General features: G+C 32.9%; 4 protein-coding genes across 7 annotated transcripts; 2 read left to right on the forward strand and 2 right to left on the reverse strand.

The window, feature by feature from the left end:
- Positions 1-13963: 13963 nt before the first annotated feature.
- Positions 13964-17494, reverse strand: LOC114418018 (probable lactoylglutathione lyase, chloroplastic). The gene is made up of 9 exons (XM_028383146.1): positions 17301-17494; positions 16822-17017; positions 16604-16728; positions 16406-16470; positions 15986-16198; positions 15851-15898; positions 14733-14840; positions 14376-14516; positions 13964-14257 (listed from the first exon to the last, which is right to left on the reverse strand). Exons 1-9 carry the CDS (start codon positions 17398-17400, stop codon positions 14216-14218), a joined length of 1038 nt encoding a protein of 345 aa, XP_028238947.1. The 5' UTR covers positions 17401-17494; the 3' UTR covers positions 13964-14215.
- A 15479-nt stretch (positions 17495-32973) lies between these two features.
- Positions 32974-36378, forward strand: LOC114418028 (ninja-family protein mc410-like). The gene is made up of 4 exons (XM_028383158.1): positions 32974-33074; positions 33201-33363; positions 34019-35127; positions 35498-36378. The coding sequence occupies exons 3-4, from the start codon at positions 34137-34139 to the stop codon at positions 35992-35994; spliced, it is 1488 nt and encodes a 495-aa protein (XP_028238959.1). The 5' UTR covers positions 32974-33074; positions 33201-33363; positions 34019-34136; the 3' UTR covers positions 35995-36378.
- A 2807-nt stretch (positions 36379-39185) lies between these two features.
- Positions 39186-40941, forward strand: LOC114418034 (E3 ubiquitin-protein ligase ATL42-like). The gene has a single exon (XM_028383171.1). It carries the CDS (start codon positions 39404-39406, stop codon positions 40682-40684), a length of 1281 nt encoding a protein of 426 aa, XP_028238972.1. The 5' UTR covers positions 39186-39403; the 3' UTR covers positions 40685-40941.
- Positions 40942-44501: 3560 nt separating this feature from the next.
- LOC114418042 (protein phosphatase 2C and cyclic nucleotide-binding/kinase domain-containing protein-like) lies at positions 44502-53053 on the reverse strand. 4 transcript variants are annotated; one of them, XM_028383182.1, is made up of 16 exons: positions 52153-53036; positions 51370-52037; positions 49758-49889; positions 49411-49641; positions 49109-49234; positions 48867-48929; positions 48346-48428; positions 47657-47888; positions 47271-47581; positions 47079-47154; positions 46937-47003; positions 46201-46478; positions 46038-46103; positions 45734-45855; positions 45248-45404; positions 44502-45139 (listed from the first exon to the last, which is right to left on the reverse strand). In XM_028383182.1, the coding sequence occupies exons 1-16, from the start codon at positions 52514-52516 to the stop codon at positions 44891-44893; spliced, it is 3225 nt and encodes a 1074-aa protein (XP_028238983.1). In that variant the 5' UTR covers positions 52517-53036; the 3' UTR covers positions 44502-44890. The 4 variants fall into 4 exon arrangements, with proteins under 4 accessions (XP_028238983.1, XP_028238991.1, XP_028238998.1 ...); XM_028383190.1 differs by lacking the exons at positions 48867-48929; positions 49109-49234 and having other exon boundaries at positions 44783-45139; positions 52153-53037; XM_028383197.1 differs by lacking the exons at positions 44502-45139; positions 45248-45404; positions 45734-45855; positions 46038-46103 and having other exon boundaries at positions 46419-46474; positions 52153-53044.
- Positions 53054-72089: the final 19036 nt, after the last annotated feature.

Consider the following 72089-nt stretch of genomic DNA (forward strand, 5'->3'; position numbering starts at 1 on the left):
TATGAAAACTAATAATTCATTTTTATTTTTGGAACTCTAAACTTTCTTCTATATTTTGAGTGATGTTAACCTAAACACGAGAAAAGATTTAATCAAATAGAGACTGGTAAGTGGATAAGTCAAAATGTAAAGTTACTTAGATGTCATTTTTCTTATTCTAATTTAATCATATCAAATAATTTCATATTGAAATTGGTATGGTATTTTTTTTGTCTTTTGTTAAGAAATTGATTTTCCATGAATTTCTTAACTCGTTTTTATTTAAAATCACCTAAAGAAATCATTTCTTCACGAACCAATTTCGTAAGGTGGCAATTTTTTTTTTTTTTTTTTGTAAATGACTATGAAATCAGTTTTGGAAAATTGATTTTTTAAGGTGGTTAAAGAAAATTGATTTTTTATTATCTGTAATTGTTTTTTTTGTTTTCTATTTAGTTTTTTTGATAAAACTATTTTTTTGTTTTGTAATTAGTTTTAAAAAAATATCCATTTGTGTTTTTTCTTATGTCTTTGTATATTTTTTGTTTATTCATTCAATTTTTTATAAAATTATCCCAATCTTTCTATACAAAAAATGAGTTAATTTTTTAATAAAATTTGTATTTAACCCACAACTTTAGTTGAACTAAAAAAGAGATTATGTTAACAAAATAAAATAGAATTATAAATAATACAACATAATATTTAATGGTACCGATTTTATTATTCTACAACAAGAAGATTACACACAAAATTCGTAAAACAAAAACATAATTAGGACCATACAAAACAAACATAAACGAAAAAACTAGTTATTACTCAAACATATTGTTGGAACATTATTTAACGTACTTGATGACACGTTGCAAGTACAAAATACATACTTCTTAAGGTGAGATCAATTCTCTTTTGGAAACACTTGTGTTACATATTAACAAGACATGGGCATACAATGTAAATTTGTTAATAACAAATTAATTTGTAACCTAAAATACAAAAACATTACCTTGACAATATTGTGCAATGTAATATTCAAATAACATTTGGAGTGAAGAGGAAAGGAAGAAAACACAACGGCCTATAGAGTATATAATTTAATGCAATAAAAGAAATAAACTATATGTGACACGAAAAGTAAGAAACTAACAAGAAAAGTAAGAAACTTACCTCTTGCAAAACTAAGACAGAACCAACAATTATATATTGGCCTAAATCTTCATGTTGTATGATTATCCGTCACAAAGTGACATCAATAGTGCCCATAGGATCCTAAAATTAAAACTTTCATCAATGAATATCTCAAAAATAACAATGTAATTGTTAAAGACTTAATTATGCTTGACTACCTTGAGCGTAACTCTCATGTTGCCAAAATAGTTTGGGGTACAAGTTTTGACAATGACGGTTGTTAACGATACACGATCAAAAGTATAATCAATGGACCCTAACTTTGTCCCGTGAGGTGTGTCATCAGTATTTACTGATCCTATAATTATATGAATTCAACAATCAATTGAGGGTTTGGGTGTATGAAATACAATAAATGTTTTACAGTAGCTGACCTTGTGATCGAACGAATTCTAAAGCACATAACCATGGATTCTTGTTAAATCCAGGTTGGCTTTCTGGGTGGGCACACATTATGAATTCTTGAATTGGGAGTGGCTTCCTAGATTGGTGATTCACCTTGACAACCTGTATGACCCCTATGGGACTAGGAATAAGTGGTCTTAAACTAAAGGATAATTGATTTGGGTTAGAAGGATAAACAAAGGATGAAAGGTTTGAGTCATCAATGTCAAGAAGTTCCCACAATGTATTGTCCATGATGAATGAGAGTTTATGAGAAAAATAAATGGTTTGAAGATGATGAGATATTGAAGTTAACATCAGTACATTACTTATATTTATACAAATATGTTGATCATTTTCATTCATTGTCATCTCGGTCGCTCCTTTTCTGGCATAAAACTTGAAGCACTACAAATTCCTGACAAGTGAATAGTAGTCTCATTTACATCAATGCAATCTGGGCCATTGATTGTCGTCGATGCTATCTTGGATACTGCTTTTCTACCATAAAAAACGAAGCTTTGTAGGATTCTTGACAGGTGAACAATAACCTCGTTTACGTTAATGCATTCTAGGTCGTTGATTGTCATTGGTGATATCTTAGCCACTGCTTTTCTACCACTAAAGATGAAGCTCAGAAGGATTCTTGATGGGTGAATAGTAACATCATTTACGTCAACGCATTTTGGGTCGTTGGTTGTCATTGGTGCTATCTCGGCCACTTTTTTCTTCCACAAAAGACGAAACTCTGCAGGATTCCTAACAGGTGAACAATAATCTCGTTTACATCAATGCATTATAGGCCGTTGATTACCGTTGGTGCTATCTTGGCCACTGCTTTTCTACCACAAAAGACGAAGCTCTACAAGATTCCTGAAGGGTGAACACTAACATCATTTACATCAAATTTTGAAGTAATGATTTTTTTTAAAATTTTGGGGCACTTTTTTAATGCATTTTTAGGTCGATTGGAGTCATGAAAGTTATATCATCGACTTCATCGACATGAAAACTATTTGGAATGAATCATTATTTGAACTAAAATAACTGATACACATAATCATATAAGTGGCAAAAGTTTGATAATAAATTGTTAATGACAACAAATTAACATATCAACATAAGTAAATTATATAAACAAATACTGACAATAATTTCTCAATACACAACATGATAAAAACAAAAGAAAAATACACGATTAATCACCAAAGCCAGTGCCACAAAGTCTAGGCTTCCTGTTTAATGTCATCTATGTCTACGAGTTTCACATCTAGGAGCTTGCCTATTTCTTGTCGGTTTTCGATGAACTCGTCCATGCTTATGTGGTTGAATATGTTCATCGGCAACAACAGGTTGCTCTTCCAGGATGAACTCATTATAATTTAGATTAAAATTTGTTTGATTTGTTGATTGGGAATTGAGATCGTTTACAAAGGATGTTAAAGAACTTCCAACTATAGCTAGGTGAAAGGATGCAAACGAAGGAATGAGTATACTTTGCATGTAAGCATAAGCAGATTCTGGTGTTCGATTTGTACCTATAAGGTTGCTCATAAAGTCTTCTCTGCTAACTTTGAATAAGTGTGAATTGTACCTATAATGTTGTTGAGGTTGTTGTGGAGTGAATTTAAATGATTGAGGAGGTGGTTCTAGTCTTTCATCTTGCATGTTGACAACAACTAGTAAGCTTTGTGGAGAGGGGGTATTGCGATGGAAATGAAGACTTTGTTCAGTTACCATCTCTGGAGTTGACCGAGATTTGTCGACAACTCATTTGTTGAAGATATCCTTGAATAGGTTGTCCGGTTAACACATATTAGCTTCTTTCTTTCAAAATGGAAATCCATTGTTGATGTTCCTCTGCCCAATTTGTGTCACTATGTCCTCTCATGTTTGTTTGATGGAGTTTGTCAAGATTATGCAGTGGGTTTGGTATGTCTTACCAAAGTCCAAATTGGAGTTTGACCTTGTTGATTTCATGTCATACTACCACTGGGAAACAAATTAAAACAACACAAGCACTCCATATTTTGAAATCCTTTAATGCATTTGTTTTGGAAAAATTGACTCATACCCTCAATAAGACATCCAATAAAATTGGAAAAAATATGGGTTGTAATTGGTGTTTTAATAAATAACATAAAAATAATTTTGAACCTCCTCGTTATGCATATTATCCAATCTTGACCTATAGCCTATAACATTACCTCATATGATTCCAGAAAATCGTAGCCCTTTACAACTCCATCTAGTAAAATATATAATATATTAATGTCAAATACTTTACCAACAATGAGTTATTTTGAGTGAGCAATCTTTATTTACGTATTTGCAAGTGAAAATGATGGTTGACGGCTCGACCTTTGATTGAATGAATAACATGTGATACCATGCTCAAGACTGTAACTAGGGGTATGCAAAAACTAGTTTGGTAAGAAAACCTAACTAAATTGGTTTCAAATTGTTTTAACCGATTTGGTTTTATATCTAAATAGTCAAATTGATTTAGAAATTGGTTCAAAACCAAATTGGTTTTTAAAAATTGGTTCTGAAATGAACTAGTATTTAACCAGTTTTAAACTAATTTTAAGAGCCAAACTAGTTTCGAACTGGTTTTCGAACTAGTTTTTTTAAGTAAAAAAATATTTAAATGAAAACCAGTTCAGTAACTGAATTGGTTTCAAATAAAAAAATATTTAAAATAGTGCAGTCATTTTTTCTTGAACTAGTTTGGGAAAAAATAAATTCAGTTTACGTTCGGTTACAATTTGGTTCAATGCGAACTGATTATTTTGCACACCCCTAACTGCAACAACAATGTACATCCACCCATATTTTTGGATTTTGGAAATATTGCTCTACACATTTCTCTATACAAATGTGTTAAACATGTTGAACCTCAACTATACCATCCAACCTATTCTAGATCTACTAACAAAGGTATATATATCAGGTGAACTATGTTTCCTAACTTTTTTGGCATAAAGACCCCCCAATTAATCCTAGAATGTATGCTTTGCAATGGACTGCTAATTGTTGCTGAGTGGGTTCTTTTGGGAGAGGAAACATATTTTCTTTTAACCACCTAAGTTTCAACATTAATCCCACTAATGTAACCTTTGGGGGAACAACACATAGATATTCTGCTCACATTTGTTCCCAATCAAATTAAGTTGGGCTAATAACTGTTTTTCCATGGACTCATAAACTCAGATGAAGAGTGACATCTTCTAAAGTTATTGTGCATTCACCAATTGTAAGATGAAATATATGTGACTCAAGTCTCCACCTTTCTGCCAAAGCAGTTAGCAAAGCGTCATTGATTTTAAAATGTCAAAGCTTTGCAACATCATAAAACTCAACTTGAACCAACAAATATTTGAATTCTGGGATCTGGAGCAGACATACTTTGAGCATATAACTAGATAACATCATTTGCTGCCTGCAAAAATGAAAATAACAACACATGCATTGACATTATGGTATGAATATTTTAAAGCGGTAATATAAATAACATTCAATAATGCTTAACATATTACATACTTGTCCAGATCTATGAAGGTGTTGTTTCCAAGAAAAATAGGCATTTGCAGGTTCCATGGTTTAGGATTTGTTACTAATGTAAACAAGATGTTAAAGAAGGATATATGACAACAAATTTAATTGAGTTTGTGCATGTATGTGGGGTCATTACATGTGTTATATTTATAGGGAAAAATTAATTCATTAATAGTAACAATTTATATCAAAATGATCATAATCGTTCAATTTTGATAGTTTGATCTCAATCGTTCTTTATTAGTGTGCTCCAATTGGTGTTACCATAGGCACTCATTTTTTTGGTGGAATCTTGACCATAGCTTTGTAAAGTGTATGTGACAAATCATTACTTATTATAAATATAGTTTGCATTGAGACAGTTTGAAACATCACCTCAATTAAAAATACTTGATCTCAACCTTATTGTTACCCAAACCATGACTTCATCATCAATCACTGCAATTGTGTACTACAATGGTATCATCACAACAACTCAACATAGGTCAACGTTTGTAAGCAGTAAGTCAAAGATACTTCAACTTAACAAGAACATGTCACTTGAATCCTTGAAGCAAGTTATTCAAAAAAAATTAGTCTACCATATGGTAAAATGGTCAAGCACATCCATTATGGATTTGTTGGTGATTGTTTTTGTATAGAGCATGCAAGTTGTAAGATGATGAGGACACATTCACTATGTCTTCTTTATTCAGGAGACTCCACAACCACACATGCGTTGAGTTATATGTTACCATTAAGGATACACTCACACAAACATATGCATAACCACTACCAATTTCTACAAGCTCTTGAAATTTGGAGGGTTTGGATGAATGTCTTGATGAAACAATGAACCTTGAATTGAGTTTTGAAGAAAAACTTAAATTACTTGATTGTTATGTTTATTATTTCATGATTTTTAGTCTTCATGTGTGTTGTTCGTTGTTGTATTACTATGTGTTTGCAGATAGTTGTGTTTAGTTTGTCACTTTCGTTGTTGCTAATTTCTTAGTTTTATAATAAAAATAGTGGTGATATTTAAAAAACGTTTTGCATCAGTGTGTCAGGGAATCCTTTGCTTTGCATCAGGGCGTTAGAGAATTCGATGTTTTGCGTTAGTGTTTCAGGGAATCCTTTGCTTTGTGTCAAGGCATCAGGGAATCCGATGCTTTAATTAAAAATCTAAAATAAACGATGCATATTGTATCTTAAAAATGAACGGTTCACATCACATCTAAGATTTTTTCTATATATACAACACATATTCATCTTAATTTATACATCCGCACAACACTTTCTTTCTCAATTAACTTTCAACTTTGCAAACAAAATACACATGTCTTATTTATCTATCTATTGATTAGTGCACTACAATGGTCAAATAACCAAATAAGATGAAGGGGATACATTTGAATGCCCCATCATAGTGTTCTTTACATCAAATCGAGATATCACACTTGAAGTCTTGAAAAAAAATCCACCAAAAGATCAGACTTCAACCACATGATCGAGTCAATAATATCTTCTTTCGATACTCCTAACTAGTTGGATGCAAAATGCTGAAGTTTATGACAGTCAAAATTGCTGAGGACAACAATGATAAAGGTTTGATTGATGTTATTTGCCAACATGAGATTATTTCATCTATCGAATTGTATGCAAACATTGAGCTAAATACGCTTCTCACCCCAATTCCTCAGTCAATACCGCACGAATCCCATTATAATTCATATCCCCAATCCAATTTTGCACATGTATCAAATGCAATCCCATCATATACTTATGAAGATTTCTACCAACCGACATTAGATTTAACCCAACCACAAGGACATGAATTGCAACCAACCACATCTTCTTAACACAACTTCTTCCCACACCATTTTACACCAATTTGTTAGCCTCATAATCATTTGATCTTGCTGAGGATCAATCTCATGCATATTGTAGTACTCCTAAAGCAGAGCCTATCCCATCAACTCAACCAAATGAGCCTGAATTTGCAAACTTCGGGTCACCTAATGAAGAACTCAATCTCTTTAGTGATGTTGAAGATGAAATTTTATGCAACCAACCCCATGAAGAACGTGATGAAGAGTTTGGTCTTATACCTCCATCAACAATCGTACCATCATATGACATGCCAACACACATGCATAATGTTGACCTTGAATCTAATTTTCAAGATTCTGAATACGATCATATGTTGAATTGTAAAGAAGTTCAACATTTGGTGAAAACCTTATTTAAAGGGATGTGTTTTGAAACCAAATAAAAAGTTCAATATGCTTTGCAACAGTATCATATGAATAAAGAAGCTAATTACAATACCAAACTATCAAATCCAACAAAGCTAATTGCCAAATATGATGATGAGGATGTGCTTAGAGGTGCATAGCAGCATACATCCTTACAAGTAAGAAATGGAAAATTAGAAAGCTCCATGAACCCTATACATGTTCAAATTATGTCATATCACAAGATCATGCAAAGTTATCTTACATGTTCATTAGTAAAAGTATCCCTACGTTGATCGAAAATTATCCATTAACTTTAGTGTCAACTTTGATAGCACATGTCAAAAGCATTGAAGGATACACTACAACCTATAGGAAAGCATGGTTGGCAAAGCATAAGGTCATTGAAAACATCTATGGCAACGGGGAAAAATCGTACCACAAATTATCAAAATTGTTGCAAGCTATGCAAACATATCTTCCTAGTATGGTCATAGAGAAGGAAACATTGTCAATACTCACCAAACAAGGTACAATAGAGGGTGTCTTCAAATTCCATCGTCTTTTTTGGAGTTTCAGACCATGTATCAATAAGTTTCAATATTGCAAACCCGTTGTTCAGGTCGATGGAAGTTGGTTGTACAAAAAGTACAAAGGGTCTCTACTTGTGGCAGTTGCACAAGATGTGAACAACAAAATCCTACCAATAGTCTTCATCGTTGTCGAAGGTGAAACAACAGAAGCTTGGTTCTTCTTCCTCAACAATTTGAAAAGGCATGTCACACCACAAAATGGTCTTCGTTTGATTTCAGACAAGCACAAGCCAATCAAAAGTGCCTACTCAAGATGGGATAGTGGGTGGACACCAGAGAATTCTATGCACGTGTTCTGCATTCGAAACATTACACAAAATTTCACAATGAAATACAAAAACAATGACATAAAGAAAATTGATTATCAATATGGGTGAGTGTCAAACTTCTTTCTCTTCATAGTAAATATCACTTAATTTTTTATTATTCATAATATTGAAATTGTATGTTTTTAACTACTCAGCATATGCAAGGACAAAGTTTGCTTTAAACTACTATTACAACAATTTGAGGGAGGAAGCAGATAATGAACGAGTCATTAATTGGCTTAACAAGATTCTACGAGAAAAGTAGATTCTCGCATAGGATGGAGGGTGACGATGGGGACACATGACCACTAATCTAGATGAGTCAATCAACTCAGTACTCAAGAAAACAAGAAATCTTCCAATAAATATTTTGGTCAAATCGACTTATTTAAGGTGTAATAACTTATTCAACCAAAGAGGGAGAGAAGTCAAAGCAATGATTAGATCTGACCATGCTTATACAGAAATAATAAACAAGGCTATGGAAGATGCACAAAGAAAGGCCAACTCTCACCATGTTCTTGAGTTTGATCAATATGATATACGATTCATAGTGCAAGAGGCAATTAACCCAAGAAAGGTGCAGCCAGTTGGAAATTTCACGATTAGCTTAGATCAAAGGTGATGTGATTGTGGTAAATTCCAAAAGGTACACATGCCTTGTTTGCATGTTGTTACTACTTGTAAGCATGCTCACCATGAATATAGGGCTTACATAGATCTTGTGTACACATTGGAAAGTGTCTCAAATGTGTATAGAGGATTGTTTGAGAAATTGCGCAATGAAGCGTATTGGTCATCAACTCGTGTTGAAAGTTCAAGCAACAAAGTTAAAAATAAATTGTTTAATTCTATTCTAATTCATGTTAACTTAAATCTTTTTTTAGTTCAAGTAAATTTGTGGGGTAAATACAAATTTTATTAACAAAAAATTAATTTTTTTATAAAGACATAAAAAATATAGGGAATAACTAATAAAAGACATAAAAAATTACAAAACAAAAACAAATTATTATATTATTTGTAATTCTATTCTAATTCATATTAACTTAAATTCTTTTTTAGTTCAACTAAATTTATGGGTTAAATACAGATTTTATTAACAAGTTAATTTTTATTTTTTTAGAAAGACATAAAAAATATAAAGGAATAACTAATAAATGAAATAAAAAATAATTACAAAACAAAAACAATTAAAAACAAAAAAATATCAATTAAAAAAAATGAGTTAAGAAAAAAAATATAAATGAATAACTAATAAATGATAAAAAATAATTATAAAAAAAATTAAAACAAAAAATTATCAATTTTAAAAAAAAACTAGTTAAGAAATTGATTCTTGAAAAAAATGGTTTCTTAACTAAGAAAAAAAAAAAGCACGGTATGAAATTAGTTCCTGAAAAATTAATTTCTTAGCTTATACAACAAAATGTATCATTTGTGTAATAGTTTTTAAGTTGTATTATTTGAGTATTTTTTTTTTTTTGTTTTTTTATAATATTGGGGTAAAATTCTCGATCACCATCACCCACCAAGAAAAATGTTATTTTCTTTATGTCGTTGCACGTATATATGGAAACCGTGTAAGGAGTTATTTTGCTTCTAAATTATTGAACACCATCCCCCATGATGAAAGATTTTTGGGTTAACTAGCTTAGAAAAACGATACAAAGCAGAGAATAGTCAATTGAAAATTTCCCAAACTCAATATTTTATAGGTGTTAGCTAAGACATCCGAAGGACTAGAGAAAAAGTACACAAAGCCACATTTCAAAAGGAACCAAAGAAAAAATGGTTGAGCCCTCATAATAGAACTAAAATTCTTAACCTCGTGTAAGCACTTAACTAATACGGATTTATGCTCTTCAAAACCTTGAGGACTCTCACTACTTCATTCAACACAATTGCTGGGTCAGTAGTGTCAACTCCAACCATTGCAGCCAATAGTTCAATTTTCTCCTTTGTTTTTCCATCAAACTGCAACTCATCCAAACTCATCACTTCATCATCTGATGCATCATCACCTTCCTCATTGGATGAATATGTGTCTGACTTGGCACAAGAATGCTCCCCAAGAACATCACAATAGCCAGATGAATCTACACTTGGTGTGAAGCAATTGGAATTGTTCAGATCATTGAATTCCATGGTAGAAAACATGGAGCTGAATGTGGTGAAAAGGGTGTGATTGTTTGGAGTGAAGAGGCTGAAAAAAGGGTAGGGAAAATATGGTAAAGTGTATTGTTCTTGTTCTACAAAGGGTACCTTTGAGTTTTCTCTGCCATGATCCATTGTTGATGCTGAGGAAGAACACTTAGAAAGAACAACGGGTGTTGATATATATAAGGAAATCAGTGCGTGCCTCTTGAAATGCCTTAATGACAACCGTTATCAAGTTAGGTCAAATGAAGAAAACGTAGAGAGTAAAAGTAATAAGGTAATTATGGACCAAGGAAAGAAAACAAGGTAATTATGGCCATAATAATTCAATTGGACCATAGTTTTGGAAATTTGGGTGAGGCCTAATACTTTTAATACCCATCTTTTGAACACTGCTGTTTTCCTATATAGTATATTTGACTTCTGTAACTTTACAAATTATATTATATAACTTATATTCCCTTTTGTTACTTCATCTTTTATGAACATTAATGAGTTGAGGTTCCATATGCCCCACCCCTTTCTCTTTGACACACATGCTAGTTCAGGCAAAAATGCAAATGCACTCAGCCACGCACTTACAATCAGACACAATTAAGTACATACATGATTGATGAAACTAGATGAGTAGATTCCGCAACCATTGTATATGTTTAAAGATAAAGGTGATTTTGTGGGTGTGCTATGATTGATTAATTTTTTTATGTAGTAACAATATGTACACATGTATTTTCAATATGTGTGCCACCCTATTGGTTATTCAATAGGAATTTGGCTCATCTTAACAAGTTGTAACCATTTAGAGTGTGTTTGTAAACATTCAAATGCCCTTGAATGAGAATTCAATAAATTTCTTCTATCACGTTTAAGTTTCTTAGAATATGGAAAGTGGAGGTTGAAATGGAACAAACATGCCTTTATTATACATGTTAGTATGTTGGTGAAGGGTTTACTAAATGGTTCGCAAGTGCAATTTCACCAATAATATTAGGTTTTTTAGACTCATAGTGATCACATTCACTACATTTGTCTACAATTTCTCATAATGCGAGAAATTATAATGAAATAAAAAAACTATCATCACAATTTAAAATCTTAACGTTGATTGTCAAGAAAGGCATTGTTCACTTCTAGAAAGTCCATAAAATCCATAGACACATAAATCCATTGACACAAGGCTTCTAGGCAAAATTAAATGGCAATGGACATTATAAAGCCGGGACCAGGATAAGGACCAAAAGGAATAATAAGTGCCTAAAGCAGAGCTATGAATGGGAATCAAATCTGTCCTTTTCTGTCCAGCCTTAAATGAATCCTTCCTCCCAAAATGATGTCTACTACTAACTAGGAAGGTAAAACTTAACTTCAGATTAGATTGAATATGATTGCTTCCTATCATTCACTTGAACCACTAAATCCTCTAATGAAACCTAATCCTACCAGATATCAAGTCAACGCCTCACTGGCCACTAGTCATTGTATGATTTCAGGTTTGGTGTGTTTAATACATAATCAAAACGCATCACTACTTCACTGTGGTTAATTTTGCACCATATTATATAAGGATCTAATTGAAATGTACCAACACAAACACACTATTATTTAAAATCACAAAATTATGAGTCCTACTTCTTATTTAATGAGCTTATTCATAATTTTATAGTTTCCAAGATATTTTAAGAGGATATTGGAGGTATATTGCAGATACTCGTATTCTTGACATAATGGATGCTAATGCTAAAAGAAGATTGTAGAGTTAGTGATGCTCTTAGTTTCAGAAAAATGAGTCATCTTCAGTTTTAGTCCCTAACTTTTAAAATCATAATTTTTTGTCCCTATATTTTTCAAAATACCCAACTAGTCCCTAAAATCATAAGTTTTCAACCCCTTTAGTGTTAACTATAAGAAATAAAGTTTGAGTATTTCCAAAATACATGAATGAAAAGTCTAGGACTAAAACTAAGGATGAACAATTTTTCAGGAACTAAAACTATGATTAACTCAATTTGAAGGGTTTATCAAAAGTTGAGGACTAAAACTAAAGATCGACATTTTTTTTCATAGTTTTTTTAGTGTATATATTTTGGGGGAGAAGAAAAGAATAGAAATAAAAGAATGATAAATATAGTAGATAATTTTGATGAAAAGAAAGAAAACGTTAAACTGTAAGATAAAAAAGTAACAAATATAAAGTTACAAATAGAATAAATACTAGTTTTGAAATTTAGGAAGTATTAATGATATAATTAAAAAATTGTCAGCTCTTGAAAAATGACACAATGAAAACGTACATGATTTCTTTTGAAGCAAATTAAAACATACATAAGAGGTTAGAGTTCACATATAAAATGCTAAACAAATCCTTTTATATACAAATTGAAATACATGATTTGATGTTTAGTGTTTGATTTATAGGGAAAATAAAAGATTTCATGTTCATACACATAAAACCCCACCTTTTTTCAAATTAATCAATGGAGCGATGGCTGGGGTTCGTCAGATTGGAAGAACAGTTCTTATGTTAGAACGGGTTCTTACCATTAAACAATTAATATTGATTCTGATTTAGGATCATATGAGACCCTCGGACTGAATGGACCGTTAAAAAATAAAATGCGGAACCAATTTTGTTGGAGTAAAAAATTAACAAAGTTTTCAATTTTTGATGTGGCGATCTGAAACCTACAAAAAAGTAATTTAAAAATTCAAAAATTGGTTTTTCCATAGAGATACTCTTAGAACTTTGCTGCCACAAAAGTAGTAGAAAAAATTTAGGAAAATGTCGTGTCCTAAGAATACTAGTTAAAGTTTATTAAAAAAAGTACTAGTTAAAGAATCAATAAAATTATTAAAACTCATTGAGGAAATGTGTTTAAAAATACAGCGAAATGAATTAATAACATTTTTTTTATCAAAAACATTTCGCTTTGAATTGATTCCTTAACAAATATACAAGTGTAGAAAGGAGGGCAACCTAGGGATTCAAATACCACCCCTAACCTTTAACTCTAATGAGGTAATAATTTGAAAGAGTAAGCTAAACAATTTATTTTGTAAAGCATAAGACAATTCAATTTGAACTAAATAAAAATGTTATAAGCCACAAAAAAAATTCTAAATATTTAACACAATTACAATTCAACATCTAAACTCAACCCCTCGGTTTATCTCAACCTGTTTATTCAATTTAAATAGCAAAATAAAATGTTTCCAAGTTTATTTGTCTTTGAAAATAAAGTGCCCTATTGATTGATACACACCATTGTAATTTTCTTTTAATCATGTTGAATTGTTTTTACCTTAAAAGTATCTTACAGGTATTTATTATATTTTAGTTATTCAAAAAATGTTAAATAATTTTTCTGTCATTGTTATGAACTTATGATAAATGCTTTTATTAATTATCTTATACTTTTGTTAATTTACGAAGTGTCCCAAGAAACCAGTTAACACTCACCTTCCTTATAACAATATACTATAATTAAGACCTGTATAGGATACTCCGGGAAATTGGCACTTTTTCAAGTGGCAAGGTCAAAGTTACTACGTGCCATGATATAATTCAGAAACATGCAAATTGGACAAGAAAAAAACTTCGTGTTATTGCCAAAATCATATGTGTAAGTGAAATTGTATAAAGCTAAAGATGTTTGTTGCAAGAGCCATATTTGTACAGTCATTATTCCATCATCTACAAAAAAATGGACTTGCGTATGATACATTCACTGACTCAAAAAAAAAAAAAACTTCAACAAAGAATACCATTCCTCTGCCACAGGTTTTGATATTAAGCCTCACAAAATGGCCATGATGACGACTCGCATAAAAACTACTCCAACTCCCTACGAAAGTCAACATTATCTACAAAAACCTGTACATTAGAGTTGAGAAAAAAAAAAAAGTTATTCTCAACACAAATGCTTCACTATAAGAAATAATGAATAAACAACATAATGGAAATAATGCTGAAAATGACCAAAGAACCATACAGTTTTCCAACCATCAGGATCAACACACGATGTGATCTTTGTCTTCATAACGGGTATCGGTCCAGGTTCTCGAGTAATCTTTCCTCCTGCAAGTTTAATTGCTTCTGCAGTTTTGTACACATCATCTGTGTCTATTGTAATCTGTGAAAAGAGAATGAATAGAAGAAATTATCATAAATGAATGGCAAGAAACGTTTAATGATGAAACACAACAAGGTAGCAAGCATTTCAATAAAAATCTCACGAAAATTCAATCATTTTGTAACTACGAAAAAAAGCAAATTTGGAATAATGAATACTACTAGCAGATTCAAATGATATTATGATGAATAAAAAAGGAGAGGAACTTCTGCCTACCTGAGCATAAGCATCTCCTTTATCATAATTTGTGACTCCATAGTTGTAAGTCAATTCCAGGACAGTATTTTTTTCCTCTGGACCATAACCCAGTATTCCTATTGTACTCTACCAAAACGGGATGAAGAAAAACCATAAACGATCGTAGGCGAAGAAACAGATTGCATGCCCAATATATCAAATAAGTCACGGGAAACAAAATTTGGGCCAACAAAGCAAGCATGATTAACCAAAGAATGGTAAAGCTGACTTAAACCTCAAAAGACCAATAGATGATACATATATTTCAAAAGAAACATAAATTTGAAAGCATTAGCTAGTTAAAAGATGCAGAATCTTTCCCAAAAAATGAGGGAATAAATTGAAAGCAGCATGCTCATAACTAATTTTCTTTATGAAAGATGCTTCTCCCATTAGTTGTTTTCCTAGGTTATATTGGATGATAGTTCTTCAAGTTTGTGTCTTCTTGACAATTGTAAAGCTCGTAGGGAGACCAGTTTGCTAATCTTCATAGGTAATTTTAAGGACAATTACATACATAGACAATTCAAGTGACATCTAAAACCAATTAAATACAAATGGATTGTATTAGCGGCGGCAACAATAAAATCCTCAGTGTATCATTAGTATCCTGTTCATTTGTCTGTTCAAAACTACAGATGGACACCTATGGAATCATAACTCAATAAAGAAGAAAAAAGATGTGCTATATTAGTCATTTGGTAGAACACATACACAGAGCAGTCTTCCATTCTAAACAAATTTTGATTCAGCATAGTGCTGAACGGAACATATTTTTGCACACCACCAAACAATAGGCAAAAAGGACAACACACATACACATATGATCATAGAATAGTTACTTTTTGCAGTACAAACCCACGCAAGATATTGCACCTTAGAGACAATTGATTACAAAGGAATGTTGTATCTATTGCCCTGGGGTTTAATTTTTCCACACAGATATAACGTAAGCAGCAGCGCCCCCACAACAATCATAAATAAACCATAAATTCTCATTATCTTCTAATTTTTAATTTTTAAGTACTTAGGCATATATTTGATACATTAAAAGATGCCAGTGCCAAATATATGTAACAAAATAGATATCAATGCACCTTAGATTCTGGATCATCTTGTGTTCGAAGTAGCTCCATACCAAAAGCCTAAGCAGCAAGCAATCACAAACAATTCAATGTTGTATATGGAAATAAGAAGACTGTAAAACAACATAAAATTGCATTGACCCTCACCTTCTCATAAAATTTAATGGAACGATCAAGATCACCCACTCGAAGCATTACTTTGCACAAAGGCTCCGGAGAGGGAACCCTTTCCAAAAGTTCAAATTGATAACCATCAGGATCTTCAATATATGCAATTGTTGTGTTGCCTCCCTTGACAGGACTAGGCTCTCTAGTAATTTTTCCACCCTTGGCTCTAACAAGTTCCACTATTCTTGAAATCTAGTGAGTAAATATAAAGACAAGGAAATCATATTATACATTGGTCAAAAAGAAAAAAGAAATCCCAAGTAATAACCAGAACTGGATCTCCATTCCCACAACAATAACAAAAAGATACATTTGGAATAGTTCACACTTCACACACAAAAATACATTACACCAGTGAAAGATGTTTACAAATGATGACAGTTAGTTTAGCAAACTCACATCATCAATAGCAATACCAAAATGGCCAAATCCATCTCCAATGTCATACTTCTCAATCCCGTAACCTGAAAAATTGTTAAAGGAAAACCAACATTAAAAGAACGGTTTCCACTGCTCAAGAATGCAAAACTGGTTTCACAAAATGCAAAGTTCAGTAAGTAATTATCAGGAATGCCAACAAGTTAGTCACACTATTACTGTATGTCAGTTCAACAACAAAGTGTGCATCCTCAGGCCCATATCCAAGAAAGGCATTGGTATATTTCTGCTCTTGCATGTCACGCTTTCTGAGCAACTTCATTCCAAGGCACTCTCTATAAAATCTGAAATCACAACAAGTTTGTCCCTCCCATGAGAATGATCACTGTAGAGAATCATACATAACAATTTTGTAACTAATTTAATCTTGGACATACTTTATGCTCTTGTCCAAGTCCCCAACACGATACACAACATGAAGCATTCTTCTCTTGTCATGTTTGACCCAATCTAGCACATTTTCTTGTGTAGCAGCTGTGGACATGTTTCCGAATGCCATCACTCTCATGCACTTATCATCATGTCTCAAAAACCTAGAAGCTTTGAGGCCAAACTTATGAAACTGTCTAATGCCTACATAAAACAACCCAACAAACAATCTCAGTTCATAAAAAATTACACACACAGACACCTCAACATGCAAGAGTACTACCAACCCATGTTAAAAACATGTCATGTGTCAAAAACATGGCAAAATGCAACATTTATACAAACAAGCACAATTTCATAATGAAAGATAGACAAAAATAAACCCATTTTAAATTGGATACAAAATCAAAGGGTGGATGAAAAAAGATGCCAACTTTGGGGGACTATTTGCAAAAGGGTCAAAGAAAAAGAGATTATTAAAGCTTACCGCTACCAAGACGAAAAAGAGAGAGCTTTTGAGAAGGGTTGCAAGAGGCGAGGGAGGGCAACATGAAGGAAGAAAGTGAGGGACGAATTGAAGAAGACATTTTACTGAGTGAAGTGAATGTGGAATAGAAAAGAATAACAAACTCAAATGTTTAAAGCAAAGAATATCATAGGGCTTTTTTTATGGTATGGGAAGATGATCAAATGGTTTAAATACGGGAATCACGAATGATTCAGATGGGTTCGATAATATTAAGGAATTTTCTTAATTAGATCTGGACCACGAATTTATAAATAATAATTTTAAATATTTAAATATTAATAAGTCCAACATTAACAATCATATCTAACAAACTTTTTTTTTAACATGTTGATACTTTAGTTAATAAAAGCATAAAATAAATTTCAATAGCCTATCTGAAACAGAGAATTATAAATAGTCAATTAAAATGATCCGAAAACACTGGCGATCAATGTCCTCTAGATCATTCTTCAATGTCTTTACCATTCACGTGCTTGTATTTCATCCCTTATCATTAATCGATATACCTTTAATCATAGTTTTGATGATCATGCAGACAATCATAGCTAACAACTTTTGATAGTATGGTATGTTTGAAATTGCTGTGAATATTAGATTATTTCGATAACATATTCTATTTATTTAGTATTTTCATATAATTTATATCACTGACATAAAAATATTCACAAATATAATTATTTATATTATTATACTTTGATCTAAACATTTATCTTTACAATTATAATAAAAAAATACACATGAACTAAATTTTGTTAAAAAAAAAAAACTATGGATCAAATTATAATATTATAAAGACACTTTTCCTTTTATATATTAATCATGATTAAAATCTATGGATAAAAAAGTAGAATTCCTTGCACAGACATTTTTCCTTATAATTATACTGTTTACATAAGAAAATATTGTTATAGTTAATTATTCACTTATAAGTTATTTTGATTTTAGCTTCATTTTTTAATTTAATTTTGATATACTATTATTTAGGAGTGGAAATAGACTAGGGCGGTCTACAGGGACCTACGACCTGGCCTACATAAAGTCTGGCTTAGACTGACCTATTTAATTAAAAGGTTAGGCTGAGATTTTTTTTTTAAACTTATTAAATTAAATAGATCAAACTTAGGCTTATAAGCCTAATAGGTCAACCTATATATATGTATATATACTTATATTATTTTTTGGGTACAATTAATTTTTTTAAAACTAATAGACTTTGATTACACATTCCTACTCCATAACTTTCATTCCTATGATCAAGTAAGACTTTATTTACAATTTAGGTATGAGTTATGTGTCTCTTTATATTCCTCATTATTTTCATTGAGTTTTTTTGTTCCTGTTAACGTTTCCTTTCCTATCACGTTACTCCATATCAAAGAAATATTAAAAATTTAATGCGAAGAAGACTTTTAAAAAACTATCAGGTCAGGCTAGGTTTTTAAAAAAATCAGATCAAGACAAAATAAAAGTCTTTGATAAGCTATAGGTCAGGCTCATGCCTAAAAAATTCATCCGTAAACTAGGTTTAGGTCTTTTAAAACCTAGTCTGACCTATTTTCATCCCTACTATTATCATAAAGATTTTACAAATAATTAAAAATTACCATAAATATTTTTTTAAACTAATTATGATTAAAATGAATATTTTTCAATTATATGGAAATTTAGCATTACATAATAATAGAAGTTTTTTATACTGTAGGTATAGTATAATTAAATTCTTCATTTTTAATCGTCATAATATTTGTGTTTAAGTATTATAGTTACTATAATTTTGTTTCCTTTAAATTTTGTTGATGTGATTGGATTGTCTGCAGTCATGCTGCCCCTGCAACAGTGATTTTGACCATTGAATTTAAATCTAATGGTTATTAAAAATAGGAGTATAAAAATATTTATATATTTAATTATAAAAGGCTAATATGCTGCCATAGTGGCTGTACGAGACTGTTGTTATATATATATATATCAAAGATCAATTTCTTATTCTATATATGAAGGAAGAACAAGTTATCAGAATTAGCCTTCAACACATTATTACTCTTTTGGCCACTTTGTTTTCTAGGAGAATAACACCAAAGTTGTAGCTGACCACATTTTGAAAAATATATGTTGAATCCAGCATAATATTGAATCTCATTTTACTTTTCTAGGCTCATAATTATATGTAATGAATACTAATAATGATTTTTATGCTTTGCAGCACAATGGATTTTGCACATGCTACAAATTCTTTAACATTTATTATTTACAGCACAATGAATTTTTTTATTTGAGTGATCAAGAACATTTTTTTTTTTTGGAAAAAATGTAAATTATATTAAATCCAAAATGATACAATAATAAACGGGGCATATCCCGCAATTAAAGAAAATCAAAAGTTTCCCTAATACAAGAAGACCTATATCAAGATGCTAAAACAAATGCAACAGGTGCGCTTGTCTATAAATAAGAAACTTAATCTTGCTAATAATCTCTATTACTGAAAATTGATAATCTTCAAAAATCAGCTTGTTCCTAGATAGTCAGATGCAGTAGACTGTAATTGCTATAGCCAGACAACGTAATTTTCCTTGAACACCTGATGTGGATCTGCCCCTAATTAAAGAGTCAGTAATGCGCTGTAAAGAAGTGAAACGCCTGCGAAAAGGAGCCAAATCACGAATGTGAGTCCAAACTTGGAAAGATTTCCCGCAAGAAAAAAACAAATGAGCATTTGACTCAGCCTCATTTGAACATTTTTGTCAAGAGTAAACAGCCGGTTCCTTTTAGCAAGCCACAGAATGAAAGACATCTTAGGGGGGATTGATGGGTTCCATATAACAGAACACCAACTAACAGTAGGCTTGACACCTCTAATGTATTCATAGACTTTGCCAACAAGCAATTGTTCATTGGTGTTCCAAGATTGAATCCTCTTTTTGCCCTCTTCCGTACTTAGCTCTTTGGAGATAATAAAGTCCCTTATTTGAATGATTTTCTTTATCAAAACTGAATCTGATGAAGAAGTATTGTAATTCCACACATCGCTCCCTCTGAAATAGTAATGGTGAACCCACCGAACCCATAGAGAATCTTTCTTACAATGAAAGTCCCACAGGATACAGGAAAGAAGCACAAGGTTCCAGTCCTTGAGATTAAAAAGGCCTAAACCCCCTTTTTTTTTCGGAGAACAAACTACTGACCAAGCAACCAAGGGCTTGTTTTTGCCAATATCCGCTTTGCCCCACAGAAAATTACGGCACGAAGCGTTGATCTGGTCCATAACAGATTACGGCAAAGGAAAAATTCTCATCCAGAAATTCACAATTCCTTGAATAACTGCTCTGATCAACTCTAACTTACCTGCATAAGATAAAGACTTCTTGCTCCATCCCTGAATCAGGCCAGTAATCTTGGAAAGCAAGGAAGCATAATGACATACATTTAATCTAGATGATAAAACGGGAACACTCAAGTATCTAAAAGGGAAGTCACCCAAGTTAAATCCAGTAAGCTGCTGAATATGAAAAAGCTCATGAGGCCTAATACCGACTAAGTATATGGCAGATTTATCAGAGCTGATGGAAAGCCCTGAAACCCTACAGAAGTGCTGAAGGTTGGCAAACATAGTTGACACAGAAGGGATATCTCCTATAGATAAAAGCATAATATCATCTGCAAAAGCCAAATGAGATAGTTGAATACTTGCACAGTTAGGATGAAATTTAAAATTGGCATCATCCTTAAGGCTGCTCATATCTCTGGAAAAGTACTCCAAACAGAGCACAAACAGATAAGGGGAGAGAGGATCCCCTTGTCTAAGACCCCGCTGTCCTTTGAAGTGACCATAAATGGATCCATTGACTGTCACACTAAAGGAAGTGGAAGAAACACATTCCATGATCCAAGTACAGAACTGGGCTGGAAAGCCAATGGACTTAAGCATCCAATCCAAGAATTCCCAGGAAATGGAATCATAAGTTTTATGCAAGTCAATTTTCAGGAGGCATCTCGGAGAGAATCTTTTCCGGGCATATTTGCGCAAAATCTCTTGAACTAGGAAGATATTGTCCATCATCTTTCTATTCTTAATGAAAGCAGTTTGAGTTTCCCCAATAATAGTCTCAAGCACTAGGGCTATGCGATTGGCCAGAATTTTAGATACAATCTTGTATAATAAATAACAGCAAGATATGGGTCTAAAATGGTTAACCTGGGAGGCCTGATCATGCTTAGGAATAAGCGCAATAATAGCATGGTTGAGCTGTTTTATAATTTTTCCAGTTGTAAAGAATTCATTAACCGCTGCAAAGATATCATCACCAATGATATTCCAAGCCTTCTTGAAGAATAAAACATTGAAACCATCTGGCCAAGGAGCTTTATTGTTATCCATCACAGAAATAACGTTCCAAACCTCTTGCTTAGAAGTAGGACAAAGTAAGGCCGCAAAGCAATCGGTGGGAACCTTAGGACCCCTGTTGCAGATCGAAATGGAAGGAGTTTGGGTCAGCTCATGAGCACTAAACAAATTCCTAAAGTGATTCACAAAAGCAAGGGCAATTTCATCTTGGGAGGAAGTGTTATGCCCATCCTCTAGCCTTATGGCAGAAATAAACCGGTTGTGTCTGTTGCGCTTGATTAAAGCATGAAAGAATTTGGAGCATTTATCAGCCTGCAGGAGATATTTGATTTTGATGAGCTAAGCAAATTTCATAGACTCCGCTTTTCTAAGAATAATGGTCTGCCCTCTAGTGCGGTTTGCCAGAGCAAGAAGGGAAGGATCCTGAGGATTTTGCTTTAGAGAATTAAGCACACTGTTATATTCAGCCTCAACTAGCTCTACTCGGTTGGAGATGTTGCTGAACTCCTGCTTAAAAAGATTATTCAAGGGAGCTTTAAGAGCTTTCAATTTCTTACAGACCATGAACATGCTACAGCCATGAATATTTTGCTTCCAGCCATCTGCAACAATTCTTAAGAAATTTGAATGATCCACAATAGCATTGTTGAATTTAAATGGCAAATTCCCTCTAGGCACTACCAACTCAGTGGTGACAACTAGAGGAGTATGGTCTGAAATAGAAATAAACTTCATAACTTCACAAGTAGAATTTCCAAAGGAATTGAACCAGGCCTGGTTACATAAAGCTCTGTCCAGTTTGCTCCACACCCTGCCATTAGTCCACATGTACAAGGGGCCATGAGTGTTGATGCTCCCCAACCCCAGGTCAGAATAGCAATCAACAAAATCTTGCAACTCATAAGCATTGGGCTCAGCTCCATTGAAACGGTCGGTGGGAGACAAAATGGAGTTGAAGTCACCAATGAGGAGCCATGGGCAATTCATATTAGCATTGATACTATTCAGATTTATCCAAAGAGATCTTCTTGTCATAATGGAATGAAGACCATAGATGAATGAAACCTGGAAGCGCTTGGCAGTGGTTTTACAATCAATAGCACAATAAATCAATTGGGCATTTGACTCCAAAACAAAAAGATGAATCTTATCCTGCTTCCAGAGGATAAAAATTTTGCCAGCATTATGAGAAGCGAAGTTATGGGTGAAGTGTCAGTCACCAAACTTTCTTCTCATGATTTCCTCAACTGAAGTCTTATTCAACTTAGTTTCCAACACATCCATGACATTAATTTCCTTGCAGCGAAGGAAGTTCTGCATCACATGATGCTTCAGAGGCAAATTAAAGTCTCTGATGTTCCAAGAGGCAATAATCATGGATTCGGACGGGAGGAAGCCTCCTCAACCCTAGTTACAACTTTATGATTTCTTCCTCTTTGGACATCAGCTTGCATATCCTTAATACGGGTTGTCTTTGTGAGTGACACTTTTTTACCTTTTTTCTAATGTTTTATTTTCACGTGAACAAACCCCTCTTCTATAAGATCATCCAACTCAGTGTTCCCTATTTCTTTGAGGTTAGAAGAATTCTGAAGGAAAGGAATTTTTATATATACGTCAAAACAGGATTGGGATATTGTCCCAACAGACTTCCTATAAAAGTGCAAACTAATAATTCAATCAAAACATATTCAAATAATATCCATTTCATACATAATTTGAATTAACAATGACCACTCATATAACAAACTACAAGCTAAAGCTTTATCTAATATCATAATCAAATTCCTGAATGAAATATCTATTTAACCTTTTGGTCTGTTCAGTCTAGAAGCAAAAGTGTGTGGGCCTCATCTTGCAGATCTATGCTGCTTCATCAACTTTTTGCTTTTGCTTCAAGATGTGACTCACTTGCTTCTTCATATTCAGAACCTAGTGAGCAAAGATTTGAAAAGTTTTTTATTTGCAATTTAAATTATCTTCCTTTTTAATCTGAAATGGAAAAAAAAAAAAACTTTATACAAAGATTTCAGAATGCGGCACATATGCTTCGAGTGCTTTCATTCTTTCGGCATGGGTAAGTTGAAGGTCTTTCTGTCCATCAAAATTGGCAGCAAGATTTTCTAGAAACTACTATATTTTCTAATTCTCTAAAAGTTCTTGCAGAAAATCATTCCTTTATGTTCTCAAAATAAGGCTAATAAAATTATAAAAAAGAATTGCTTATGGTTGTGTTAATTTTAATACACTGTTGATGAATGGATATATAATTTGTTGCGGATAAGTATCTAATTATATATATTCATTGCAACAACCTCTTCTACTGCAAGCATTTATTCAATTTAAATAACTATTTATCCATAGTATTTTGTAGAAGTGTGTGCTCCCACTCGTTTGCTACTTCTTCAATTTTCCTAGAATCACTTATGATAATTGGCAATTAGTACCCCTAATTGTAGTTCTAACCACATTTCATTAAACATTAACAGAGAAAGAAATAAGTCAAGGTCTAATCAAGTGCATGATTTTATAAGCCCAAAGAAAGAAATTAGCAAAGCATACTTAACATAAAGTTGCATTTTCAAAAAAATAAAGAGAAAAAACCAATTTGATAGCCAAGAATCTAAACAAATAAATATTTCCTAAAGAAATTTATTGGTATGAATTTTACTTACTTTTGACTCCAAATATCCTCCCAAGATTTTAAGGTGATCTCCAGTTGTGGGCTAGAGATCCAGACAATATCTCACGCGGACCTGTGGCATATCCACTGCAAATCTTCGTATCACATAATTGAAGCTCTAATGGGTAGAAACAAAGAAACTGAATAAATTCAGTGGACTAAACAACAATTTTATCTATTCTAAAGGATTGGAAATATAAGACGGTGAGAGGCAAGAATTTGTGGAGTTAAAGAGCCTTGATTTATGCTAATAACGGTTACTATGATTGAATGCGTCAACATTTTTTTTTTTTTGCATCATTTCCGTAATTCAATCATGCTCATAGAATGGGGTCTCCAAGAATATAGGGAGTCAAAGCATTAAATGTTGGCAGAATAATATGAAAAGGCAAAAATATTCTCAGAGTCAAGACTCCAGAGCATTGCGGAAGAGTTAAGGAGTTAATGCTATTATCAATTCTCAAGGAACTAGCTTAATATTGCATCGAGAAGACATCACTCAGGGATTTCATAAAAATAAGAGTGCATACCTTAAATGTTGTGGAAGCAATAGCAAAAGGCATAATTAGATGGCATTATAAGTGATTGGAGTTTAGGCGGGAAGAATTGCTCCAGACATAACTGGAGTTAAAAATATTAAGATTTTTAATCTTTTCTTTTTTAAGTGTTAATTTTTAATCTCTTTCTATCATATTCCTCCGTTCAGAAAAAAAAACTTTTAAAACCTTAATCCAATTTCAAAAGGTTTGTTTGAATTTGAATAAGTTATTAAAAAATTTAGCAAGTAAAGATTATCAGGTCAGATGAAAAAGATTAATCTTGAATTAAGGTTTAAATGTCTTTTTTAGGTTAAGGTTCAAATGTTGAATATGAGATATATTCAAGTTTAATAGTTAAGTGAGTCTAAAATAAGATTGTATCTCAAGATTGATATATGTGAAAAAAATAATGATTTAACAAGTACCATGGAGATTTTTTTTAAGAAAAAAAAAGAATATCACACACATATATATATATATATATATATATATATATATGATCAAGAATACAAGATCAAACGGACGGATACGAAGTAAGAATGATACAAAAGTGCATGCAGCGTTAAACAATTATCAATAAAGTTGTAATAAAATTTAAAATGCAAGAAGCATAAAAAAAAACAAAAACGACGACAAAACCGAACAAAATCTGTGAGGGGAGAAGAGAAGAAAACTATAAATGAAATTAAAATGCAGGAAGCATAAAAGAAACAGAAACGACAACAGAGCCGAACATAATCTGTGAGGGGAGAGAAGAGAAGAAACCGAAGCGGCGGCAGAGCCGCAAAAGATCGGTTAAGAGGGAGAAGAGATGTGAAGAAAAACTTTCAGTTTATTGAACTCAAAAGAAAAGCTTACAAAGATTTTTTCTCCGCAAAGCTTCTCTCTCTAACACTTCTGTCTGACTAGCCTAAAAAGGGGTCCCTCCACATTATGTCTGAGGTCTCCTTTTATAGCTAATAAAAGAACTATTTGCTACAGTACCGGTTTCTTTGACCGGAACTATTACAATAATAAAATTGCAACCGGTTATGTGATCGAATATTGAACGACAATTGAAATTTTAATCATTATCTAAACAAATACCAAAACAATCATCTTCGTTTTGGTAGAAAGGGTCTTCTTCCTCTTCAGTTGAACTTGTTTCCTCCTTCTTTGCGAAAGAGTCTTCTTCTTCTTGTTGTTGCAACATTAGTAGAACTTCTTTAAGATTTTTAGTCAGGCTTTCTTTTTGATTTTGAGCCTGCTAAAAATGCAACCAGATGAGACTTCTGGTTTAGGAATACAGAAGTTTTTGGGTCAGTTGCCTTGAGAAATTTTGGATGTGATTGGAACCAAAGCTTCACTTGTTCTGGATCAGCTTTGGATGTATCAAATTGTGCCCACCATTTTACAAATGCTTGCCTCCGTAGTGATGGATATTGATTAGTTTTCTCAGTCTTACTGTAACGATATTGCCATGAAAAAATTCATGACAAAGAAAAACTGGAGAAATATTTTAAGTCTGTCGGAATTCGTGATTCCTGAGAATTAAATTGTTTTTTAAATTGAGCAAATCCTTGTTGAACCTGCTCTGAGAAAATCTCCGGAATAGGGCCAAAGAAATCCCACCATTGTAAGAACCAATTTGGGAAATTATAGATTGTGTTGGTTTTGAAATATATTAACCATGAGTGCTTGAAGCGGGTGTTTTGGTGCCAAAAAACCTTTGTCCAAGCATCAACATAATCCCAATAGGTATAACCTACAAGATCAAATGGTACTAAATTTTTTTCCCTTTGTTTAAGTCTGAACCAAAATGTCTTGGTTGAAGAACTTTTAGGATCTGTATTGTTGAGTGAATGTTCAACGTCTGATCCTTTGGGTCTTTGAAGTGCTTGATAGACACTGAATTTGAGTCTACCAATATTAGTTAATAGAAGGTTCTTGACTTGTTGATGGCAGTTGGTTTGAAGTGAAATCCTGTCGGGAACGCCTTGGCTGTTGCCTTAAATGGGTTCTTATCCCAGAATTCAGATTCCATCTGCAAAATAGTTGAAAATTTGTTTTTGTAAATATAATTGTTAGTTTGTTTGGTGGGTGGTGTTTGAGTTTTGGCTAGGGTTTGTTTCCCTTTAGAATTGATAATTGTTTTGGTCATTGGAACATCTTGGATCATGTTTTGTAAATTTGTTTCAGAATCGTCGTCAGATTCTGAGGCAATGTCTGCCTAAGATTTTTTAATTATTTTTGGGAATTTAGTCATACCCATTTCTTAAAGAGCCTAAAATGTTTGAATTGACCAAGTATAGTTGGCTGATGTTTGTTTGGCGGTTGCCGGTTTAGGAGATTCCTGAGTGGATGACTCAGGTTTGACAAAGATGATTTGGGTCGATGACCCTTCAATTTTGGTTTTCTGAGTGGAAGACCCAGCCTGGGTTGATGACCCAAAAGATACTGAAGATGTTTTTTTGGTAGTTGGCTCTGGTAGAGCCAGCTTGAAACCTTTTCCTGAGCTTTGGCCTCCTCTCAGGGAGGTCTCTACTGCCTTAGGAGGCATCACCGTTTTTCTGTAAGAATTCACAGGTAAGGTAGTCAGACAGAGAGTTTAAGGTGCCCTTGATATATTCTATTTCAAAATCAAAGACACTTAAAATTGCTTGCCATCTTGCAAAAATTTGTTTTGAGGCAAGATTTTTGACATCCTTTTGTAAAATATCTTTGGCTGATTTACAATCAACCCTGATTAAAAAATTTTAATTTAATAAATCTGATTGAAATTTGGAAATGCACAAAACAATTACTAAAAATTCTTTTTTAATAGTTGAATATTTTAGTTGTGCAAAATTCCAATGTTTTGATGTATATGCAATGACATGCTCTTGGTCATGGATTCTTTGTTTAAGGATACCACCATAACCTATGTTGGATGCATCAGTTTCAACAATTTTGAATGCCTGTGGGATAGGGAGATACAAACATTTTATGGATTGGACTTTAAGTTTGATGTCTTTGACAGTTTGAGTATGGAGGTTAGACCAAGAAGGCGGGTTTTTCTTCGGCCTATCATGCAGTGGTTTGACAATGTTGTTTAAATATGGAACAAATTCTCCTACATAATTTAGACCACCAAGAAATCTTTGTAATTGGGTTTTGTCTAACATTTGGTTGTGGAATTTGCTGACAAATTCTATCGATCTGTCTATTGAAATGATTGTTCCCTTATATATGTTATGACCAAGGAACCTAATCTGAGTTTGGAAGATTGATTTTTGATTTAGAGACCGCTAAACCATTTTGTTTGATGATATGGATGAAAGTCTGAAGATGTTTAAAATGTTGGTCAATATTTTGAGAAAAGATTAAAACATCATCTATGTAGACAATGACAAATTTTGAATAAGGATTGAAAATATCATTCATGATTTTTTGAAATTCTGAAGGGACGTTCTTCAAACCGAATGACATTACATTCCACTCATATTGCCCGAAAGGTACAGTAAAAGTTGTTTTGTACCTATTTGATTATTGGATCTGGATTTGCCAAAATCCAGATTTCATATCAAATTTGGAAAATATCTTTGCAGAATTTAATCTGTTAAGCAAATCTTTTTTGTTTGAAATAGGATACTTAATCCACTATAAGGCTTGATTTAGAGGTTTATAGTTTATGACTAAGCGAGGTGTTCCCCACTCAACTTCAGCTTGTTTATTGACATAAAAAGCCGCACAAGACCACGAGCTTTTGCTTTTTCAGATTAAGCCTTTATCATGCAGATCCTTGATTTCCTTTTGACAGTATTGAAGGAGTTCTTCATTCATCTGAATTGGTCTAGCTTTTGTGGGAATTTGTTTTTCCCTAAAGTCTTTCTCATAAGGGAGATCGACAATATGTTTCTTTCTATCCCAAAATGCATGTGGCAAATCGGAACAGACAATTGATTCAATATGACTTAACAAAGATTGGATTTTTTTTCTTTTATTTGGGGTTTTTCCAGTTGTATTTGGATGTTGTTAAATGATACTTCCTCTTTTAAGAAGTTAATTTGGTTAATCTTATTTCCTATAAGATTTATGTTTCTAGAAATTGGTTTAGTAGAAAAATTAAATTAATTTTTCTTCCTAAATGATTTGTAGTTATTCCTTCTTTAGATATCTAGATGGGAAACATGGCTATAATGAAGGGAGTTCCTAGGATTACTTCGTTCTTAAGGTTTTTCACCAGAAGGAAGTTTGTATTAATCCTAAGACCTTGATTTTTAATGATTGCATTAAATAGTTTGTAATTGATCTTTAATTTAGATCCATTCACTGTACTTAGTTTCTCTGAAGTTTTTTCAAAGAATTTTGTATGAATTAATCCTTCTAAAATGCAGTTTGAATCAGCCCCTGTATCAAATAGGGCCATTGTGTCTAAGACGAAATCATTAATAATGATTCTAATGTTTATGTAAAATTTTTGGATTTTAATCTTGTTGATTAATCTCATAAACATTTCATCTTCTAGATTTTCAGTTTCATTTTCTTCATCCTTTTTAGTATTCTCTGAATCACTGCTTCCTTCAAGCTAAGAAAGGATGATTTGATAAATTTCTTATTGCTGACGAAGTTCCTTAACTTCTTTTTTTAAATTATTAATCTTTGTTTGGAGATCTTGGATTGTGGTTGGTTTTGCCGAAGCATTTTCTAACCTTTTGAATATGTTACTAACATCAAATTTATTATTTGTGATAAAATCTTTTTGTCTAGGTTTGGTTTCTAAAGTTTTCTTTAATTTTTCCAGGAAAACCTTCTTTTCCTGGGGTCAAGTATGGAATTGATGGCCTCAAACAAGAGATCTTGTTCTCTTGTTAGAGTGTTGATTTGTCTTTCATTGTCATCATCCATAGATGGTAGTTGGTCATCTTGTTGTATTATGTTGAGATTTTCATCAGAGAGTATGGAGGATGAAGTGTCTGTTTCTCCCTTTGAGGTTTCTATGAGCAAATTATTAATCTGCTCTTCAATGGCTAGTTCTAGGTTAAGGTTTCTTAATTTTCTCTTTAACCTACAGTATTTGCTAATGTGGCCTTGTTTTCCACGGTTGTAACATGTTATCTTGGATTTTAATTTTGGTTTAGGAGTTTCCATCTCCTTGCTGGTTGATGGTTTGTGCTGAGTATCTCCTTCTTGGAAATCTCTTTTTGTGGATAGTTTTATTTTCATGGGATTCTTTTCTAAGATTTTGTTTTTTCTTTTGTTTTGGACAGACTGATAGTCCAAATTGTTCGCAGAAAGATTGTAGATCTCTCTTTGTTTGGGCTTTCTCTTTGGCTAATTGCCTTTGAATTTTGTCATCCTGACATATTTTTAAGACTACTTTCTGGACATAAGAGATTAATTGACCGTAACTTAAGCTTTCATATGGAATGTCTCCATTAACAGACTGACTACGAGTTTTGTTTCTAACCTTATCTCCTAATGATCTTGGAAGACCGGCTAGAAATTTTTCTTTCCAGAAAGGTTGTTGACTATCTTCTTTGGTGTAGACTCTAGTTAGGAAGGTATCTCTGTACCACCTAAAATCTGCTGATGTTCTACACTTAAGATTGGATAGTAATTTTGTAGACCTATCTTTCCAAAGAGACGGGTTTCCAATAAAATGTTGGGCTATTGTAAATATAAGTGTATTAACAACGTCACGAATCTCCTTATTATCATCATTAGTAATGACTTTTCCATTGAGATCTATCTTAACTAGGCTGTAAATTTTTTATTTTTCCTCATTAGTGAGATAGTTATCCTACCAACCTTTCAAGGAAAATCCTGCTACTAGGATATCAATAATGGTTTCTTTCGAACATTCATGGGATGTTTGGCAGGTTGTGGCTACTATGGTCATATGTTGGAGTGTATTCATGATATTATACTCCATTTGGACATCTATATTCCACTCATAGATGTTATTTGCACTAAAACTTTTAAAATTACTTTCACCTCTTTCTTCTAGTAGAAGGTCGGGGCAGTTGGTCTTTGATAATATAATTTGGAGGGTGTTTTCCCGTGTTTGAAATTCATTGGATTTATGTCTTTTCCGGATACTAAACCTATCTCAGATGTGTTTTTTGAGTTTTGATCACTATCTTCGAACATTAATTAATTTGGAAGTACTTATTGTTATCATTTTTGATGATGTTCCTTTGAAAGTTTGGGGAGTTTGGGGAGTTTTGGGGATGACTCTAAAAATAGAAGATGTATGCTAGCATCTCACACCTTTTTCATTTGGACAAAATTACCCTTGTTTCTTTAAATAGAACAAGACATATGAAAAGGATATTTAAGTAATTTTATTTTTTTAATGTTTTAAAAATGATCTCAAATCTCCTTTTCTCTTTCTTCCGGTTGTGAAGAGGAATTGCACTTGCTCGCACACTGTATCACGATGCCAATGGCAGCCCATAAAATGAATTAAGAGTAAAAAAATTGGAAACAACTAACATTCAAGGAAATTAAATATTTAAACACAACATTAGTGACGAAAAAGGGACCGAGGAGGTTGATGCCAGGGTCGAAATTGGGGGATTTGCATGAAAGAAGAAAATTGGACGATGGGATCAAAGAACAGAAGATGAAACTTCTTCTCCTCCCACGTTTACAATTGGATTTCTCATCCATGCAACTCTCAAGAATTTGCAACAAGAAGCAAAGAATCTTGCTGGAAACGTGTTGCAGCCTCAACAAAAAGAAACCATGCATGTTTTAAAATTATATTGTTGTCCTTTAATTTATATTGACATAAATAAAAGAAGAATGATATTTTTGTCCACAGGAAAAAAATGTTAAACGCTAACACAGTGGATCTATGTTAGTATTAAAATACATAACTTAGAGAATTCTTTTCATTTCCTTAATCGAAATTTTTAAATATTTTATCTCTTCTCTCATTTATAAGTATATTTCATAATTAATTAAAAATATATATTTAATTATCTCAATTGCTTATATGTTTCAATTTATCTCAATTATTTATATCTATAAAATAACTTTAAATTATATTTTAAAAGAAGTTTTCATTAAATAATTTTAGATCATAATTTAAATTATTCAATTCTTATAAATAAAAAAATTATCTCAAACGTTTATACAGTCTATATCTTATTTTTTTAGGGAACATATTATATCTTATATAATAGATCCTTGTATAGTTGTATACAAGATTATACTTTAATATGAAAAAAATTAAATTCAATAGTAGACTTTCACTATATATATAAAAATTATCCTATGTAGAAATTTTTCTATCTTTTTCGTATTTTGTAAACTTAATTATCATATCATATTTATGACAACAAGCAACAATTAATTCACTTGAGATTTTGATTTCTTAAAAATATAATTAGGATTTGAATCTTAATTCATGCGTATAGACAAGAAAAAAAATTCATATTTATCACTAATAGGAAAAATTAAAATCATTGATATACTTGCTAAAATCATGAGTTAGTGAACTAAACATGCAAAATCACAATCTCAATTCCAATATAACGAATGAACTGAATTTACTATTCTTTTAAACAACAGAAAATTATAAATTTATAATTATTAATAAAAAAATAATATTTTTTTAAGGAAAATTAATACTAGTTAATAGTAGTATAGTTTTTTTATAGGAGTTAATAATAGTATTAGTTAAGAATTATAATTCCATGTTTATCATACTAAATCTATAGCCCTATCCTAATTATTTTTTCCAGTTCTAAATGTTATTTCGATTTTAATAAAATACTTTTACAATAATATAAAATTATCAATATATCTCAACCTTTAATTTGGTTGATTTGTGTTGAATTAACTAAAAATAATTGATAGATCTGATTCAACCAATCCAAAGTAGTTTAGAGTTTAGACTTCAATTTTTAATCAACTGCACCCACCTACTAAACAATAATGTGTATATATCTGTCATAAAAAAAAAGTGTATATATCATCATTAAAATAAATGGAATCCAACGTCACATTGGCATGCGAACGTTAGGAAATTACTATTATATATATATATATATATATATATATATATATATATATATATATATATATATAAATGTTATCCTTTAAAAGCATTTTCTCTACAGTCTCAATCTTCCACTGATACAGAGAGATGCAGACCTGACCTAGGGTTTTTTTATCATTCCTCTTCCCAATTCCAGGTATCCCAGTTTTCCCCTATTATTATGCTATTGATCTTCTCCACTTTTCTATCATTGCCATGTGAACCCTAATTTCCTTGTTATGTGCTTTTTATCCGTCTCCTTCTCGCATCGTGCATTTCGCAGGGTAAGCTTTGGATCTCCGATCGGAGCCTTACCCATCTTTTCTTAATCTTCAAGGAACCCTTTGGGACACTAAAGTTTCCAAATTGAAGAGGAAAAAAAAAAAGAGCTTGCTCGGAGAGAGTGAGACTGAGAGGGAAGATTTGGATCAGGATTCGGGGGTGAGGTGAGGTCTTTCATTTGATACGTTTTTCTTTTTCTTCTGTTTTGAGTCTATTTTGAATATTTGTAATTTTTCTAATCTGCAGTACATTTTGAAGTTTTATTTGAAAGTGTTTGGTTTTGCTGGATTTTTTTTTAATTACTAATTTGTTGTTTGTTTGACTATAACATACTCTAGATGGTGTATGATGGTTCAAGGGAGTCTTAAGCTTCCACATGGAATTTTATATTAATGAAATCTGTCCCATCCTTGATAATATAGACAGGAACGAGTTCTTTGTTTTTATGTCTCTTACCTTTAGTGAGAGAAGAAAACTTAGATACAATCCTTTAGGTGTTGTTTTGTTTTTCTCCAATCAGAATTGGAATTTCACCTTGATAATCCGCATAATCCTTTAATGTAAACTTTTTATTACATGAATTACTGAGATGAAATTTGGATTCTGATTGAAGAACAGCACAAACAATACTTAAGAAACTGTATCTGTTTTATCCGAAGTGAAAACCATGATTTTGTTAATATTTTTCATTCCGTAAACTTGTGATATGCCAGATAATGCCTTGCCTTGTTTGACTTCAAACTTAGGTACAGATATTCGGTAAACCTGTGTTATGCCACTGATAATGGCTTGCTTTGTTTGACTGCAAACTTATTGCAGATATCTGAGGATGGTTACTTATGGTGAAAAGGTGGGCTAATGAGTAGGGAGTAGCATGGAAGATAAGGCAAGCAAGTAGTTTGATCAGTTTTGAATTTTGATAGGCTCAGATTACAATATGGAGGATGAGAGTGGGCTTGAGCTCAGCTTGGGTTTATCTTTTGGAGGCTCATCAGCCAAACCCAAGGGTAAGAATGGTAGCTCCTCAGATACTAGGGCTGAAGAAGTTGGTAGGGGTGGCAAAATGGTGGATGACTTTAAGAGCATGTTTGATAACGTTCCTCAGAAGCCTGAATCTATTACTGGGACTCGAAGAACTGATTCCCCAAAGCCTGAGGAGAACTTCTTTAGTGACCTTTCAAAGGCCAAAGAAGACAACGCTTCTTTGAATTTAAACGGGAGAGGGTTTCTGGTTGCAAACAGTAATAAACCTGTTGAAATTGAGGAAGATAAAAGGTCAGAGGCAGCAAATAAGCGAAAAATGCCTTTTGATGAGATACGTGATCAAAAGAAGCATGACAGTGATGTTCATGCCGATTTACATGACAGGGCTAGAGCCTCTCATATATCTATAACAGAGGAGGGTTCGACTGCAGAAAATGAAGATGTGGCTGACTCTGAGACTGAGAACTCCACCTCCAGGCCCATCTCACACCACAGTGATGGTTCCAAAGGATTTATTAGAGTTAGTGCTTCTTCCGATGCAGCAAAAGAGATTCGTGGAAGTGCTGACTCAAATGCTACTGACTTTAGTGGGCAGAAGAGGTTTACTGGGTCATCAGAAAAAGATTTTAAGCATGCTAACATGACCTATGGTGCTTCCTTTTCTGTTCAACCTGTAAATACAATGAATGTACCTTACCCTTCAGTAAAAGAGTCCAGCTCTGTTGGGGCACCAAGCCCTCAGATACCTGGAGTGATGCATGTGATGCCTACTGCAACTGGTGAACACTTAGGAGCCCAATCTGTGAGTAATGGGAATTTGCCTGTGATGTTTGGATATTCACCTGTTCAGCTTCCCATGTTGGAGAAGGACAACTCATGGGGTTTGGTTTCTCGTCCTCAACAGTTACACCCTTCCTTTGTTGGCAGAGGTCCAATTAACTCAGGTACTTGTTGTATGAATGGTTTATATTGCTAAATGATTGATCTTCCAAACTCAAACTTCCAAGATGTGCATGTCAGATCGATAAATTGTTAAAATGTTTTGGATTGTGTATATATTCTGAAATGCATCATGGTTACAAGCTTGATAAATAAAACCATATATGTTAGATCTCCTGTAAGACTGAAATATTAAACTTTTATGTCAGGAAAGTTAAAGGTTATAAATGTTTGCTTTTCTGTTCAGATTGCAGTTTAATATATTCTTGTAAAAATTACAAGCTCTATTTGTTCGTTGATAATTGTAAAAATTACAAGATTGATCTTCCGAACTTTTAGTGGAAATGACATTATATTGTTAATGTGTGGATATAGCTGCACTACAAGTAATCTCAAACAATATATCCGAGGCCATGCCTTATGAAGGAAGGCCGTTAGAACGAACCAAAGGAGATGGTAAACAGCGTGTCAATGAAGAAGGCTCCTCCTCACAACCTGAAGATGTGAAAGCAAGAAGCACAAACCTTAGGGCCAAAGATGTATCAGGCCAATCAACAGGAGAAGGTGCCATCATTGATTTTTCAAATATTAAGCCAGGTCTTGCTGCAGATGTGAAATTTGGTGGATGTGGTTCTTACCCAAATCTGCCTTGGGTATCCACCTCAGGTTCAGGTCCAAATGGAAGGACAATTTCTGGTGTTACTTATAAATACAGCACTAACCAAGTCAGAATTGTCTGTGCATGCCATGGTTCTCACATGACCCCTGAGGAGTTTGTTCGCCATGCAAACGAAGACCAGGCCGCTGCAGAGGGCAATGCAGTTTTGGGGACAGTAGCAAACGGCAATCCTGCTGCCTCTTCCCACAGCTAATCTTGTACCGTTGTACCTTAATATTAAAGTTCTCAACAGGAGAATCAGGGAAATCGAGCTTTAATTTTTGTATAGATGAATGAGATTCCTACCATTTTTCTGTATACACTTTAATAACTTATTTGGCTATCCCGCTTTATTTACTTGCAGCCAATGCAATCAAGTTTGCAGTTGTATTTAATAGTGGCCCAGCTAGCATTATCTGTCTAAGGATCAATAGTATAGTAATGTTTCCAGATTGCTAAGAAGTGTTGTGCACCAAACAGGATTTCAAAAGGTGAGGATGACCAATCCCTTGTAGCAATTCTTTTTTAGCTTTTCTTAGAGCATTTCCAAGGGAGTTGTTTATGGAGTTCTTAAACTTAAGAACTAGTTCTTGTACAATTGACTTAGCAGTTCTTATAAGTAATGATTGCTTATATAAACGAACGACAATTGATGACAGTACTTGAAAATGGGAAGATAATTGTATAACTTATTTTAAGACATTAAATATTATACTATTAGGAGTAGAAAGAAAATTTAGGTAAAAGTTTTTAAATGTCATATGGCATGTTGGGGTACTAAAAATGAGTTAAGTAACTTTACTATGATTGCACAAGATAGATACTCGTGTGTAGTTGAAGATGCAACGTACTTGCAGGAACACAACAAACGTCATGCATATGCCTCTTTACATTGGCTCATCCAATACGTGTGGTTTTGATTGCTCGTTGCATTGAATATTGTTCATCACTAAACGTCAAGTTTCCAGAAAATCTGCACCCATTTTCCACTCCCACCGATGCCTTTCTCTTCCAAACTCCCCATTCTAGAAACGTGACAAGGCCAGTGAAAAGGGTATGGGCAAAATTCACTTCCAGACCCCTCTATTTCTCAAGGGAATTAATGACACTGGTGAACTAACTGCCATTTTTCTTTGATTTCTCCATGCCCAAACGAAGATCGGTATCAATAAGAAAGAGACGAAGAGTTGTTAGGCCAGCTTCTATTTCTAGCTATGGAGCTTCAAATCTTACACATTTTCTTTTATGAGAAAATGGGTTATGCATTAATAATGTAAAAAGTTTTACATAATCATTTAATTATAATTTATTATACATGATAAAGTTTATTAACTTTTAAAATAATTATTTTAAAATAATTCAATGATAAGTTATTATAATGTAAAATTGTTTTACTAGGTATTAAACTCTTTTTTATTATTAATATTATTTTGTTTTCTTAGCACAATTACACTATTATCTAGCCATGTGTTTCAAAGTGTGGTTACACGTGATTCAACATTGATAATACTTATCAAAATTAAACTCTTACTTTTACTCATTTTTCCTCATCTAGCAACATATAATAAATAATAATCATCCAAATCTAGCAATTACTATTTTTAATGTTAAGAGTTTAAATAGGGCAATGTTCCAAACGGCAATAATTTCACCCATAACTATTTCGTGTTTATCACGTATCATTAGCATTATCTTTTCCCCTAGTGTTGTCACCGTACAAGCAAGGAAAAAAACAAAACATTGCTTTGACCAAACGTCTAACATTACCTTCTACTTCTTTGCTACGAAGTCTTGGAACATTACAGCTTTGATTAGGCAGCAGCAAGACAAGCATGTCCTTTATTGATTGCTGTACTATAATTGACTAAATCAAACTTGGAATTCGTTTGTTAACATCGTTTTTCAACACTTTTTTTTTAAGTTTCTTCTTTTGCAGGGTCAGCGAAACTAATACAGTTAACTTGGCCTCTATTGATAAAATATAAGAATTGATAGGAATATAACAGGTTGTTAGGAAGGTTAGTGAAGAGGATTCATGATCATCATTGAGCATTGATATTATATTAATTCTAGATAAAGCTATATATATCAGTCACCAAATATTCCACACTAGATGCAGCCAGATCAGATTATCTTTTATTTTTCTTGTCAATCTAATTTTTCTTGTACTTTTAGAGGTTGATAATTAGATCATAATAATAGCATCTTTTAAAAGCGTGTGCCATTTTTCTGGTGTGTTAAGATCCATGTCTTTGATGGTTTGCCTAAGCTGCAAAGGTTGACTGAACCTAACTCCTTCACTCGTGGGATGTGATGTGATAACATATGAATCACGGACTCTAATACCTACATCAAACACGACACAATATTTCAACAGGATTAATATCTAAAATCTAAAACATAGGGATACCATATACATACACAAACATAAAGATGTTAATAAAATAAAATATGAATAATATATAATAAAATATCTAAATTGATAGTATATTTATCTTTTAAACCAACTTTCTATATTTTTTAAAGTGTATGAATTGTGTAAATGTGTCAAGTTAAGTATTCAAGCAAAAAAAAAAAAAAATTAAATTAAACATTTCATAAAAAAGACGTCGGAGAGTGTCATGTCAAAAACATGTTATACACGGCAACACTTTAAACAAGAAAGATGTTCGTGCTTCCTAGGTGATAATTACTTTTGACATTTGTTTTTTTGGGGTTTTCAAGGGTATTTCTGCACCCTTTGGTCATCAAGCCATTGGTTAAGCGCTCCTGAACGCTCCTGACAAATGACTTTTGTCTTCCCTATTTGATTTTCAGGTGAAAAAATACTTTTGAGAAAAAAGTAATTTTGTCAAAGGATTGGGGCCCGTATTTTTACTTTTATTTTGTTTTTATCCATTAAATTTGAATTAAAACAAGCACATCTTAAACTTCAATATAAACATATACTTAATTATCAAAACTATCATGTAGAAAAAAATTATCGACTTTTATGATAATTATCTTAAAAAGTCATATATTGAAAAAGAGATATGATTGATTAACCAGTAAAAACTTTTAAATTTTATCATGCATGTCTATCAAATTATTTTTTAAAATGCTAATTTACCAAGTTACTGAAAGATATGGAATTTTTCATGAATCAGATTAAGTAGTACAGAAGAAACCAAACGGGGTTCAGTTCAAAAATTCAGGTACAAGGTGAAATTAAGGAGTAATGTTCCATGTCTTATCAGCAGCAAGGTGGCGTAAGGATTAAACTAGAAATTTGGCTTTGTCATATTTATACCATGTGTCACTAGGACACGCCTTCCAAGTCAAAAATCGGAGTTAAATACAATTGTATAAATACAATTGTAGACCAACCCCACCACCTTGTGTCACTACAGATGAGTCCTTAATATTTTAAATGAAGAATCAAATTCAGACGCAAAACGTAGCCTGAGAAGAAACCAAGAAAAAACTGACATAAGGAAGGGTTGCTACTTGGGGGAGGATCAATGAATCATTGAATAATGAATAATGTCTCCATGCACACCAACCATCCCATTATAAATTCCTAAGTTTTCAACTCATCATCAATTAGCACTTTTGCTGCAGAATGCTTGAGGAGAACAAGAACCATGAATCAACTTTGTGGTGTTATCCTTTTGGTTCACTCAGTCTTGTGTTTCCATGCTAGAGCACAGACTGCTGCACCTTCAGGAGATGCTGTCTCCAATTTCCAACCAAGCCTTGCTGTTGTCATAGGAATCCTTGGTGTCATGTTCTTACTCACATTCTTTCTTCTCATGTATGCAAAATTCTGTCAACGCTGCGCTTCTTCGCCCGTTGGAGACACAGAAAATCAACTCCCTTTTGTTAGATCAAGATCTAGATTCTCAGGAATTGACAAGAATGTCATAGAATCACTCCCCTTCTTCAGATTCTCTTCACTCAAAGGGTCAAAGGAAGGGCTGGAGTGTGCAGTGTGCTTATCAAAGTTTGAAGATGTTGAAATTCTCAGACTTCTACCAAAGTGCAAGCATGCTTTTCATATTGATTGCATAGACCACTGGCTTGAAAAACACTCTAGCTGTCCTATTTGCAGGCACAGAGTCAACCCTGAGGACCACACAACCTTCACATATTCAAACAGTTTAAGGAGGCTAGCAAACCAGTCAGAGGTAGGTGAAGAATCTAACATAGAGATCTTTGTCCAGAGAGAGGAAGAGCATCATGGTTCATCAAGATTCAGTTTTGGAAGCAGCTTTCGGAAAACGGGAAAGTACGTCAAGGAAGAAGAATTCCTCATTGAAAAAGGAGCAGAAGATAGTGATGGTAATCAGAAGGGATATCACAAACACAACCACAGGATTACTATATCTGATGTTGTGTTCAAGCACAGGTGGAGCAACGTGAGTTCTTCAGACCTTATGTTTCTGAATTCGGAGATGCTGAACGATGCATCAAGCAACAGATTCAGCAACTTGGAATCAAATGCTGACATGATGTCTAGTACAAGAGGGGTGGTGGAAAATGAGCAAATTATGAATATTAAGGAGGAGATGGAGAGGAAGATTTCATTTGAGAGCAAAGTTGGTGTACTGAACAACATCAAATCAGTTTCAGATAAGCATCTTCTTTTTACATCAGATTCTGCAGGGAAATCAACTCATGCACCAAAGTATGCGAATCCCGGTGAGAAAAGGTCAATGTCAGAAATCACTGCTGTCTCTAGATTTGGAGATTTAGGCATGAAAATGAGGGTCTTCAAGGATTCTTCTTCCCTTCAAAACAACCTTAAAGAGGAAAGAATGAGGCAGATTTGGTTTCCAATTGCAAGAAGAACAGCTCAATGGTTTGTGAATAGAGAAAGAAGGTCTCAACAATCTCAGAATAAACAACAGCCATTAGATGTATAATTCAATCCAATCCAACCTTCCTGAGGTACACATGTTTGGTTTCAGTCCTTGATTAACAACTACATGTAGATTTTATGTTGTTTTTTTGTTGATTTGTATTTAGTTAAGTAAAGCAGGTACAGGTTCCTTGTTTTTGTTTCAATCTCTCTATTTTTTTAATTCTTATGATCTGCATAAAAACTTTGTTAATCTTTCTATGACAGAGAATTTAAGGACCCCTTGTGACCAGAATAATAGAAACCCTTGTAGACTTAAAATTGTGTCTTCTTTTTCATTTCCTAATCAATTTTCTATTGATTTTCAACAAGAATAATAGAAGACAGCTTCATGCCTCTGTGCTCAATAATGTTGTGTATATGTGTGTGTCAGCCATTTAACTTAAATATGGTCATCTTGATCATATTTTATACATCTCTTTCATTCTTTTTTGCTCAACGCATAAGCATTGCACATTATTAACAACTGAACTTAGGGACAATTAGCTGAATACCTCCTTGGTTTCATAAATCAAACAAGTTCTTTTTCATTAACTCCTTTTTATTAAGCCAGAGGAAAAAGTTCAATAAACTAAAAGACTAAAATTTGATTAAGCAAGTTAAATTTTATATGCATAACCAATCCTCAAACTTCTAACCCCTCCAAAGTTTTTTGCTCCTCTTCTCTTCAATTTTTCCTCCAATGGATTAAATCTAATAACCAAAGGCAAATTATAAATTAACCAATTTGTATCAAGTCAACCAATAGAAAATTAAAACTAATTAAGTTTGTAATTTATGTCATTAGGTTGAATAATGGCTTATAATATGTATAACCTCAAGAAGTTTTTCAAAGTGAGTGGTAGTTTTTGTCAGTTTCTTCTGTCTGAAATGTGCATATTAATTCATGGCGCAAGAGATGCAATACAATACGCAAGAAACAAGTCTTATCCCATTGTCTTAATGGCAAAATAAAGGATGTCATTGTCAAATGTGACCTCAGCAATTACATCACCCAGTTTTTACACACTTTGTCTGCTCTTTCAATAGTTTTTGTGTTATGCAAAATGAGTCGGCTAGGTACTTACAAAGCAAGGTGCTTATATGGTGCAGAAATTTTTTATTTTAAGAGTATATTAGTCAAGACGAGAGGTCTGTTTTTGATCGCCAATTCGTCATGATATATTAATTGTTAACATTAGCTTATATAAATATTATTACATTTGTCAATGTAGTTTAATATTGGTTACATTTTTTCAAGGGGTAAGTCTCCTTATTGGCATTATCAGATTAAAATATTGAATATTTTAGTTGGGATTATGGGGAAAAGCGATTAAATAATAAACAAAGTAATGAATACATCTAGTTATTAGGCATGTGATGACGTTAGTAATCTCGATGTTATTATGTTCTTTTAAGTGACCTTAATTGGCTAAGCTATAGGGTATAATTTGTAAGTACAACGATTTGATTGTCAAAGTACATTTTATTTCTCTTTTCCATTTTTCTTTCCTTTTTCTATCTTAACAAGTTTATTGCGAATGCTCTTCTTTTTTCTTAAGATGCATCTTGGTATGAAAGATCACTCAATTTGGATGGCCATCATCACATATTATATATATATATATATATATATATATATATATATATATATATATATATATATATATATATATATATATATATTAAATTAAAAAAAAAGCAGAAAAGAAGCACTAAATTGAACATGTATTTGCTTGAAAGCAGGAAAGACAAACAGTTCAACATGTTACTGAAAATTGGAAGGACAACCTTATGTTTTTTTAATTCATGGGGAGAACTTTGAATTGAGCATAATTTATTAGTAATTTGAAAATTTCGCCAACACTTCGAAAAGGTTTCCTCATGTATATGGGTAGACGGTAACAGATGCAGTAAAGAGGAGAAAGACATGATAATAAAATTTATTTATAATATATAAATTCTGAGCTATAAAATTATGTCACCTCGTTAATATATACTTAAAAGATATATAAAATGTAATAAGTGAATAACTGGTTATTGTTAAAATAATAATGTATAATAAAAAGTATTATATTTTTTTGTTAAATTTATAATAAATTATTTTTATAAAATAAAGTATTTATTTTTACTCATGTATATTATAATAAATTTTTAAACATAATTAATAATTTTACTATCAAGCATGCATATCATATCATAATAATAATTTCAGTAAACTACATCTCATATTATAATCACTCTTAGTCGTGTACTAATTAATTGTTGGAAAAGAAATATTATTATGCTTATTTAATTTAATGGCTATTAGTTTTTTATGATATAAATATAAATTTTTATTATTATGCAAGACACATAATTATAATATATATATATATATATATATATATATATATATATATTATCCAATAATTATATATTAATACTTTTTTAAAAACCATCACACTTTTATACCAAAGATAATCTGAAATAAAAAATAATTACAGATTTTTTTTTGTGATAAGAAAATAAAAATGTAATTACAGATTAAAACCGTTAGTTTTTTATTTTGTTTTAAAATTTGATTTTTATTTTAAAAATTAAAATTTATAAATATAATAAATAAATGCATAATAACCCATTAGTAAATACACAAATTCAAACATTTATTAATGATACTATTAAAACTCATTATCCCCTCGATATCTAATAATAAATATGCTTTTAAACTTACTTTCTATTAAATTTTAACTAGTTAATATAGTTTATTAAAAAAAATAAAAAATCAAATAACTAAAAAGAAATTATCTAAAGTACTTTTTTTATTAAACGAAAAAATGCACCAAAAATTTCTTTAGTTTATAAAAGATAGAAGTTAAATGCATAATAACTGACTAATAAATGCATGAATTTAAATATTTATTAATGAGACCATTAAAAGCTATTATTTTTATGCCAATACCTAATAATATACAAACATTTAAGATTCACATTCTATTAAATGTCTTACTAATTAATACTTCATAATTTATTAAATAACTAAAAAGAAATTTTCTAAAGTAATCTTTTACTAGGTGAAAAAAAGTGTATCAAAACTTTCTTACTTTATATTATAAATAAAATATTTTAAAAATTAAAATTTATAAATACACTACATAAATACATTAATAAATGCATGAGTTCATATATTTACCATTTATAATGAGATTTTCTTTAAAAAAAATATTTTAACATGTCACATGTGATTTTGAGTTGGTTAAAATTATTTATATAAATAACTATTCTTCATGAGTTACTCAACATTTGTATTGAGAGAGAATGAGAGTGAAAATATTTATAAGTTAAACAACTTGTGAATAAAAGTTGTTACATTTGTTTCTGTTAAAAAATAACAAGAATCAAAATAATAATAAAAATTACAAGGATTACCTAAGAAAATAATTTTACAAGAACCAAAACAAGAAGGGTTATATTATAGAGACAAAAACATATCAAACCTAATTTTTTTTAAAATAAAAGAAATAAATGAATCATATATTTAATATCCAAATGTTTTGTTTACATTTATAATTTTTATATAGTTTTAATTTATAAATAAAATTGACTTCCTTTCCAACCCCTTCTAAAACTATACTCCAAACATACCCTGTATATTGCATTGTGTAAATATCCCGGGTATGCCAAAATTAACCCAGGTAGAAATACTGAAATACACCCAAAAGCTAATTAGACTTTATGGAGTATGAATATAAATGAACCCGGTAAACTCGAATTGGACACAACCACAAGTTCCGGAAGAACAAAAATAAGATTACATTTTGTGTGTTAATATGAATATTGTTAATGAACCCGGTAAACTCGAATTGGACACAACCACAAGTTCCGGAAGAACAAAAATAAGATTACATTTTGTGTGTTAATATGAATATTGTTCCATGACAAAACTAAATTGCTTGAATTGCAATTGAAAATGAAAACAAATTCAATCATTTACACATATATAATATTTACAGAGGAGAGGAATTACCCCCAAAAAAAATTAGAAAAGGGAGGAGATGAATAAGATAATAAACCTACCCTACCCATTTTGCAACTAAAAGATTCAAACTATAGGGAATATTCAGCATCTATTGCTCTCTTTGCATTTTCTGGTTAACTGCATTCTTGGATTGCAATTTGTCCGAATAAGCAAAGGTAAATACTGGTGCAAAGCCAAACTTCAAAAAGAAGACAAAATGTAAAGGTCATTCTTCTACCAGTCCTCAAGCCATTCAGGCACATTAAGTTCTTTTACCTCCTGCAATGGAGAACCCAGATAACCAGTACTACAATCCTCAGAATGAACTTCCAAGTACTGTGTTATACGAGAAATAATTTCCTGCGGAACGGGAAAGGTGTGGTGTCTAATCCCTTCCCATTCAATACAATTAAACCATGGGTGACTCTTGACAGAATCAGGACCTTGGCTACCAAGTCTAGTGCTTTCTTCCACTTCAAGTAGCTGAACCAATCAGTTAAATAAAACACAAATAGAATAAGTATGCATAGATGTCATTTTAAGCCATGCAAACTACACAGTATCTTGAGAGAGTCTTAGTTCTTGCAATACCTTGGAGATGAGATCAACAGCTTCAGGGCTAAAAGTCTCGGGAAGATGTAGCTTTCTTTTTGCAATTTTGGCAACTGTATCAAGTTCATTTTCTCTCCATGATCCAAATGGCATCTCACCACGTAACATATAATATATTAAAACTCCCAACGCCCACCTGCATAATCAACAATGATGACATCCACAAAATGCTATCAAGGAACGTAAGTCAACCATAAATGCTTTACATGCTAGAGATTCAGAGCTTGTCCATTGCCAATGTATGCTAATACTGTTCGATCCAATTTGATGTAATGCAAGTCAGGTGTAATTACAATCATATTGGTTACAATTCAAAGGAATTTTTAATTTTTCATTCAGCAAATATTATGTTATTTCACGTTATCTTTATATCTTAGGAAATATAGAAAGGAATTTGTTACTGACAAGAGGAATTGTGTGGTTTAAGGAGAGAATCAATGTGTTTGGACAAGGTTTTATTTATACCAGTCAGCAGGGAAACCATGGCCTTTTCCCAAAACAATCTCTGGAGCCAGTGAATCTGCCATCCCACAAATTGTGAATGTTCTCTCACCAGAAAGCTGTTTTCCAAATCTGAAGTCCACCAGCTGCAACCAGTACAAAAATAATTGATCACATATATTATGCATATTTTATAGTTTTTGGCATGGCTATCATGCATCCATCATTTGCCGCAATATCATCTGCCATAACTCCATGGCAGATTCACCAGTAATAGTGCTGATAAACATGGATACCATGAAAAGCAATAAAACAAAAGTTCCCAAACCTGTATATGTCCAGTTTGTTCCAACATCAAAACATCAGGTGACACACCTCTGTAGAGAACACCATTCTGAAATTCAAGTATGAAATGCATAAAGGAAAAGGGAACCTTAGCCACTAGCCAAAAAAGGCAAAAAAGAATACAAAAAGTTATTTAGATACAAGACCTTGTGCAAGTCTTCCAAGGCAATAACAACAGAAGCAGCACAAAACTGCGCTGCTGATTCACTAAAAGGACTTGAAAGTATGGAAGACAAAGGGCAAGCAAGGCGAGTGTTTAGCAGTATTCCAGCATACATGCGGTCAGCACAAGTGCATAAAACCTGTGGTATACAGGCTGACGAGCCCATACCCTTAATCAAAATTTTCTCTTTCAAGACTTGTGATTCCTTTCCTAGCCCTTTCACCTTTGGCTTAGAAAATCTCTTCAAAGTAAGCAAACTTTCTGCAGCAATGTTTCATTAGCAAAAACAAATTCCAACATACACTATTTCAGTATAGATTACAATTAAATGCTATTAATTGATGTAGGAAAAGACAAATAAGATACCAAAGAACAAAATGAAGTAATTTATTTTAAGAAAATGTTGATATTTTTGGCCACTAAAAGATTAGATTTACATCCATTTAGTCCTTTCAAATATTTTTCACATCCACTTTCTTCAAATTTGATTAATTAAGAAGGGAAACTAATCCTACAATGATCAGGTAGGTTTATATTAATTTACTCTATAAAAGGACTTGATTGAGTCAGATTTGGGAATTGAATTGATGGAATCATTGATTCATTCCAAGTAAAAAGTAAAAAATTGAAGGATTGAATTAATTTAAATCAATTATTTCCTGGATTAAAGCATTCATTAGTTATATTTTAAGTGAGAAATTGGAGAAATATTTATCTACCTGAATCTCTTAAATTTGCAAGCCCTATTTCAGAGCAGTCAGTGGAATATAGCGTCTTTCTCCACTCCTACAATAAAAAGGTCCATGAGCTAATTTGAGGATCTCATGCCCAATGAATTGGAAAGCAACAGAAAGCTCTTACCAAATCTGAGAGCTGGACTTTATCAAGGGATGAAAAATCATAATTTGTAGTCAACTCCTTGGAATAATCCCTTGACCTATGATTATATTAATGGTGCCAATGATATGAAACTTTGTTTTAAAGTGCAGTATATAAGCAAATAAGCAGAAACCACAAAGCTGTTGCCTAACATAAGCACATATTAAAACGTACTTGTGATCTTCCTGAGAAATCTTTTGTAAGGAGCCAATAACAGATTCAAATTTGTCCTTTGTTAGTAAAGCACATACAACATCACCCACAGCAACAGCACTCAAGGAACCAATATTTTCACCAAGAAGGGCCCATTCACCAAAATAGCTTCCCTCGGGCTTCTCTATTGACAGTTCTTTTCCGCTCTGTGCATCATCCTCATTTTGGATTTCAGGCTTGAGGCTGTAGGCATTTGGACCAGTCAATAAATCAGAATCAAAAGTGATTTTCACTCGTCCCTTCTGGATAATGTACAATGCAAGGACTTCATTCTGCAAAGACATACTGAATATCATTAGGAAAGGAACAGAAAATAAATGGACAAAAGCAACCAAGCAAAAGCTTACTTTGTCTATTATTGTCTGCCCATTTGAGAAGGAAACTTCAGAAAGGGAGTCAGAAATCTGACTGAGTTGTAAAATTGACAACCTTGAAAGGAGATCTACAGACCGAAGCAACTTCAATGATGACAAGTTAGAGAATTCTGACATTAAAATCCCTCGAAAATCTTCTCGTTTTAAAGCCCAAAGAGTTCCTTTTGTTACAGCACGTACAGAAGCCTGGAGGGGTTTATTATACCTGTAATGCCATTTTGGGAAAAACAATATGTTAAAAATCTGCAAGGCAAAAAAACTAGTATTGTCATGGCAGCTACATCTGAAAAAATATAAGACATAAACATGACTTTAAATTAAAAAAACAACCTCACTAAACCTTTACTATTGTGTCAAGACTCACCCTCATAAAAATGGCTTCACATAATGCCAACAAAAAAGAAAAATAAAATTGCAAAAGCATCATATTAAGTGCTTAAAATTGGGTTGGGAAATTTATATAATATTTCCCATATTCTGGAATATTGCAATTATAGTTAAACTTTATATGCCTGTCCAGATAACAGTCCTCAACAAAATCAATTCCTAATCTAGAGGAAACTTGAATTGCCTCACAGCAAGATGTTTCTCATGCCAAAAAGAACTACTTCAATTTAGCAGAAGAACCACAAGAAGGTAAAAAGTATGATTGAGTGACTAACATTAGAGCAAGTTCTCCAAAGCATGAAAGTTTTTCAGCTGTGTAGCGCTGCAAAACCCTAGGTACCTCCCCATCTTTTTCTTCCTGCCATTGTAATAAAAGTTGAACAAGAAATGTAACACCCTCATTGACAATACAGAAACAAACCAAAATATCAGAAAAGAGTCAAAAGACCAGGTACAAGCAGCATTCATTATATGACCCTAGATCTTGAACCGAGATTTCATCTTGACTATACCAAGGGCAAAGCCAATTATAAGAGCTGAAGTGGTGGAGAGGGGTTTAAAAATAACAAAAAGCTGGTTTTCAAAGAGGTTAAATCTTGGGGACCAACTTTATCATGAATGAAAAATTAGTGGCTTGGAAAGCTGAGAAGAAATATTTATAGAAGTTTTCGAAGCCTGCAGGTGCCACGACCCTTGCCTTTGCCTCTGGCTAGGATGATTTTCAATATTTTCCTAAATGAATATCTGTGGACCCATCACAAATCAATACTGCAATCAAATGACACAGTTTATAAACCTGAGTCGCCAAGACCTCAAATTCTCCACTACCAACAACATAAAAACAGTCACCTTCACCACCCTGCAAAGTATAACTATTGTCACAATTCTGCAATAACAAATATAAACAAAGCCAAAATAAAGAGAATTTCTTAACAAGATCCAACGGCAAGTTCCAACTTCTTTTTCTGCCCCAGAAATCTACAAAGGTTGAAGAGTAATAGCAATCAAGAATTTTCAAGTTTCAATTAGAAAACTGACCTGTTTGACTATAATATCCCCAGGTTGGACCTCCACTCTTTGCATGCAATCCAATAAAACATGGCACTGAGAATCAGTAAGTTTTCGGAAGAGAAAATGATCATGCAACGCCTGCTCTATGTGTGCCTGGGGCATATGTAGATGAAGCGCCATCAAAGGTTCACAATTATTGAACTTTCCAATGGGAGAAACTAAATTTAATACTTTATACTAGCATACCAATGTTGTTAATGTTAATTAAAAAAATTAAAACCAGAGGAGTTAAATAAATTGTAATAGCAAAAGATGAATAGGGGGTTTACTTCTTCTTCCCATGTCTTCCTATGGGCTGAAGATGGAGGAACCCAGGATTGACCATTTTCTAGGGAATTTTCAAGTGCTCGAAGGCGTGCCCTTGACAAGTCATGCCTTACACGATGGTTTCTAGCGCTCCAACCAAAGGTGGAAGGGGATTCTGAACCTGTCACCTCTACAACTTGAGGCACAGGGTTTCGCAAAACATCACCATAACTTGCTGACTGACCAACAGCAGACTAAATTGAAAGACTAGATTAGTTACTAAAAATGAACAAGGGAAAATGAATATGTGACGGTTTCTTGGAAAAAATATAAATGAATAGAAGCAGGAAAAAAAGGAAAAGTACCATACTTCAGTTAGTCCATTTACATGCACAATGATGACTGTAATGTCATCTGTACGAGTTTCATACTGCAGCCAGAGCCGATAAGATTCTGCCACAATTGCAGCACAAGCATCACGAGGATCTTTAAATTTCACAACCTAGAAACATAACGGCAATTAAGAGACAAAATATGACTTAAATTGGATGATAAACCAAATCTAGGTTTAAAGTTGCTTTAAATTAAATTTACAAAACCTAGTTTTAAGACCAAATACACATGTCACTTGGCCATCATTTACACGTATCATTGTCAGAAATCTATAAGGGTTTGCTTCATGATTCAATTTAGACTTTGGAAAGATAGGTTGCAAGGTCATTGATGTGTCAAACTAGTCTGTACATAAGAAATTTCTGACCAAGCTTCTATGAATGAAGGCATGCCCGGTACATTCCACATTAACAGGACAGCTTGACAATAATAAAGCACCTCGACGGAAAAAGAAAATATCATTCCCCCAAAAAACTGATTTTTTAATACCCTTATTTACCCTACATGAGGGAGAAAGATTTACTAGATAAACACATGCTTATGGCACTGAAATGGATTACCAAAAGCATCATGCAATTAAATAATTTGTGTCTCAAAATTAAGTTTCAATTCATTCTTACACATTTCAATTATTAGACTTAATTATAGACAAGAATTAAGCCACAAAATATTAACCAATTTGAGCATAACCCATGACTAGTTGATTATTGCACTAATAACAGAAGATTAAATTCAACAATTTTAAAAGTGAAACTAATAAAATTTTAATACTTGTCGGGACTATTGCAGTAGCATTGCACCCTCCTAAAAATCATTTCTCTCCTTGGAATCAACTTCAGTCACAAAATGGTGTGCTTGGTTTCAATTGGATAGTGTGCTTGCAATTCTACAAATGCCAATCTTGCTTGAAACATACAAACAGCTTCATAATGAAAAGACTAATTTCTCCCTCTTACTTTGTAAATTATATAAAAAAAAATAAAAAAGCCACAATATGTTTTGGTGAATTATCACTAAAAGTGATTATTCCTAACAATACTCACTCAAAGGTTCCCATTATTAAATAAAGGTTTTGAGAGTATAAGGAATAATAAAGAGCTTTGGAACTGTGGCTTCTGATGCTGAAGTGTGGGGTATTTGGATGGAGTATAATTTCAATTTCCAGAATTATCAGCTGTAGATTTCTTTCTCCACGCCTTTATATGGAAAATTGTGTTTCCCATAACTGCCTTGTGGCTTTATTTATGCCCAGGAGTGAATATTCAAAAAGTCCCGAGTTGCAAAAGTTGATTCTCCTAATTTTAAGAAAGATTCCTAATCCCTAATTCCTAATTCTAATTCCAGAACCGAGAGAGACACAGTAACTAACATTAATTGTGCCAGATCGTGATTGCAACTGAAACGAAATAATAACCTAGCCACCAAACTTCTTTAGTAGACCAAAAAAGCAATTTTCAACAACAGAAACCCCAAAGAAAAGAAAAATAAAAAGAAAGAGAAAGGAATATTATTTGCCTTTGCACAAGAATAAAGCTGCCTTAAAAGAAAAGCAAGAGACATAACAATAAGGGAGATCTAGTCTTCCATACCATTTCAACCACAGTCTGGCTAGACAAAAACTCAAACACCCCATCACTGGCCAGCACAAAGAAAGGGTGATCCTGTGTGAGCTCAAACACAACAATCTCAGGATTTGCCACAACCCCAATAGTCTCAGCAATGGAATCACCAATACTCCGCGTAAACGCCGTCCCCGGATACATCCCATTCGGCACCCACAACCTCGGAGGGTCACCATCATCACCTTCCTCAGTGCCCCAACACTGCACATCAGGGTTCTTCAACCCCTCAATCTGATCCATAGTAAGAACCCTCGCCCCACACATCTTCACCCTCTCCAGCTCATCACTCCTAAAAGGCGTCTGATCAATCGACAAATCAACGGCCACAACTTCCTTCCCTCTCCTCTCCGCGATCACCGCCCTCGAATCGCCGGAATTCGCCACGTATATCGTCCTCCCTCTCACCAGCACCGTAATCGCCGTCGTCCCGCTCATGCTGTCGTCCAAAACATCGTTGTGCAGCTGCGAATTCGTCGCTAAAAACGCCGCGTGACAAGCCTCAACAGGATCAGCACGGAATTTGGAGTTCCTGAGCAAATTCTCGCACAGTTTCCGCTTCACGAACTGAGAACACTGAGCTCCGAACTCGCCATGGCCGTCGAAGACGCCGAAGAAGTGGTCGTTAGGGCTCGTACCTGTACAGGTAAAAAGAACCTCACTCTCACTCACAATGAGAAAGAATCGAAGCATAGAACACACAGAAATAGAAACAGCGATAGAAAGACACAAAAATTTAACGAGAAACGATACCAAAAGGTGTGTGGATGCAGAAACTGTCTTGGTTAGCTTTATCGAGTGCATCGGGGTAGTAACCTCGTTGCGACAAGAACGAGTACCGCAATTCGAAGTTTCCGGAAGGAACATTCACGATTCGGGAACCGTCCGGTGGAAGAAACTGCGCGGAAACCCTAGCGAGTCTTCGGATTCCAGCTTCAGAGTCTCTGGTGATGCTCAATTGGTTCAATTGGTCTCTGATTTCGCCTTCTTCAACATCCGAAGAGGAAGGGGAGAAATTCACGACTTCGGCGACGTCGTTTCGCGCGATGGGGTCTCCGTTGATGCTGGAGCCTCTGCAATTGTCGCCTATGCAGACTCGCGAGTAAATGCAACCCATTGAGAGGAGAAGAAGAAAAAAAATGGAGGAAACAACACTGGTGCTAAAATTGGCATCAAGGAGTTGGAGTAGAGAGAGACTAGTGTGGTGAACTAAAAGTTGCGTCCTAATTTTTTTTATCCATGCAAATTAAAAATATTATCAAAAAAATTTATAATAAATCACCTATTATTACCTATTATTATGTGATTTAGGAGGAAGGAATTTTGAGAGGAGGGGGAGCCACAAATTCTTTGCAATAAATGAGCATGATGATGATGATGATGATGATGATGATGCATTTGGGAGATGAAATTAATGATGAGTAATTAAAAGAAATTATATTGTCAATGTTGCAGTGTGGAGAAATTTGTGAAAATTGATAGGTTTTGTGTTTTTGGTTGGTTTTTCTTAAAAATGGTTGTTACTAATTGGAGTTTAGTTAGTTGATGGGGCGTGGTATTTGATGTAGTCGTGGATTGGATTGGATTTGGATGTGGCAAAAATGGTGTGGTTGGGTTAAAGAGAGAGAGTCAAAAGAAGAGGAAAAGGGGAATTGATGAGAGAAGCAATTTTGGAAAGGGGCCAAGAGATGGCATTACCAGAATAGTGGCACTGTATGTAAGCCTACGGTTTATGATGAGAAACTTTACATGTTTGATTAAGTTTAGATACATGATTAGTTCTTTAGTTAATTCAAAAAAATCAAATTTTGTGAGACATACTTTGACTTCTAACATAAACTTAAAGATTCCAGTTCCCCTTATCATTAAGAATTATATGAGTAGGATGTAAATAAGTATGCATGATATGATCTGTTATTTAATTATAAATTATAAATTATCGTTTGAATTATTTTAAAAATTAATAAATTTATTATACATAAAAAAATTATGATGAAATAATTTTATGAAAAATTTTACACTATAAATGTATAACTTTTTTTCTCAAATTATATTTATTATATATTTTTCTTAAGAGTTAGGTTTAGAAAAAAAAAGACGGGTATTTTGTTATATGAACTTCAAGTATGTAATAAAAAAAAATTAAAAAATATTTAACCCACAGTTATTATATACTTAAAATTATCAATTATATGTGTGTTTAGTTGTGTGTTTGGTTCTACTTCTCGGACTCGCATATTTCCAAATTAAGTATAGCTTTCTTCGATCATATCCCTGTCTACCAGTAGTATAAGTTAAAATAATTCTGTATCAATTTATTATTTTACGTAAAAAAAATTAATCACTAAAATGACAAAAATTTGAATTCCTATTATTAAAAAGAAGAAAAGTGCGCACTGCGCATAGGATGGTGGGGAGAGTGAGTGAACAGAAGAGTGAGGGTGTTGTGTGGAGACGTATCAGTGCATGTGTAAGGTCAGAGTCAGAGCTTTTGTTAACGTTTTCACGCGCCAAACCTGTTCCTTCATGATCACTACCTTTCATTATGCCCACCATATGTCCTCGTGTTTAACATTATATACTAGTATTTTTCTTTATAATTTAATTTCATTTAAATGATAATTTTGTTTTAAAATTAAAGTGAAAATTATTATTATTATTATTATTAGTTTTTAGTCATAAGAGTCAAATTTGTGTTCCACTAATATTTTTATATGTTAACTTATCTTTTTGTCATTTATGAACCATAAATTCCGGGTTTATTTAATGAAAATTTTAACTGCTTGTCACTGTTGTTACTAACAATGTATGTTTGATTTAGTTTATTTTTTAAAGAATAATTACTTGTTTTTATTAATTTCTTAAAATAATTTTGAAAATAAAAAAAAATTATAAAAAAATGATCATTTTAAAGCATACACTCATTTTTTAAAAAGGCATAATTTAATTTCAGTGAAAGTTTTTTCATTAGTTCATATTAATTTGTTTGAGTTTATACATCTTTTTTTATTGAGTTGAATTCATAAAATTTGATTTACGTAATATTGATACTGCGTAATTCAAATAATTAGTTAGAATTTAAATTTTAAAAAATTGGTAAGCATTAAATAAAAAATGATTATATCAACAATGCTTATAATAAAATAGAGTATCCTTTTCAAAAAAAATAGAGTATCAAAACTGGACCCGCTAAAAATTAGTTATCATGAAGTTCTATCATTCAGCAACCTTCGTAGGGTCATTAATTGATGGTTTCAGTGACAGAGTTGTTATTTTTTCATCATTTTCTGCATCATAATCCCTTCTTACAAGCTCTGCAATGAGTAGGATACACACACCATGATTGTTCCTGATCCAAGGATCCAGTGTATGTTTAGATTTAATTCAAAATGATGTGTAAAAATTTTGAAATAAATCTAGTGATCTATAAATTTAATTTTACAAAAGGGTCTAAATATTTTTATGAACTTTATTTTGCTCCAAACTGATACATGTACCTGCTGATTCTAGCACTAACAATGCATGACCACAAGTGATTGATATCTGATAGCATTTAAGAAGTACTAGTATGGTAAAGAAGGATATCTAGGAAGTATGGTGTAGAAGACCATTTGGATCCACAATCATTCCTTATGACACATCATTTCCTTTTCTAGTTTCTTAGGTGGTCCCTCACTTTCTTTTTTCCCTTTCTTCTCTAACTTTAATGCTCATCCATTTATTTATAAAAAATTATCATGGACACTTTATAGTGCATGAAGGATATTCTTGAATCAATTTAATTGAATACAAATTATAGCAACTGAATTGAAAAAGTGACCGATTATTATACGGAGTAGTACTAATTATAAAAATCAATTTCAAAATATTATAATAATATCTACATTATTCAAAATCATCTAATCTAATAAGCTGCAAAATATTTTTAAGCCTAGACATGTTTTAAATTCCAATAAATACGACTCTATCTATTTTTTTACGAAATATTTTATTATTACTTTAGATCTTGATAATTTTTTGTGTTATTTTTTATTCTTTACCATTAACTATAATTAATCTAGTACGTTAACAAAATAAGAATATTAATCTGTTTGGGCTGATTGGAAAATTCTTTTTTTATTAAATGCAAATATTTGAAACGAAACGTATTTGATAAAATTGGAATTGAAATAATTTTAACTCAATTTTAAAATATTTTTACATTCATTTTTAAAATTTAGACAAAATAATTATTGAATTTAGTTTTATTTTAAAAAAAAAACATTCCCTACATTTGACAATGATTATTATTATTATTATTACTATCAACGGTGTTACTGTCACCATCACTAATGTCATTATTGTTGTAATTGATTCAATAAACTCAATTCTACTAATAATTTTATCCTTTGTAAAATAATTATTTTATGTTATAACTATTTTTAAGAGTTAGTTGTTAGAGACTTAAGCCATATATAGCTTAAGATGCTCTTCTATTGGACATTGTGATTAGTTTTTGTTTTTCATTGTAAATTTTTCATTCTCTTGTAATTGGAAAAAGTTGTTCAATTTAATTATTTTGGAGTCTAAGCTTGTTGCGTATTACTCATTCTTGGCTCAACAAATTGGTGTAATGAGCGTGGATCTTGAGTTATGGGTTCGGCCATGTATAAGGGTTGAGAAGTTCACTAGTCAAAATGACTTTGGACTCTGGAGGTTGAAGATGAGCCCTTCTGGTATAGCAGGGTTTGGTGGAGGCTCTTGAAGGAGTGGTCAAGCTTGAGAAATCAATGTCAAGTACAATCACCATTATAGATGACAATGGGTAGAGTCTTATAGTATCTGTTCTCATAGTCGTATTTAAAAAAAATGTCCATACTTAGTCTCATACCCACATGGGTAACAACTTTAATCCATATCCTCGTACTCGTTGAGTTCTTATATACTCATACTTGCGCTGTGATCCACATTTTACTTATGTATGAAGTTAATAAATAAATAAAAATATATTAATTAAAAAAGTTATTACAAATAGATTAAAAATTTATTCTTAATTAAGTAATCCAAACATAACTTAAAACACATTCACACATAATATTACATTCGGTCCCATATATAAGAAACAATTACCTAATTCATCAAGATCAGTATAAGTGGTTAGATTAATTAATTTGTCATAATTTAATATTATTCCAAGACTACTCATCACATTAAATGATTCAAGAGGTGATTATTTTTTAAAGATAACTTTTTAACCAATGAGTATACATTATTTTATTGATAACTCAATAATTAATGCCCCCACTTTCATGGAGAAATTATGAATGTATATCATTAATAAACCTCATAATTGATTAGGGATAAAATGGAAATTTAACAATAAAGTAGCCTTATGTTTCTTATAATTAAGATCAAGAAAATGTTGTCTTTTATTTTTTATATATAGGATCGAAAGTAATATTAAAAATAAGTAAACATAATTGATTCGTCCAAACTTAAGTCATAAATAAACATTACAAAAATAAGTCATTAAATAAGTACAAATCTATATTACCAATTTGAAGCACCAAATAACACAAAATATCAATTCACAATTGGAAGTCAATCTTAAAATAACTTGTTAACAAATTCATAAATTTATACGTAAAAGTAAATAATAGTTCAATATTCTTAAATAAAATGTGAAACAAATTTAATATAAAGTATGTTGAATTAGCCATTAGGTTCACTGCTCTAAGTAAGACCCTAGTCATAAAATTAATTTAGAAAATGTAATTATTTTTTATAGAAGAATATGCCTAATATAAATTATTTACCCAAATAACATATTTTAATTACATTAATATTTAATATATGTGACATATATGTGCAGGGTGGGTATTATAGTACTCATACCCGCATCCATCCTTAGTTTCAATAAGCATATAATTAATATCTTCACTTGTAAATACTTTTGTGGATTATAGGATCCGAGTTTATTTTGTCATTCCTAATCATCGTCATTACTAGCGTGACCATCAATTGGTATTATCAATGTCATCAATGTCAATACCATAAAACACATCCTTAACTTAATTCTAATATACAGTTTATTTTCAAACTAAAAATTAGTGAAAAAGTAAAACTAAATTTAAAAAATGACGACCATTACTAATAGGGTACAACAAGTGGTAAGAGACTAGCATCACATAGAGCCAAGGAGGTTGAGGGAGTGAAAGGCACGAGCCCCAGCCACAAGAAAGAGCTTGTGAATTGTGATTTTGAAGAGTGTAATGCAGATTAAGCCAAGCCAACCCCATACCCAGTGGCATATATCCATTCAGCATGTCGTGTTCTGTTCTACACCTAGCTACTCTCTCTCTCTCTCTCTCTCCTTTAATTCATTTCATGCATTCACCAAAGTCACATCAGCTTTAGAAAAAACTCATCTCACACACCGTCCTACATTAATTAGGCACATTGGTTTTTCCCGCTCAATCACCTCCATTTAGTTAGCTAGTCAAGTCATCAGCTCAGCATTTTCTTGCTTTGTCTACTAGGACTAGGATATTTGTCGGCTAATTCTATATATTTATTTTATACATGAGCTTTGTTGTTTACTAAATTAAGTTTATATTTGTGATAAAAAAAAGTTAAGCTCAACGATAGTAAGAAAATCAAAATAAAGTTTAAGAAAAAAAGGTTATCACCTGTTAAATATGTTATTACTTCATGTTATAGCCTCAACTTAAAAACGTACGTCATGCACACGGACAAAAATATAGAAGTGCATGTCATTTACTTGTTTAGATCATTTTTGTTTATATTACGTATTATTTATGGGATGATTTAATTTAATTCTTTCAGTTATTGAGTTTACTATTTCAACTTTCAAGCTAATTTTTTGACACTTAACAATTGATTTGACACCAAAAACGTTTGATTTGTTGTAAATTATGAGTGTTAGTTATATTTCTTAAATCGTTAATGGGATAACCAACATATTATATTGGTTCGAGTAGTACGTTAATTTCTGTATAAGGTTGAAATGAAATAAATTAATTGTATCAAGCTTTTTTTTGTTAACATATTATATATTATAAGTATGAAGTATTCATTGAATTTCTCAAATTATTTATGATTAATTTTTGTTAAAAAAATTGGCCAATCATTTTAAGATCCTTTCAACTTTTTTATTTTTCATCCATAAGATTGAAATACAAGATATTAATTCAGTGTTGATCAGTGTTACTTAGTCAGAGTATTAGATTATTGGTTCAATTTGTGGGTCATTGATTGATCTGTGTCATCTGGTATATAATAAATTTATAATTTTACAGCGAAGTATTATATATTATATTATATTTTCCATATAAGTAACTTGGTTTAGTGGTGTTAATTATTTCAAATTAATATCCAATAGGACAAGGGTTTGAATCTACCTAGGTATTTAAGTGAATTATATTTTAATTTCTAGTTTTTGATACTTAAATGAATGTGCATGTCACTATTAAAAAAATGTGTTCCAACGACGGTTATTTAGCGCCTTCAACGGTGGTTGATAAATCGTCTTCGAAGCTATCATCATGGAAAATGTTAAATTTTTACAACGATTCTAGAACCATCTTAGTCTATTTGGTATTCAACAACGATTTTCATCCAAAAACCGTCTTAGAATCTGAAACAGTCTTAGTCTAATCAATATTCTAAGACGGTTTTATGGTTTTTACCTTAAAACCGTAAAAAACCGTCTTAGAATGTCATAATTCTAAGATGATTTTAATTGATAACCAATATTGATTTTTTAGGTCCTATATGAATAAATTTTTCTGCAAATACAATTTTCAAGGCAAAAAAAATCACAAGAGTCCAGTTTCAACAAATTAAATCCAGAATTTCATTTGTATTAAAAATCCACAGTTAACAAAAACAACATATACACAAGCAAATATCTCAAATACTGGGTGACCTCAGATTATGGAGGTGAAACTCCAATTTATATTAGAGAACTATACTAAAAGTATAGTAAGCAAAACTACATATAAATTTTGTATATGTGAAAATGTTGAGTTGAACTTGAAGAAGTTAGGAAGAATAAGTCTTACCATGCAGAGAAAACAATAGACTGCCTCTTGGATCATAATAAGAGATTACTAGTTTCTCATCCTTTCTGAAATGATAAGCTAAAGGGGTTAATATATTCTAGTGTTTAAGCTTTGTAAGCTTCCTCATCTCTGCATCAAAATCATCTTTCTCTTGTCCTCTTGACCACCACTTCCACTCCATTAGCCATCACAACCTTGTAAGAAAATCCAAAGCTTCCATTTCTAAGCACTTCCACGGCCGCTCTCATCAAATCAGACAACCCAAACATGCCTTTCTCATCATTCACCGCCACACCTCCTCCTTCTTACTCCTTGATCTCACAATTAAAAACACAACTAGTGAGAACAGAAACACACTTGCTACTATATATGCAAGATATCAATTGGCAAATAAATTCAACTAGCGAATAGCATTTGAAAACTTACAACTAAAGAGTTAAGGAAGCCCAAAATGACGGTGGGAAAACCCTGAACATCGTACTCGTTCGCTAGTTCATTTTCAATGGTAGCGTTGACCTTGGCGAGAACGATGTCGTCAGGCTTGAGCTTAGTAGAGGTGGCGGCGTACTTTGACGCCTTGAACAACGACGTCCTTGTCATGCACCTCAAGCTCCTTGAAAGCCTTCGACAAGTGGTTAAAGCCACCAAAGTCACCAAAGTCACCGAAGTAGTCATTGCAGTTGTTGTCATCCTTGTCGAACTGGTTGGGATCTAGAAAAATGCATGTGGTGAGAAGTGGCGGTGGCGTCATCGGATTCCTCGAGGAAGTTGAGATCTTCGTCGTGGATGGATGAGAAGAGAATGATAGTGGTGAGAGAGAGAAACAAATAGCTTGGTTGTGGAAGGGGTGAGGAAGGCAACAAGGTGCAAGAGGGGAGAGAACCCTAATTCAAAGAGGGAGTGAGTGGGGTGAAATGGCGTGACTCATGGAATACAAAAATTATCGAGTATAAAATGAGGGGCAAAACCTAGCTACTCCTGTGATCTCATTTCTTTGAAAGAAATTAGACTCTAACTACTAGGTTGGGGAATATTTTTGGTGAAAATTAAAAAAGCTAATAAAATTTTAATTTCCAGCAAAGAATTAAATGCTTAATATTAATATGTAATATTTTGTATTTGTAAGTATTTATGAATATAAAAAATATTTTGTATGCAATAAAATGTACCACTTGAAATTACATATCTATTTTTTATATGTTTATAATACTTGTACATAAAGAGTCTTTATTAACTACTTTAATTTGCCTTGGGTCCATAAATATGTTAGGACCAATCCTCTCTTGCTTGCAAGAAATTATTTTTGTTATGTTACATGTACTTGAACCCAATGGATGGAATAAACATAGTTCAAAGAGGTAGTTGAAAGAGGATATTGTGCTATAGTTGACCAACTAAATTTCCTGAAAATTAATTATGTTAGTAAAGTTGCTAGATATTCCACACCAATGTCAAAATGACAAAAAATTATGTGATATGTACATTGAATAATTTCTATATTATTCTCATGAAAATATTATGATTAATTGATTACAAAATAGAAGATAAAATCATTAAAGTGTGATAAAATCAGTTAATTACCATGATTAAAAAAATAACGACCCAAAAGAACATCTATAAATAGAACCGAAGAATATTGTTTCGCGACAAAAACTTGTTCGGGAATAATGGTCCGCAAATGCTAATCAGCAAGTGTACTGAGTCGCACAAGTAATATAAAATGGTAAGAATCGAGTATCGAATCACAGGGAACTTGTTTCATTCAGAAAATGTGCATTCAATAAGTAAACATTTGTGTAAAACAAGTAAATAATCAAAATGGGTTTTTGTCTACAATTTTAATTAACTACAAACTAAAGTATCTAACAGTGAGAGGTAAAAACAGTCAAGTAAAAGCGTTAGGTCATTCTACTGAACCTACTTTGATGTTACTAAGTATTTTTCCCTATTTAACGTTGTTTTAGTGTTTTATGCTGAAAACAACTATCCAGACCAAGATCCCTAGAGTGAATGGGCCTAACTCTATTTAAACTTCGTCCTTGATCCCTCAATAAACCTGGTTTAAACGAGTTGCATTAAGATTACAGTATAATATAATCTAAATCACTACACTCCGTCTCCAGACATACAGTTTTCTAGCCTGCTCTATCAAGTTCTAAGGTTTTAAAGTACTTCCCAGTACTAAAAATCCTAACTTTACATACAAATGGGTGATCAAGCCACAAGCATGCAAGAGATAAGTGTAGATAAAAGCAATTAACATATAAAAACAACTTTAAATAGATAGTAAAAGAATATTACATCAAATGTTCAACAGAAATCCCCAACAAGAGGTTTAACCTTCCATTGCAAGTTAATAACTTTCAGCACAAAGGATAAATATTTGAAGAAAATCTAAGGTTACAAATGGATGAGGATGTCTCCTCCACCCCTAGAACCCTAAAATCACTCCTAAAACCTAAACTCTCTTGAAGGTTAGAGCTTTGCTCTGTTTTTCGTCTCTCTGGGTGTGTCTCTTCGTTTCCTCTCTCTGTGTCTCTGATGCCCCCCCCCCCCTCATTTTTACACCAACTTTAGTGTTTTAAAGGCTCCTTGACGTTTCAGATTCTAAAGGCTCGCTTAGCGCCTTTTTCTTGCTAAGTGCGAGCTAGTGAATTCTCGCCTAGCGAGTTGGGCACGCTGAGCGCGAGAAGGGACAAACGACTCGATGGGCGAGCTTGTGGCACGCTGGGCACGAGCATTTGAGACAGATCTTCTTCTAGGGTTTCCCACGCGCTAAGTGGGCTGAGTGCCTCGCTTAGCAGATGTCACTTGCTAAGCACATATGCCTCGCTTAGTGAGACACCAACTGCTAAAACTTCTCTTCATTTGACCTGAAACTGAAGTTGATTCACATTAATTCATAAAAATGGGAGTATCTGCTGAGCAAAATCAAACTAAACATGAAAATATGTACAAATCCTACCAAAAGAACCATAAATTGAGGGAAATATGCTAATTTAATGAAACTATTCAATACAAAAGTTAGTCGTAAATGACGACTAACAAACTCCCCCAAATTTACAGTTTTGCTTGTCCTCAAGCAAAGAAATAACAGTTTACTTGTCCTCCAGTGACAAAATTCACAGTGGTTAATCGAAAGATGTGTTTGTTCCAAAACATTCAAGCACATGACATAAGTGGCACACAATGCTTCAACGAATAACTTTTGGCAAGAATATGCAGACTTTCAAAGATATGACCATGCTTTTTAAGTAGCACAAGTGAAATAAGTTAGCAGGCAAGACATATATCAAGGAAGGTTCATCAAGCCAATGCCTCACGGTCACTGTTTCTCTCACAAACATAAGTGTTTAAGGCAATTTTCCAATTCAACAACCAACACAAGTCTCAACTTTTGAATTTCATCTCATGACATACAATCACAAACACATAAATTGAATCTGAAGGACTTTCTTGGCTTGTCATGAGGCTGAGCTGCAAATAATTTATGGTTTTTCTAGGATGCAAAACCTTAGGTTCTAGGAGAGCATTCATCCTTAGATCAACTCTTTTCCTTTTATTCCAGCTTCTATTGACTTGCCACATACATTTAAGGCACTTAGCTTAGGTAACAACACACACAAACTTTTATTCTTGAAATTTCTCTCTTTTATTTTAGCAATCTTTGCTGCTTCTTATTTCTGTGTGGCTGTTACTTGTCTTACCACAATTATCATCACCCAACAACCTCCCCCAAATTTGGAACAAATTTGCTTTGAACCATGATGCTCTCCTACAACCTAAGGAAAGGTAGATGGAGATTATAATTCAAGAGGCTCAGGGTCCAATCAATCAAAAATAAGCTCAACATGGGTGCAAGGGATTCATCATTCATGAACAAGGTAAGCTATTTGGCTAAGTGGCTAATTCAATCAATCCTGGCCTTCATCATTTCCAAATTCATGCATTCATTCAGTATTCAAAGATTCATGCAAAAATCGGTACTCAATGCTAGTCCCCACCAAGAATTTTTCATGGAGTAGAGATGACAGTTGTTATTGAAATGCTTTCCTCCACAAAAATCACAATTTACCGGTGGTGGGTGATTGACCCCTAATCGTGTGCTTTCAAGATGCTCAGTCCACCTTTTTAAAAGATCTTCCATCTTTAAAATGTCTTCCATGGATCAAGTTCTTATGAGGTTCCACCCTACAAGCATAGACTCACAAGAAAAAAAATTAAGTGAATAAAGAAAAGTTGAAAAAAATAGTTTTTTTGGAAAAAAAAAATAAAAAGTTAAAAAATAAAACTGATTGCTTTAAAATTGAAATATGCAGACAACCAAGTACGAAGAACAAAGTCCCCGCCAACGACGCCAATAACTTGTTAACTCATTGACAAGTGCACCAAATTGTCTCAAGTAGTAAAGTACTTAGAAGTTAGAGTGTCGAATCCACAAAAATTTTGTTTTGTACTTAGATTGATGCAAACCCAATCTACAAGCAATATATAGCAAATTTAAAATAGAAGATAAAAAGAGGTGGGAGATAAGATAAAGATTTAAAAGAAAAGATAAGAGATTTAAAGATATAAAAATAGAAGATAAAATAGATAAAAGATAAGAAAAGTAAAAGATAAGGTAATGATGAAAAGATAATTCAGAATACAAATATGTTGGGGCCTAGCATGCCAAAACTATTTGTGATACAATGTTGATGATTTTCTCTATCTAATGTTATCTCAATTTTCACCCATATCTACTATGATACTTTATCTTTGGTTTCCCGCACGAAAAGCCTAATTTATCTATTTTTTTCTTCCAAATTTCTTTGCAATGATAACAATAATAAATCACATTAAGATTAGAGATTCACGAAATAGGCTAAATGAATATCAATCTATTTCTAGCAATGATTTCTTTTAGACACCCTTTCTCAGTTTCTTTAGAAAATAACCATTTTTCAATGCATTATCCCCTAAACACTACATGGATGGTCAAACCATAATAAACAATTAAGCACATAAAAGAGAAATAGAAACAAGATTACATTAAATAGATAATAGGAAATAGTTACATTACAAGAGTTGGCTTCCGAGGCTCCCAACAATGGGGTTTTAACCTCTCATTGTCATGAGAGGCTTTCACTTTAGGGATTGATATTGATAGAAAAAGAAGAATGGATAAAGGAAGTGATGGGGATAATGGACAAGCAAAAATGATTTCCTCTATTAGAGATACTTAGACTTAGGATGTATTTATTATAGAGCTTTGAGTCTCCGAAGTGGTGTTTTTCCCTTATACTTCCTACTTCTTTTATAGGCCTTGTTGGACCTTGCGGCCTCAATAATCTTAAGAGAGATAGGCTTAGAATGCAGAAGAAGCAACAACAATCAATTTAATAATGTTCTATAAACATGCAAGGCAAAATTGATTGCAATAACATAAATGAGATAAGGGAAGAGAGAATGCAAACACAATTTTATACTGGTTCGGCCACTTCCCGTGCCTACGTCCAGTACTCAAGCAACCCACTTGAGATTTCCACTATCTTTGTAAAATCCTTTACAAAGTCTGAACCACACAGGGACAACCCATCCCTTGTGTTCAGATGCTTTACAACAAGAGACTCACAGTCTCTTAACCAATCTCATTGAATAAGAAGAATGGAAGAAGAATTCTCTCTTCAAGAGAAGAATATTACAATGAATATCATGTAAGAATCCTTATAGATTTTGCAAGTGTTTGGTCAATGATTTCTTTTGAGAGAGCATTTGACAATGAAGTTCTTTTGGAATCTCTCTCATTGTCTTTTGAGAGGATAAGACATTTTTGCCAAACAAAACTCTCTGCAATTTCGTCCCAAGTCACACATATATATAGGCCTTTGATGGCCATTCAAAATCCAAATGATAAGATGTGACTGTTGGCGATATTCCTTGAAAATCCTCTCTGGTAATCGATTACAGAATTAGTGTAATCGATTACACAATTATTTTTCTTGAACAGTTGTAACTCTTCATTTAAAATTTGAATTCCCAACGTTTAGAGTCTCTGGTAATCGATTACATATGATGTGTAATCGATTACACACTTTCATGTGCCTTGGTAATCGATTACATGTGCCTTGGATGACTTGAAATCTTTTCATTTTGAGGCAATGCTTGATCTTGAAGAAATCTTGAATCAAGGCTTTGTTTGTTGAAACAATCTTGTATTAATCTTGAAGCAAAATGAGCCTTGTTTGATTTTTCTTTTGACATCATCAAAATCATGTATACATACATTCACAGGCCTAAGGTAGCTTACTTTTCAGGCTGATTTCGTGTTGAGCGCGCCTTTGGGCTTCCTCTTGCGCCTTCTTTGCGCCATGCTGGAGTTTTCCCGATTAGCGAGGGTACGCGCTAAGCCTGGATTGTGCGCTAAGCGAGTGGTCCAATTCTTCCAATTTTTCTTCGAGGCTTTTCTTCTAATTTTTGGATCAATTTTCCTCTAAAACACTTTGAAATCTTCTTCTTTTAACTTCTGTTAATAAAAAACTACAAAGATATTAATTTCTTTATTATTTCATTAAAAACAACTGTAAAGTAAAGAAATTACAATTATTCTTAACAAAAATTGACTATCAAATTAACTCAAATTTCGCAGTTATCAGACATATAAATCACCAAAAATAAATTTTATCTCTCTCAACAAACGTTTTCTTCTTATGCATAATTTAAAAATTGATCTGGTGTTAGTATGCTTATGAAATTCAAGTATCTACTTCCAAACTATACATATTGGACCATATTTATCTTAAATTTATAGAATAGAGTTTAGAAACTATTTTTTAAATGATAAAATAAACAATTCATTTAATCATTTTTATTGAAAGTATAATAACTTAATTATACTAGTTGCTACCATAAAAATTTCTGTTTTTTAAAACAAAATTATTACTCATTAAATGCGTACAGTAATCTATTAATAATTATTACATTTTTTTTTTTGTAAAATAACTAATAAGATTCAAACCTAAGATTTTTTATACAAACCATCCAAGCCTCCAACTACTAGGTCGATATTTAGTGGATAATGATTATACGGAAAAATTACTCATTTGTATCTATAATTAAAAATATACCTTTTGGTTTCTACACTTAAAAATTATTTATTTTAATTCTTGTAGGGACTAAAAGAAAACCAAAAGTGCTTGTGCAAGATATAAAAAAGATAATTTTTAAGTATAAAAACTAAAAGATAAAATTTGTGTAACTGTATAAAAACCAACATTTTTTTCTTGTTGCAATAAATTCTAGTTGAAAATGATCTAGAATTCTAATATATATATATATATATATATATATATATATATATATATATATATATATATATATATATATCTAAAAAAATAAAATGCACTTTTCCAAAAATATTCTTAACTTATTTATAATATTTATAAATATTAAATTTTCAATATGCATATACATATATGACTATTTTTTGGGCCGGCAAAAGTGGAGCTCTAGCATGAGTCTTAGTCACCTAATCCTATATGCCTTAAAATTAATTTTTTGTTTGGAGTTAAAGAGCCTGTGCATGGTATTGGACAAATGAAGGGAAATGCTAGGTGCACCTAGCAATATTGCTGGTGCACCCAACAATTTTTATGAATGGACCATTTTGCCCTTTAAGAAAAAAATTATAAAAAGCGTGAAGTTCCTCCGGAAGAAACACTTTTTTCGAACTGCTTCTTCTTCTCTTTCGTGAACCTGCTTCTTCTTCTCTTCTCCGCGAAGTGATTCTTCTTCTCCGCGAGGCGCACCAAGGTTGTTCTTCTTCTTCTCCGCGAACAGGTTAGTCTCCCTACCCTTTGCTTGTAATATGCAGCATTGTTGTAGCAATGGAACCTTAGGATAGTTACCTTAGGATAGTAACCTTAGGATAGAAGACGAGAGTAGAAGACGCCGAAAAAAATGGGGAAAAAGGCTCACGACGGAGGCTTCCGGAAGACCCGTTAGGGGTTCTTCCGGAAGTTCCGGAAGAAGCTGTTCTGGAAACTTTCCGGAAGAAGTGTTCTTCCGGAAGAAATTCTTGCGGAAGTCTCCCGGAACACCTCTTCTGGATACTTTCCGGAAGAAGTAGTTCTTCCGGAAGAATTCCGGAAGAAGGGTTCTTCCGGATGACCTTTGAAATTTCCGGAAGAACTTTCCGGAAGAAGTGGTTCTTCCGGAAGTGTGTTTTTTCTTTTAAACTAAAATTGTTTTTTTTTAAATGAATTATTATATTTTTTTGATTATTTTGTTTTTGAGATTTTATGAAAAATGAGGTTTGGGTTTTTGATGTCATGTTTTTTTTATAATTTAAATTGTGTATTTTTACTAAATATTAATTTGTAAATTATTTATTTTTTTGTTTATAAAAGAAGTTGTGTTTGTTTTTGTTTATTGTTTATTTTTTTAAATTAGTGTTTTTTGTTTATAAATGAAGTTGTTTATTTTTATAAATGAAGTTGTGGATATTTTTTAATTAATTAATTTTACATTAGTTGTGTTTTTTTTAAATGAAGTTGTTTATTTTTTTTAAAATTAAGTTGTGGATGTTTACTAATTAATTATTTTTACATTAGTTGTGTTTTTTTTATAAATGAAGTTGTTTATTTTTTTTTAAAGTTAAGTTGTGGATATTTTTTAATTAATTAATTTTACATTAGTTGTGTTTTTTTAAATTAAGTTGTGGATGTTTACTAATTAATTATTTTTACATTAGTTGTTTTTTTTTTTATAAATGAAGTTGTTTTTTTTTAAATTAAGTTGTGGATGTTTACTAATTAATTATTTTTACATTAGTTGTGTTTTTTTTTTATAAATGAAGTTTTTTAATTTTTTTTTAAATTAAGTTGTGCATGTTTAGTAATTAATTTTTTTACATTAGTTGTGTTTTTTTATAAATGAAGTTGTTTAATTTTTTTAAAAAATTATGTTGTGTATGTTTTCAAATAATTTGATTTAAATTAGTCTTATTTGTTTATAAATCAAGTTGTTTTTTTTTTTTATAAAGAAAGTTGTGTATATTTTGACCGAAAAAAATACGTGTTCGACATGATTTGCAGATCATGGCTAGAACACGAGGTTTAGGTCGTGCCATAGGTAGACTTGTAGGTAGAGATAAACATGATGATCATGATGCAACTGATGTTCCCGAGAGGCGTAGGCCTACTGCCTCAGCCCGTAGGCAACGAGTTCATCAGATGACTGTGGATGCACGTGATATGGCTGAGGACGTTGCTGACATGACTGACGATGTCCTTGATCTGGCTGCGGAGACACCTGAGATGCGTGCGGACGTACAGGGTGCTGATGGTGCTGAGGGGTCAGATGCTGATGATGCTGCTGAGGGATTCCCTAGTGGGCTACGTGACCCGTCAGTGCTGACATCATTTGCGGACCATGTTGCACATGCTGTTTGGAGTGGACAAGTATTTTCATTTGTTAATTATTTATCATTGTTGATTTATGTGTTTGTCATTAATTTTTTTTTAATAATTGTATAATTTGTACTTCAAATTAGGAACGTCCTGATTTGAAGTTGGTGTCACATGGGAGGAAGGTGACACTGATTGGGAGGCCAGTGCCTGAGATTGAAGGCCTGGTGGCTGCCACAAGATTAAGTTCACTGATCGATTATTCAGTTATTACTGGCGATCCTGGACTGATATCCGCATTTGTGGAGAGGTGGCACGGTGAGACCAGCACCTTCCACCTTCCGGTAGGAGAGTTGACGATCACATTGGATGATGTGTCGTCACTCCTTCATTTGCCCATCACTGGCGCGTTGCACAGTTTCCATGCTCTTTCTACGGAGGAGGCCAGATTTTTGCTGACAGAGTTGCTTGAGGTGTCTACCGAGGAGGCTAGAGCCGAGACAACACTGACACGTGGGGCATATGTACGACTAGGATGGGTTCGAGACATTTATGAGACGAGATGTCAGGCCCGACGGTGGATTGTAACAGCTCGCGCTTATCTGCTGCACCTGGTCAGTTGCACTCTTTTTGCTAATAAGAGTGCAACATACGTGCATGTGGTTCACCTTGACGTTTTTCGAGACCTCGCTCAGAGTGGTGGTTATGCTTGGGGAGTTATCGCGCTGGTTCATATGTATGACCAATTAGATGAGGCTTGTAGGACCACCACATGACAACTTGCGGGGTACTTGACGCTACTACAGGTAAATTTTGTGTTTTTTAATATGTTACGTTCGATTATGATTTAAACATGTTTTTATGTTATGTTAACCTCATTTATTGTGTAGTGCTGGATCTATGAGCACTTCCCTAGTGTGCACCAGTGCGTGACAGATGATACATATCAGGAGACGTCCCCACGTGCTTCCCGGTGGTTGACGTCGAAGGCGCACATGAAGGGAATCACAGGAGCACCTTATAGAGCACGTTGTGATGCTTTGACCGTCACAGATGTGTCCTGGTTGCCGTACACGGAGCATCGGGGGGTTAGGGCCTTTGAGGAGATTTCATCATTCCAGGGTTAGCTGAGATGGGGTCCTATGGTGGTCACAACTCGACCGGAGAGGGTGGTACGACAGTTTGGTTACATCCCTCCGTCGTCTGTTAGTGCTCGATTGTCACACGATGATATAGATGACAGGTGGATGCATTTTGCGGAGCACGTACTACCTGCGGGTCAGCTTTGTCTAGTGCCTGGGCAGGTATCTGCGGATTACATGGAGTGGTTTTTCCGCATATCTCACCCATTCATGATACCGACCCAGGCAGGTGACCAGCCGAGAGATGCACCAGCTGCAGACCCTGAGGACTACATACAGCCGCCCAGCCCCCAGGTTCCAGTGGCATTTGACCCCCCTCCACATGTGGTAAGATTCTTTGCGCGTTTAATGTTTGATGAGTTGTTATTTATTTTAAATTTTATAATAAATGTTTTTAATGACTTTGACAAGATGATTACGACGGATATGAGGCGATTGCATAGAGGTTGGAGCGTGTGCTCAACCTTAGGATGGTCACTGCAAGCACAGAGTTATATGAGATTATGCAGGACTGCCTGACGATCGCGAGAGGGGGAGCCAGTGCTGATGGAAGTGTCAGAGCTCGTCAGAGACGCCGCACGGACCATTGATTATTGTATTTATTTTTTGTCTTGTAGTTGACATGAATATTTGTAATTATTACAGTTTTTTGTTTAATATAGTTGACTTGTTTTGCACAGTTTATTATTTTATGATATTAACTGACGTATGGATTCTGATTCGGATCGTGGTCCTTAAGCGAAGTTTTTGAGTGTTTTAAATTTATTTTTTAAAAAAGGGAACCTAAAATCATGATTTTTGTTCGTAAGAATTACATTAAAAATAAATATTTTTAAAATCATTCATAATTCATAATTCATAATTATGTGTTAGTAAGATATTTAAAGTAATTATCATATATAATAAATTATGATTCGATCATAATTTACACTATTAATATATATTTTTTTATATAAAAAATAATAAGGTCGTACCAAAAACAAAATATTAAAAAAAAATACTTGACAATGAAATCGCCATATAAGATACTACAAAGATCACTTTAAAAAAAATTCATGTTCAAGTACCCATGTTTGTGATTTTTTTCCGTGGGTGTGCCAGTGCCATGAGACAATGGAGGGTGGCCATTTCTCATGTTTGGACGTCAAAGAATCCAAAAAAATTATTCCCGTTCCCCGATTCCGTCAAATAACACCTAAAAACAAAGCCACAAAATCCAAGAAAATAGAAATCCAACCCTTTTTCATAATTGTTATACTAACTATATTCAATGTACCTGAACAAAATGATTTCCAAACACATGACCGACACATATCATGCGGTGCCCAGAAGAATCAGGTGGTGGTTGACTTCTAAGAGGAAAAAATGTCATGCTTTGTTCTCGGGACAAAGAAACAAGGATTACGTTATACCATGATGCAATCACATATCCCATCTCCATTATATCCATCCACTTGTCCACACTAACCTGAATCAACCAAACATACACATGTAAGTAATTTAAAGTTTGTTATTAAAAAAATTAACCTAAAAACATACCTTCGAAAACCCATCAACAAGTAGGGACAACTTTAATTGTTCAAATCTCTCTGTGCCACCGAAGAGGTTCATGTACTCATGCGACCACTTGCTAAGTTCTTTAATCAATTCATTACGCACTAACGGCCACGAATCTTTCCCCATACCTAATAAAGCGGCGATGGACCGATATCCACAGTTACCGTCCGCTTTCACATCCACAACGTCACGAATGAAATCTTGAATAAATGGCACAAATTGATCCAACATCGGGATGATCCTTGTTGGTTGAGGCGGTTCAGAACATGATGCACTGCGTTTGACTGGAGAGTTGCTGCTTTGAATGGAATGAAAAGCATCAACATACTCCCAGTAAGACGGATCATGCTTTGTGGATCTTTGACTTCTTTTCATCGGTTTCTTCGGTGCACCTTTAGTGTTGACCTTTGACGGAGGAGGGTGCATAGAGTTATGATCAGGGTATGCAATTTCTCGGAGTTTACTCTTCAGAGTTACTTTGCCAGACACATCAAGTTCATCAAACCTTTTAGATATGGTCTCTATCTCTTCCTTGATGCTGA

The sequence above is a fragment of the Glycine soja genome, chromosome 1, assembly GCF_004193775.1.
Source record: "Glycine soja cultivar W05 chromosome 1, ASM419377v2, whole genome shotgun sequence".
In the NCBI taxonomy this organism is placed as follows: domain Eukaryota; kingdom Viridiplantae; phylum Streptophyta; class Magnoliopsida; order Fabales; family Fabaceae; genus Glycine; species Glycine soja.

Bases quoted from the DNA above. Each gene is read 5' to 3' on its own strand.
- LOC114418034 (XM_028383171.1), top strand. From the start codon at position 39,404: ATGAATCAACTTTGTGGTGTTATCCTTTTGGTTCACTCAGTCTTGTGT.
- LOC114418018 (XM_028383146.1), bottom strand. From the start codon at position 17,400: ATGTCTTCTTCAATTCGTCCCTCACTTTCTTCCTTCATGTTGCCCTCC. The intron at 16,729-16,821 runs GTATGTCCAAGA...TTGTGATTTCAG, and splicing joins GACTTGGACAAGAGCATAAA to ATTTTATAGAGAGTGCCTTG. The intron at 14,517-14,732 runs GTAGGCAGAAGT...CTCTTTTCACAG, and splicing joins AAGGAGATGCTTATGCTCAG to ATTACAATAGACACAGATGA.
- LOC114418028 (XM_028383158.1), top strand. From the start codon at position 34,137: ATGGAGGATGAGAGTGGGCTTGAGCTCAGCTTGGGTTTATCTTTTGGA. The intron at 35,128-35,497 runs GTACTTGTTGTA...GTGTGGATATAG, and splicing joins CAGAGGTCCAATTAACTCAG to CTGCACTACAAGTAATCTCA.
- LOC114418042 (XM_028383182.1), bottom strand. From the start codon at position 52,516: ATGGGTTGCATTTACTCGCGAGTCTGCATAGGCGACAATTGCAGAGGC. The intron at 49,642-49,757 runs GTATGGTACTTT...CTTTCAATTTAG, and splicing joins ATGTAAATGGACTAACTGAA to TCTGCTGTTGGTCAGTCAGC. The intron at 46,479-46,936 runs GTAGATAAATAT...ACATTGCTGCAG, and splicing joins TGCAAATTTAAGAGATTCAG to AAAGTTTGCTTACTTTGAAG.